The 72,089-nt window shown below is 36.8% G+C and overlaps 3 protein-coding genes across 3 annotated transcripts; all 3 read right to left on the bottom strand.

Annotated features, from left to right (window-relative positions):
* Nucleotides 1-13,557: 13,557 nt before the first annotated feature.
* Nucleotides 13,558-14,632, bottom strand: pimr95 (Pim proto-oncogene, serine/threonine kinase, related 95). The gene is made up of 4 exons (XM_068216497.2): nt 14,263-14,632; nt 13,999-14,175; nt 13,821-13,909; nt 13,558-13,699 (listed from the first exon to the last, which is right to left on the bottom strand). The coding sequence occupies exons 1-4, from the start codon at nt 14,519-14,521 to the stop codon at nt 13,679-13,681; spliced, it is 546 nt and encodes a 181-aa protein (XP_068072598.2). The 5' UTR covers nt 14,522-14,632; the 3' UTR covers nt 13,558-13,678.
* Nucleotides 14,633-14,708: 76 nt separating this feature from the next.
* LOC141380204 (uncharacterized) lies at nt 14,709-16,355 on the bottom strand. Its single transcript, XM_073937450.1, has 3 exons — nt 15,341-16,355; nt 14,910-15,004; nt 14,709-14,810 (listed from the first exon to the last, which is right to left on the bottom strand). Exons 1-3 carry the CDS (start codon nt 16,272-16,274, stop codon nt 14,742-14,744), a joined length of 1,098 nt encoding a protein of 365 aa, XP_073793551.1. The 5' UTR covers nt 16,275-16,355; the 3' UTR covers nt 14,709-14,741.
* Nucleotides 16,356-40,416: 24,061 nt separating this feature from the next.
* On the bottom strand, nt 40,417-70,349 carry LOC792657 (novel PIM family protein). The gene is made up of 8 exons (XM_073937487.1): nt 70,008-70,349; nt 58,356-59,557; nt 41,769-41,863; nt 41,619-41,669; nt 41,122-41,500; nt 40,858-41,034; nt 40,680-40,768; nt 40,417-40,558 (listed from the first exon to the last, which is right to left on the bottom strand). The coding sequence occupies exons 2-8, from the start codon at nt 59,335-59,337 to the stop codon at nt 40,538-40,540; spliced, it is 1,794 nt and encodes a 597-aa protein (XP_073793588.1). The 5' UTR covers nt 59,338-59,557; nt 70,008-70,349; the 3' UTR covers nt 40,417-40,537.
* Between the last annotated feature and the right edge of the window lie 1,740 nt (nt 70,350-72,089).

Here is a 72,089-nt window from a genome sequence, read left to right as displayed (position 1 = left end):
CTACAGGTGTCCAGGGACAGGCTCTACAATGGTTTAAGTCATACTTAACTGACCGCTACCAGTTTGTGAATCTTAATGGACAGCCTTCACAAATCTGCCCAGTAAAGTATGGGGTGCCTCAAGGATCAGTTTTAGGCCCTTTACTGTTTACAATTTACATGCTACCTCTGGGAGACATTATTAGAAGACATGGGATCAGCTTTCACTGCTATGCAGATGATACTCAATTATATATTTCAACTAAACCTGACGAGACGTCTGAACTTTCTAAACTAACTGAGTGTATCAAAGACATCAAAGACTGGATGACCAACAATTTTCTTCTCTTAAACTCCGACAAAACAGAATTATTACTTATTGGGCCTAAATCTTGCACACAGCAGATCTCGCAACTCAATTTACAATTAGAGGGATACAAAGTTAGCTTTAGCTCTACTATAAAAGATTTGGGTGTCATATTAGACAGCAATCTAACTTTTAAAAACCATTTATCCCATGTCACAAAAACTGCCTTCTTTCATCTGAGAAATATCGCTAAATTACGTAACATGCTATCCATCTCAGATGCAGAAAAGCTAGTCCATGCTTTTATGACTTCGAGACTGGATTACTGTAATGCTCTATTTGCTGGCTGCCCAGCATCCTCTATTAACAGACTTCAATTAGTACAAAATGCAGCAGCCAGAGTTCTGACCAGGTCTAGAAAATATGATCATATAACCCCAATTTTATCCTCCTTACACTGGCTGCCTGTTAAGTTTCGTATTGAATTTAAAATATTACTTCTCACCTATAAAGCTCTAAATAATCTAGCTCCTGTTTATCTAACCAACCTTCTGTCTCGCTACGAACCAACTCGCTCTTCAAGATCTCAAAATTCAGGGCTTCTGGTAGTACCTAGAATAGCAAAATCAAGTAAAGGAGGTCGAGCCTTCTCTTTCATGGCTCCTACACTCTGGAATAGCCTTCCTGATAACGTCCGAGGCTCAGACACACTCTCCCAGTTCAAAACTAGATTAAAGACCTATCTGTTTAGTAAAGCATACACTCAATGCATCACCTAGCGGGTTCCACACTGGCTTCTGCATCTTGCTTATACACTATGAACAGCAGCTACGCTAATTATTCTCTTTATTCTCTATTTTCACCTGGGGATACTCATCCCGACGTCCTCAGATTAGGCGGAGTCACTGATTGGATCCAAGACCAGATCCAAGACCAGATCCAAGATGATCCCAAGGATTCCATATCCGGGACCAGGCCATATCCTGAGCTGCTGCTGCGCTGATGGTCGTGGGGAGTGGAGAACATGTGTCTGATTCCAGCGACGCTCCAGGGACAGACGAGTCTTCATTGAGGCCATCTCCAGCATAAACCACGGCGAATGAAGTTCTGCACAAGACTTTTGGCCAGCGGAGAAATTAAAATGGTCGTGCCCAACTGAGTCTGGTTCTCTCAAGGTTTTTTTTCTTCACTCCCATCAGGTGAAGTTTTTTTTCCCTCTCCGCTGTCGCCACTGCCTCGCATGGTTCAGGATTGGTAGAGCTACGCATCGATGAATTTGCTCTTCAGTGTTTGAACTCTCAGTAATGATTAAATCACACTGAACTGAGCTAAACTGAACTGAACTTAACTTAAACACTAAAACCTGAACCACACTGTTCCAGTTACTATGACCATTTATGTGAAGCTGCTTTGACACAATCTACATTGTAAAAGCGCTATACAAATAAAGCTGAATTGAATTGAATTGAACTGTTGACTTTTGCAAAATAAGAATATTGCTTTTCTCTTAATACTGTCTTTAAGTCCCCTGGTATTCAATGATATAAAATAAATTTTAGAACTAAATTTAAACATACTATTTACTTACACTACAAGTAGCTTTAACAAGCTAACAAATAACACCTCACAATATCTGTGTGGAGAAAAAAGAAAAAGAATAATTCAGTTGGTCCTTCTAAATATAATCACGTGTCTCATTTGTCTACATTAACAGCTCCCATGAACTATTTAGTATACATTTTAAGCGAAACATAAATAAAACAGTGTTTTCCTGTATTTACAAACAGAAGAAAATAAAAACTGGGTGAAATGTTTACAGTATACTCACCAGAAGTGTCCTGCAACTGCAGCCACGAGAAAATGCCATAGCCTGAACAGTAATTCAGGTTGGGAGCAGGTGCAGGATCAGACAAAAACTCTATTGTACTTAAAGTTATTCATCCAATAAAACTTTGTCTACAAAAAAGTAGAATTCGCTTAAAAGGTTATAGTAATGAACTAAATGTAAAATTATTTCAGTACTTGCACTTACAGGCTCACAAAACAGTAAAACACCTTTTTTTGAGCAGTTGACGGTCGTTTATGTGTCCCACACTGCTAAAAACACTATAAGGACACAAATATTTCACTAAAAAGTGAAAATTGTTTGTTTTCGCCTAATTTCGAGCAAATTTATACTTCCAGTTAGAAACTAATTTTTGAAGCTGCGTCACAGTCATGAGATCTTAGCGTGTAATCTAGTGTGTAGACTTTATGTCTGTACCTGGGAGTACCTTGTGACGTCTCTGAGTGTGCTGCATTCATTCATGAGAGACTTGGTTCAAACCAATCAGCGCGCTCTATTGTGTATGCCGTGCAACTTCATTAATATGAAAGCTAGCTTACAAGACTGTTTGTACCTGAAACAGTGTTCAGACGGCAGATAGACGCCATGTTGGGTTGCCAGAAGAAGTGGGAAAAGAATAAGATTTGTTTTGGAGATACGGGTCGTGATTTTATAATGTGCTGCAACGAAGGTTTTGTTTTAATTTTCCAGCTGTAAGAGCGCAATTGGACTCACGTGTGGATCAGTGCACGCGACACGCGGCAGAAATACGTTTGCTCTGAAAATTTTTTACTCGAGAGCTTTTTGCATCTGGGCCCGGTTTTTCAAAAGGATTAATCTGGATAAAATTGATCCGGATTTAGTAATCCTGTTTTTGCAATCCGTGATCACGTAATCCAGCTTACTTTTTGAGCCAGTTTTTCAAAGCAACATTGGATTGGATCATTCTGATCCAGATAGGAACTTTTCAGGATCACTAAATCTGGATTACCAGTGTTCAATCACAATGTAGATGGATAGATAGGCCTATGTAAAGAGCAACAAGTAGAATAGCCAGTGCGGGGTAAATATGAATTTATTTTTATTTGAAATGAAAACTAAGAAAATTTTATAAATAATAAAATAATAAACAATAAAAACAAGAAAAACCCCACCCCATCCTCTTCCAGCAGTCCACTCATCTGAGACCTACAACACTGTACATTGAGGATATTTATAATAAGTTTCAAATATAGATGTAAATAAGAGAGAGCAGCTTGTCTGAGCGCAGCTTTTAGGAGGCGGATCTCGAGTCTGGTCTTGGTTTGCTGCAGTTTGGTCAGAGTCAGTTGTTCCTCTGCCAGATGAAGCTGTGCAGCAACAAGCTACAATCTTCAGGATCTTCGTTTGGAAGAACGCTCTGCTCCGCTCATCAACTACACAAGCTTCAAGCTACTATCTACAATATACAATCTAAAAGCTTCAATCTACAAGCTACAATATACAAGCTACAGCAACAACAACAACAACAACAACAACTACTATTACTACCATTTCAAACAACTACAACTCCAACAATTTCATCAACAGCTTAAACAACAACACCAAAACCTTCCACTTCAAAGAGCCTCCACAACGCATCTGCTGTGTCTTCAACCTTATTTCCCAGCAAGATATAAGCCAAAACTCCAAAGCTATTGCAATAAAACTGAACCCTCACCTTCTCCTAGCAGTACACATGCGATCCATCGTTTAACAGATTGTTTGCTGGAATGTGTTCAGCAGAGCAGCAGCTCCAGCCATAAACAATGTTGAATTTAATCAACAAAATGGCCACCAGGCTTTTTGCACCTTTTGCATGGCCTGACTGAAACTCCTTAAGCCAATAGCTGTAAAGAGAAGCGTCACCATCCAATGAGCTAAAAGACTGGAGATGGTCCCGCCCTCTCTCTTGACTCTGTTGCAAAGACCTTATGAATGAATAGGCCAGACACGCTTGTAAATTTAGTTAAGATTAAAAAAAATAATAATAATAAATTCCATTAGACATTTAACTTCTGAAAAGATTATTACTCAACCAGTAAATATTAGCAAGCTATTGAAAAACATTATGCCATCAAGCACAGAAGTCCAATTGTAATACGCCAGTGACTCATGTGTTGATTTACAAAGCGTCATATAAGATTATATAGCAAGTCAGTCGGATGTGAAAACGGCAAAGAAACAAACTTCCCACTTGACTGTTATAAATAGAAATTTAAACTTCACTATCACTTCACATGCTCAGTCTTCAAGAGGTACCAGTTTTCCAGGACCACCAGACAAGCCATATCCTCAGCTCTCCATCCATCTGTCATCCCGTGGGGAGACGAACACCCACCCCTACCATCCTTGCACATCGTATCAATGAAGCTATCGGACCATGCATTAACAAAAGCTCTTCCATTTACAGCCGCCTATGCCCTTATTAAGATGCCTCGCATGGATATCAACTAAAACAATTTTCATGTCTGCCATACTTGTATTATTTTGCAAAGATTTAATTTCTGATTCTCTTTGTTTTTTCTATTTTAGAGATCATGACTGCTGGCTCCAGAAGCTGACCCTCATCCAACCTATTACTCTCCACATCCTCTTCACAAAGGATACATTCCATTTTTCACTTTATCCAATCTGTCCTAACCTGCAGTCTGCAACCTCCGAACCTGAAACCGTCGATTATCTTATTAAAAAAAAAATCAACAACAACTTCATGATTGGACCATTCAAGGCTCCTCCATTTAATATCTCGCGCATTAGCCCCATTGGTGTCGCTACTCAAAAATTTTCTGGCAAAAACGCCTTATAGTCGACCTTTCGTCCCAACACAATTGCTCCTTTCCTAGCATTAACAGCACTATCCCATTGGACGAATATCCGCTTAACTACCACGACACTGATCAAGCAATCTCTCTCATAAAGATAGCCAGTCGTAACACCTGGCTAGCCAAAGTAGACATTTCCTCTACCTTTAAAATCCTGCCAATCCACCCAGACTTCTAGCACCTTTTTGGCATTCATTGGCGCAATCAATTTTATTTTTTGGATGCAAAAGCAGCCCAAAAAATATTTGACATGATGTCAGAAGCTTTATGCTGGATTCTGTCTAATATTTACGGAATCCCATACCTCATTCACCTTCTAGACGATTTTCTTATTTCCCCCCCGTCATCTCCTCCAGCCAAACACCTAGCGATCACCCAGCAGGTTTTCGCTGATCTCAGAAAGGACCCTGTACTTCAATCGAATTTCTGGGTATTAATCTAGACTCGCATAAATTCCAAGCATCCCTTCCTAAAGAGAAAATCAATCGAATATTTTCTCTATCCCAAATTTTCCTTGAAAAACAGATGTGCACACAACGAGAACTCCTACCAATTCTAGGCCATCTAAATTTTGCAATGCGCATCATTCCTTTCATTTCCCACCTCCTTCAATTATCCACCACAGTTCATGGCTTAGAAGAAACAATTTTTCTCTCTAAACCCAGTCGCGATTAACTCTGCTTATGGATCTCTTTCCTTAAGCAATGGAACGGCTGTTCCTTTTTCTACAGCGACTTGATAGCATCCCCTATTGACATTAACTTATACACAGACGCTGCCCCTCCAATAGGTTACAGTGGCTACTACAAAGGACACTGCTTTGCCTTAACATGGCCACCCCAATTGTATTTCCATTCCGAAAGACCAATGTGAACCCTCAATGCATACCTCACAGCATGGAATTCATTCAAACAATTCCATACCATGCTAGACAACCCATTACACTCAAAATCCTTACTTCATGCATCTACACCAGGGGTCTCAAACTCAATTTACCTGGGGGCCGCAGGAGGCAAAATCTGGGTGAGGCTGGGCCGCATAAGGGATTCCACAAAAAAGTCCTCAAATGTCATTATTAACAGTTTTAATTATTTCTTCTGAACATGAAGTGTCCTGAACATTAATAGAACATTAAGTGAAGATTATGAACAGTTCTTCTGAACATGGCATCTTTTGCCTACTTCTTGCTGCCAGAGACTTGACAGCACTTCTTCTCACAAATCTGAACCACATTTGGCTTTAGAGCGGAAGCAGTTGAGACCCTCAGTATGGCTTGAAGATGATCATCATTAAGTCTAGACCTGTACTTTGACTTATTGAAGTCCTAGGGAAAAAAGTGGGAGAACTCACTCAAAACTTCCATTCCCTCACCTAAAAAAAAGGCGTATATATGTATAAATAAAACACCCCCACCCCACTCCAGTCACATCAGTCTGTACCAGTCTGTATCTACCTATAATATCAACACAATCTCACGGCAATTCGTAACTTTTTCATTTAGTGACTAATTCGTATGAATTCGTACGATCTAATTCGTACAATTTAGTACGATTTGCTTATCCCCCAATGACGGTTGGGGTTAGGAGTGAGGTCAGGTGCCACGCCTCCTTTTAAAAATCGTACCATTTCGTACGACTGAACTCGTACGAATTCGTATGAATTAGCCACTAAACTGGCAAAACGTAAAATACTTACGTTTTCTCGTGAGATCAGGCTGATAATATATATAAGATGCAGGGCAGGCACGTGCACACATAGGGCTCAACCTGTGCAGAGCACATGCCCTTTTTAGTCTTGCATAGAAAGTGCCCTTCCTAACACCCTCGGTCCCGCCCTTCAGTAGGCGCGCGATAACACCGCTCTTGAGTACGCGCGCGACAACACAGCTGATCAGAACACGCGCGACAACGCGCATTGAGTGACAAGTTACAATGACAATCCTTCGCCTATCAGGTTTTCCCCCAGAGCCCTTTTCCAGCCACTCATTCGGGATTGGCACAGCCACTACAGCAGCCTCTAACAGGCTCTCACACCATCAGATCCAGACCCTTGGTCGCTGGTCTTCTGAAGCTTTCAAATCTTACATACGCCTCAATAAATACCACCTGAAGAAAGCCCAACAGGCTTTAACCAACCCCCAAGCACCTCCTCACACGGCTCCAACTCAAAAAGTTGTCTAACAGAGCCTCGACTCTCGCAAGAGTCATCCAAACCAAACCCCGCAGAAGCCCAATTGTCCACCCATGGCACTCTTACATGTTTGCCAAGGACTCCCTCAAGGGCCATTGCAGTTAGCATCTTCTGCAAACACCAATAGCTATTTACAGATGCAAACATTTGTATCCACATGTTCTTTGCGCATTTACAGCATTTGTACATACATGTATGTATTATATTTGTGCTTGTTCCCTTCTTCCAACTTTTCCAAATCTTTTATCCTTATAACCCTACTTTTTAGCCTCTCGTTCCTTTCTTCTCTACACTCCACTCCCAACTAATTTTTTCTACACTCTACCTCTAACAATCTTTTTTCTCCCGTCTTGACTCTTCAGACCCTTGAAGGGGCCCCCTTGAGCTCCGACTCTCGCAGGATTCGGCCATAGTCCTTTCTTCTTCATGCTGCTACCTATTCTTTTCCGCCTAGTCTCCAAGCTCCAACCCCCGCAGGGGTCTGCTCAAGCTAAAACTTCTTCACTCTACTTCAACTACCTCTCTTCTCCTTATTGACTCACCCTCTAGCTCTGACCCCCGCAGGGGTCGCTCCGAGCCCCAACTCTCGCAAGAGTTACCCAGAACCCTCTCTTCTACACACTGCTACGTATCTCCTCCCATCTACACTCTACCTCCAAGCTCTGACCTCCGCAGAGGTCGCTCCGAGCTCCAACTCTCACAAGAGTTACCCAAAATCCTCTCTCCCACTCACTGCTACCTATCTCCTCCTATCTGCACTCTACCCTCAAGCTCTGACCTCCGCAGAGGTCGCTCTGAGCTCCAACTCTCGCAAGAGTTACTCTCTTCCACTCACTGCTACCTATCTCCTCTTATCTACACTCTACCCCCAAGCTCTGACCTCCGCAGAGGTCGCTTTGAGCTCCAACTCTCGCAAGAGTTACTCTCTTCCACTCACTGCTACCTATCTCCTCCTATCTACACTCTACCCCCAAACTCTGACCTCCGCAGAGGTCGCTCCGAGCTCCAACTCTCGCAAGAGTTACTGTCTTCCACTCACTGCTACCTATCTCTTCCCATCTGCACTCTACCTGCAAGCTCTGACCCCCGCAGGGGTCGCTTAGAGCTCCAACTCCCGCAGGAGTTACCCAGAGTCCTCTTTTACACTCTGCTTCAAACCACCTTCTTCTCCCTTTTATTCACAACCCTGAAAATTATGACCCCCGCAGGGGTTTCTTCAAGCTCTAACTCCAGCAGGAGCTACTAGAATCCTCTCTTCACCCTTCATAATCCTATCTACTTAATGCCCATGCATTAAACTTTCTTTCCTTCCATTATATCCAGCAGCCGGATATAGCTCTATTTTCCTTGCTTTTTGGGGTTTTTTTCCTTGAATACGCGGCTGCTGTCCCGAGTGATTAATTACTGCATTTTGGGGAGTTCTGAGATCCACCGAGCTCAGGCTCCCCTCTTGCTCTGCCAACGGGGGGAAGCCCCGGGCTCGAGGAGCCCTTGAGCTCGGGGCTCTCTCCCGGGACAGCATGCCAAACAAGCTTTTGTAAATAATCAGCTAAGTGTAAACTCTTGAAGTGAAGTTTATTCATAAACTAATTTCGAGAGGATTACGTGCTTATGATTTATCACGGCCAGTCTCGCATTTGCTTATCACTATCTTCCAATCATATGAGCCCTAAGCTACTATAAATAGCCACAGTTTTCAGTTCACTTTATCTTCGTTTGGAAGAAACCCCCCTCCTCCCCTATTCTCCTTCTTTACCTGTGATTGGGCGGCACGGCGGCCCAGTGGTTAGCACTGTGAGCCACACAGCAAGAACACTGCCGGCCCGGGTTCCACAGGACCGGTGGGTGTTTCTGTGAGGAGTTTGTATGTCCTCCCCGTGTCCGCGTGGGTTTTCCCCGGGTTCTCCGGTTTCCTCCCACCATCCAAAGACATTCAACATACATAACAATCAAGCTTGTCTAATCCCTTGCGTTCCCTTAGCTACAGTGGCAGGGGAGTTCTGAGATCCACCGAGCTCAGGCTCCCCTCTTGCTCTGCCAACGGGAGGAAGCCCCGGGCTCGAGGAGCCCTTGAGCTCGGGGCTCTCTCCCTGGACAGCATGCCAAACAAGCTTTTGTAAATCATCAGCTAAGTGTGAACTCTTGAAATATTCTAAAAAGAAAAATATTTTCCATTGTGATGAATATATATATATATATATATATATATATATATATATATCAATTATTGACAGAATAAAATGTATTGTTTTTGGTAAATTTTGACAGCTGTTTGGGGGATTATTTTATGAGGCCAAACTCTTTCTATTTTGCTGTAGGCCTATACTGAAAGGCTGAATACATTAAAGCCAATAACCACTATAGCCTGACGGATGAACAAATAAAATTAAAACCTTATTAATAAATAGTATATCTCGCAAGATACTGCATGATCCAAAAATAGTTTTATTTAATACATTTTTAAGTTGTCATTACATTTTAGGCATGAAATCCACGCTAAATCCACCCTTCTGATGGGATCAGTTTAATCCAGGTTTTTTGGATCAAAGTGATCCAGATCCTACAAAAAAAGGTCTGAAAAACCCAAACTAAAGGTTTGATCTGGATCAAAACCAAGATTGGATTACGTGATCTAATCCGATTAGGTAATCCGTTTTTTTCTTTTGAAAAACCCATTTTCAAGATTTGATCCAATCCCTTATCCAAAATCCTAGTGGATTACTTTTGAAAAACCGGGCCCAGGGCCCGGTTTTTCAAAAGGTTTAATCCGGATCAAATTGATCCAGATTTAGTAATTCTGTTTTTTGCGATCCGTGATCAGGTAATCCAGCTTACTTTTTGAGCCAGTTTTTCAAAGCAACATTGGATTGGACCAATCTGATCTGGATAGGAACTTTTCAGGATCACTAAATCTGGATTACCAGTGCTCAAACAGGATAGGAAATGACAAGTAGAATAGCCAGCGTGGGGTCAATATAATTTTTTTTTTTTTTTTTAAATAATAACTAAGAAAATGTAATAAATATTAAATTAATAATAATAATAAATAAGAAAAACAAGAAAAAGCCCACCCCATCCTTTTCCAGCAGTCCGCTCATCTGAGACCTACAACACAAACACTGTACATTGAGGATATGTATAATAAGTTTCAAATATAGATGTAAATTTAAAAAATACTTAATGTCAAAAACTCCACAATAATCTCAGACTTCCTCATCTGATGTGAAGCGTATCCTTTTGGTGGGGGATCTCAAGTCTGGCCTTGGTTTGCTGCAGTTTGGTCAGAGTCAGTTGTTCCTCTGCCAGGCGAAGCTGTGCTTCTGCCCTTTCAGTCTCTTTTTGCAATTGTTGAAAGAGATTTCTAAAATCAGTCATTGCCATTTCTTGCATTTTTTGTTTATTCTGTAATCATTGCTATCATCATTAATAAATATTCTAATAAGAAAAATATTTTCCATTGTGATGAATACATATATATATATATATCAATTAGTGACAGAATAAAATTGATTGTTTTTGGTCAGTTTTGATAGCTGTTTGGGGGATTATTTTATGAGGCCAAACTCTTTCTACTTTGCTGGAAGCCTATACAGAAAGGCTAAATACGTTAAAGCCAATAATCACTATAGCCTGACAGATGAACAAATAAAATTAAAACCTTATGAATAAATAGTATATCTCGTAAGATACTGCATGATCCAAAAATAGTATTGTTTAATAAATTTTTTAAGTTTTCATTACATTTTAGGCATGAAATCCACGCTAAATCCACCCTTCTGATGGGATCAGTTTAATCCATGTTTTTTGGATCAAAGTGATCCAGATCTTACTAAAAAGGTCCGAAAAACCCAAACTAAAGGTTTGATCCGGATCAAAACCAAGATTGGATTACGTGATCTAATCCGAGTAATCCGTTTTTTCTTTTGAAAAACCCATTTTCAAGATTTGATCCAATTCCTTATCCAAAATCCTAGTGGATTACTTTTGAAAAACCGGGCCCAGGGCCCGGTTTTTCAAAAGGTTTAATCCGGATCAAATTGATCTGGATTTAGTAATCCTGATTTTGCGATCCGTGATCACGTAATCCAGCTTACTTTTTGAGCCAGTTTTTCAAAGCAACATCGGATTGGATCAATGTGATCCGATTAGGAACTTTTCAGGATCACTAAATCTGGATTACCAGTGCTCAATCACAATGTAGATAAATAGATAGGCCTGTGTAAAGAGCAACAAGTAGAATAGCCAGTGTTGGGTCAATATAACTTTATTTTTATTTGAAATGAAAACTAAGAAAATTTAATAAATAATAAAATAATAATAATAAATGATAAAAACAAGAAAAACCCCACCCCATCCTCTTCCAGCAGTCCGCTCATCTGAGACCTACAACACTGTACATTGAGGATATTTATAATGAGTTTCAAATATAGATGTAAATAAAAAAAGACTTAATGTCAAAAACTCCACAATAGTTTCAGACTTCCTCATCTGATGTGGAGAGAGCAGCTTGTCTGAGCATAGCCTTTAGGAGGCGGATCTGAAGTCTTGCCTTGGTTTGCTGCAGTTTGGTAAGAGTCAGTTGTTCCTCTGCCAGATGAAGCTGTGCTTCCGCCCTTTCAGTCTCTTTTTGCAATTGTTGAAAGAGATTTCTAAAATCAGTCATTGCCATTCTTTGCACTTTTTTTTTTTGTGGTTATTCTGTAATTATTGCATGCATCACTAATAAATATTCTAAAAACAAAAATATTTTCCATTGTGATGAATATAGATATCAATTATTGACAATAAAATGTATTGTTTTTGGTCAATTTTGACAGATGTTTGGGGGATTATTTTATGAGGCCAAGCTATTTCTACTTTGCTGTAGGCCTATACTGAATGGCTGAATACGTTAAAGCCAATAATCACTACAGGCTGATGGATGAACAAATAAAATTAAAACCTTATGAATAAATAGTATATCTCGTAAGATCCAAAAATACTGTGTGATCCAAAAATAGTATTATTTAATAACATTTTTAAGTTTTTATTACATTTTGGGCATGAAATCCACACTAAATCCACCTTTCTGATGGGATCAGTTTAATCCAGTTTTTTTGGATCAAAGTGATCCAAATCCTACAAAAAAGGTCTGAAAAACCCAAAGTAAGTAAGTTGATCCGGATCAAAACCAAGATTAGATTACGTGATCTAATCCGATTAGGTAATCTGTTTTTTCTTTTAAAAAACCCATTTTCAAGATTTGATCCAATCCCTTATCCAAAATCCTAGTGGATTACTTTTGAAAAACCGGGCCCTGGAGATTGTGAAATCCGGATTTGCTGCTCGGATTTGCTTTCACATGGCATTGCCATTTTCACAATTTTTTAAAAAATTTATTTATTTATTTTTTTGTATTTGCACAGAAAATAAAAAATTTAAATTTTTTTTTAAAATTTGCAATTTCAAGCCCACATATTGTCATTGTTTAAGTATTAATGTCCAAAAACTGTAAACATGATATAAACATATCTAGATGTATTATGTTTGAATTGACCTATGCACAGTTATTCAACTTGCGAAGGGAAAAAAAACAAACGTTTTTGTGTGTGTTTGAAAAACATCTGCTTATAAGGTGGCATGGAGGCTCAGTGGTTAGCACTGTTGCTGCACAGCAAGGTGGTCGCTGGCTTCCTAGCGGGACCAAGCTGGGTCACTTGGCGTTTCTTTGTGGAGTTTGCATGTTCTCTCTATGTTCATGTGGGTTTCCTCCGGGTGCTCCAGTTTCCACCACAGTACAGGTAGGGGAAACTGAATTGAAGAAGCCACAGTCTAAATTAGCCATAGTGTATGTGTGTGAATGTGAGTGTATAGGAGTTTACTTGGTTGTGACTGGAAGGACATCTGCTGTGTAAAACATATACTGGATAAGTTAGCAGATCTTTCCGCTGTGGCAACCCCTGATTAATAAAGGGACTAAGCCGAAGGAAAATGAATGAATGAATAATTATCTATAAATCAAGTCATCAAGTAGCCATATAGATTTGCACTGCCTACCCAAATTTAGCCTTCTTTTGGCCAGACGTTTAGAGTCTATTAGACAGCATTTAAACGTCTCATTGCTTGGTGAGATGTCTGAAGAACAAATACATGTGGCAGGGAAGTGTCTGTTATTTTAAATATTCATTTTCAGAGTGGAAATGTGATGTCATTTTACAGCTTAAAATGATGTTTATCATCAGCTGTTTTGTGTTGGTGACTTTTTTGACACGTTTATTGTGTCAATATGCAGCCTCTAGTCATCTTTTTAACTGTAAGAATAGCATGACACAAGAAATGCATTGCATACTTATCATACATGACAGAAACAAGATTCACAGTACTATGTAAATATGTGCTCTCCTAGTTTTTGTCAAATAATACTCTTCACAAGAGTTCAATTAATGCATATGTTTTATTGTTTGTTTTGAGAGGAGCCACCTCCTGCTCAAGATTTCCTGCCTCAAACAGCCTGAAACGTTCCTCTCAAGACAATAACATGTAGGGTGGCTGTTCTTCAGTTCTCCAGGTTGGTGTCCTAAAATAAAAACAGCAATTAGTTTATCAAAAGTCAATCCAAATCTAATATTCTCTAAGCTAACATCCATAGTCTTGTGTTTGAATTAACCCTCCCAAAATACTCTGCTTAGGCTTCATACCTTGAACCATTCGTGGAGAAGAATCTCTTTTAATTGAATCCGCAGCTCTGGCTTTTGCTGGAGACAGCAACTAATCAACTGACAGCATTCTGTGAAAAACAGTTGAAACATCTGTTTACCTTGAACTTCACACCTCCTTTGATGTTGCATGTAAGAGTCTTTGAAATAAAGAGCTTACCATCGGACAAGCCAGCTTTGGAGAAGTTGTTCTCATTGATCATGTGCAGTTCTTGAGGGTTGGGAAAGTCCTCACACACCAATACAAACAAGAGGATGCCAAGGGACCAGACTGTTGCCGGCTTCCCATTGTATTCACCCGTTTCCTCAAACTCTGGGGGGCAGTACTCAAGGGTGCCTAAAGGTAAAAGATTTTTGCATCAATTAGCATTTGTTGCTATAAATTCAGAATATCGTTTTTCACAGCTTAAGGGTTAATACATACCGGCAAATGTATCGTAGGGTAATTTCTTGAGAAGGTCTCCACACCCAAAGTCTATTAATTTGACTTTATGAGTCTCCTTGTTGATTAGTAGATTTTCAAGTTTGATATCGCGATGTAGAACACCATTGCGGCAGCACATGTATGCAGCTTGAGTTGCCTGCTGCATAACAACACGCGCTAAACCTTCACTTATGGATCCTCCATAGCTTTCTGTGAAAGCATATAGGTCCTCACAGGGTGAAGGGTATTCCAACACCATTATATAATGGTCCTCCTGGTCCTGCCAGTCCAGAAGCTGGATTATTTCTGGAACGCTGGATACTCCATGGGCGAGGATGAGAAGTGCAACTTCAAGAGGAAAGGGCTCTGAATGACCTGACTACAGGAAATACATTTTTTATGATGTTTAGATAGATATATCTTCTATAGATTATGAATTGAATCATAATTTCACAAAATTTCGACAACAGTAGCTTGTCTTATGAGAAATCACTTACGATACGTATGTATTCCACATCTTCCGTCTTTGTGACAAATTTCACTGCCACCTAATAAACAAGAAATAAGCAAAGTGTATGTAAGAATGATTGTACAGCTAACATATTGCATTTGTTACTATTTATCCTATCCAGAAAAATGAAAGGCACCTTTAAGTCATCGTGTAGACGTCGCCCCTTGTACACAGTTCCAAAGGATCCTTCACCCAGCATGTCATCGATCAGATAGTGGCAAGAATTGATGACTATTAAAACAAAACCAAGGTTAAGTAATATGAAATATCAACCAGTGTAAAACAGGACAAAATGTTTTACTTAATCAGTGTACATTTTTTGAAAATGAGGTCTGAATGTTGAATAAATAAGCTTTAGTTTTACCTATTGCCAAAAATGTATAACTTAAGACTGGTTTTGTGGTCCAGGGTCACAAATGGAAACATTAAAATGGCCTGATATAGTATTGCAGGTGTGTGTGTGTGTGTGTGTGTGTGTGTGTGTGTGTGTGTGTGTGTGTGTGTGTGTGTGTGTGTGTGTGTGTGTGTGTGTGTGTGTGTGGTGTGTTTAAGGGACAGTCAACTTACCCTGACTTGTCATCTTTCCATTATTCTCTATTTGTTTTGAAACAGAGGCCTGTGTGCAGACTGGAGCTTGACCACCATTGATGCTCCAGTCTGACATTGTGTGCTGTGAAATCTGAGGGAAATTGGCACTCCCCTCGGAAGCATCGGGGACTGGAATCTCCGTGGCATTGTTACAACAATCAGAAGTGGATGAGTGAAATGGAGGCTGGGTGACATCAATACTCCAGACTGACACGTTGTGTATCGGAGTCCGGGTAGCGTCAGTACTAAAATCTGATGTGGTGCGTGTTGGAGTTTTGATCACATCAATGCTCCAATCTGACATGGTGTGTGCTGAAGTCTTAGTAAAATCATTGCTCCACCTTGATGTGGTGCGTGCTAGAGCCAGGCCATCACAATAGTCATGACTAAGCAATGGAGTCTGGCTGATGTCAAAGTTCCAGTTGAATGAAGTCTGAGCAGTATTGCTGCTCAGAACTGGAGAACGGAGGACATCAGGTTGAACAGTAAGATGTTTCTTTACTGTTGGATAGACTTCAGGGTCACTGGCTGAAGGTTCCTGAAGATTGAGGTCTACAGTATGAATGACCTGCTGTAGAGATCCGTCACCTGAAGAGGAGGAAGGTTGTACTTCAGGTGGTGCTGCAGTTGCCCCAGTGTCCTGAGCCTCTCCATCAACCTGAAGGGTACTATTTTTTTCAGCAGCTCTCAGACAGGAGAACCACCGCCACAACTTGAACCTTCTTTTCTTTTTACGGTTGGCCTCCTTTCTCTTTTTATTTTTCCCCTCACTCGCACTATCTTCACCTACGCCAACAGGATGTTTATGAGCTTCCACCAAATTGGTGAGCTGTGGCGGTGCATCGTGATGGTAAACGTGCACACGCTCAAAATCATTGTTTGCCTTTTTGCAACGACAATTACGTTGACCCATCGCTCAACTAGTTTAACCGCAGAATGCCAAAGTCAGAGTTGCATTCGCATTCTCTTAGCTATGATGTCACCGTTTCGAACATTCACATTCAATTCTAAATGTGACGCAGGCTGGGCGTTTCTGTGGAGCGTTTCTGTGGCCATTTGAAAGTGCCATATTGTTTTTGCATAAAGTATATGCCTTATAATCAATCAATAACTGATCACACATACTCATAGCCTGTATGCAAGCGGCTGCGCGGTAAACAGGCTAAACTTGTAAAACACCAGCGTTACGCCTTAATGAAATGAATTCTGCGTCAGTTTTACAACGAACTAAAAATCGAAATTAATTAAAATAAACAGTTGTAACAATAAAAATCATTGAAAAACATTTGTTTTTCACTATTTTACTTTTTTACTATTTTACTAAAAACCTATAGAAGACGAAACCTTCAAAAACTATACAAAAATAGGTAAAAACAAATAAATAAATAAGTTCATAAATAAATTCGTAAATACCTGCATAAATAAAACAATAAATAAATAAATTGCATATTGATTTGCTTTATTTATGCAGGAATTTGTGGATTTATTTACTCATTTATTGTTATATTAGCTTTTTTATTTATTTATAGTTTTATTTATGCATTAATTTATATTTTCCTATTTATTTATGCTTTGTTTTATTTACTTATTTATTTATATATTTTCGTTTTTATCCATTTTTATTTATGCAGACATTTATTTATTTATTTGTTTATTTGCGTATTTATTTATTTTATGCCTGCATTTATGGATTTATTTACTCATTTATTTATTTGCGTATTTATTTATTAATTATTTTATTTATACAGGAATTTATAGATTTCAATGCTTATTTATGTATATATGCGCGTATTTAGTTATTCTTTTTTTTGTTTGTTTTATTTTTGCAGAAATGTATTCTCCAATTTCTTTATATATTTGCGCATTTATTCATTTTTTATTTATGCATGAATTTATGCATTTATTTACTCTGTCTTTTATTTATTTGCGCATTTATTCATTTATTTATTTATTTTTGCCGGTTTCGTCCTTCGTATAAACTCAGCATTCTTTTGATTTTGGATGCATGCTTTTTTTTTTTCTATTGACATAATAATGTTGCTCCCTTTTTATTCATTCATTCTTTATTGTACTGCGTGCGTGTGTATATGTTTCACTGGTAGTGTTGAGGTTGACATTTTGTATGGGTAAATTCTTTAATGAATGTATAAATGAATGGTTTGACTCGACCCTAATAAGTATGGCTGATATTTTAATCCTCATGCTTAAAATATCATCAGTGACTTTCACTTCTATTTTTTGATGGGCTACATGTTTATATACAGTATATTGCTAAATTGTTTATGTCCATTCCCACATTGACACATTTATATTCTAGCAATCTCGTATTTTACTATTGTCTAGACAAACTTTTTTTTTTATTTATTTTTTTATTTAAACTTCAAATAACAAACAGGCATTTTCAACTTCCATCGTTAAACATATATAACATTATAACCAAGCAGCATATAATAAACAAAACAGTACAAATTAATAATAACATAAAAATAAACCTTAAATAATACAAAAGAAAATACATTACAATCAGAGGGTCAGTCCATATATGTTGACAAAAGCTTAGAGAGCTTTAAGGCACCTTTTGTTTTTACTTGTTTTATAGATTTATATGACATATTGAAATCATTTTTAAATGCTTTGAAACAAGAAGAAACTTTAACAAATCTACATTTGTGTACATAAAATTTTGCTACAATCGACATATTATTACATAGAAATTCAACTTCCTTGTTTTTCATAAAAATGCCAAATTTCACAATGTGATAGTCAAACGCAGGTGTTACATTTTTAGTTATCAACCACTAATACAATCTGTCCCAAAAGGATTTGACACTGGAACAACTATAAAAAAAGATGTTCCTGTGATTCTATATCTTTCAAGCAAAAAAATACAAGCATTACTGTCTAAATGAAATCTTATTCTAAGAAATTCGTTACATGGATAGATGTCATTAATTGTTTTGAAATGTACTTCTTTCATTTTAGGTAACAAGGGAAATGACAGGTATCTTTTTCTAATATCAATAGTGTCCGCTTTAGAAGATCTCTCAGATAAAACTATTCTTTTAACAGGAAGAGGAAAATATTCTTTTGTCAGTAGTGATCTCAAGACCTTGTTGTTACATTTAATATCCCAAAATGAATAATTATTTATAAACAAATCAACTAGTGTAGGTATTACAGAGGAGTATTGCACTATACCTTTAACTAAATTTCTCAAAGCTACAGGAATAGCTTTGACAACCAAAGAGAATTCTCTATGTGCACAATTACAATTGAATTTTAACTTAAAATGATCATAGCTCAACATATTACCATAATCATCCATTAAATGAATTACATTCCAAATTCCTTTGTCAAACCAGTCTTTAAAAAATAAAGATTTCCTCTCATGTAGAATACACCTGTTATTCCAAATGATAACATTATGTGGAGTAAAATTGTGCTTGTACAACATTTTCCAATATAGTAACACTTGCGCATGAAAACCAGACAATTTAAATGGCAATTTTAGTAAGTCAAAATCACATTTTAGAAAAAAAGAAATTCCTCCCATCCTTTGAAAAATATGAAAAGGGATGCTAAACCATAAAGACGGTTCATCTTTAACAAAGCTTTGTAACCATTTTAACTTCATTACTCCATTTATAACGCCAAAATCAATAACATTCAACCCCCCTTCCTCTGATAACTTTACCAAATCATTTTTTCAAAATAAATGTTGCTTATTGTTCCAAAATAAACTCATAATGAACTCTGTTAATTTGTTTAATACATCTTTCTGTTACACCTAAGCAATATGCTGGATAGATTAATCTTGATATTGCTTCCATTTTTGTTAATAATATTCTCCCAAAAAATTAAATATTTCTTTGTAACCAGCTACTTAATGTTTTTTTATTTTTCTGTACAACAGTATGAATATTATTATTTTCCCTGTCCCTAAATTTTTTTGTAATAGTTATTTCCAAGTGTGTTATTTAGCTTTTAATTGGGATATTATACAATGAATTTTATGTATTATTGTGAAGAATTAGAATCTCACATTTTTTCAAATTTAAATGTAACCCTGAAGCATTAGAAAACAATGATATAGACTTTAAGGCAATCGGTATTTGATTAGAGTCCTTCAGAAATCAAGTTGTCAGCTAGTTGTGCAATTAACAAGGATCTACTCAGAACATTTAATGGCTTAATATTGTCGTTATTTTTAATATACAGTGCTAATAATTCAGCAGCAAGTAAGAAAGAAGGGGGCTGACTGGATCTCTCTGTCGTATTCCCCTTCTGATATCAAATCTCTTTGTAGTACCCGATTGAAGTAAAACAGCACTTGTTATTTGTTATATTGTCAACATTGAAAGAATATTAATAAATTTTGTCCCAAACCCAAAATATTGTTGAGACTGAAAAACAAAAGGGTGTTCAAGTATATCAAAAGCTTTTAGAAAATCCAGAAATAGTATTATACCATCATCCTCTATCAAATGTGAACAGTCTAATAAATCTAACACCATGCAAATGTTATTATGTATTAGTCGATTTAGAAGAAACCCAGATTGTGTATCACTAATAATTTTACCTATACCACCTTTAAGTCTACTAGCTAATGCATGAGTGAATATTTCGTAATCAATGTTAAGTAAAGTAATTGGTCTTAAATTATCAATAAGAGTGTTGTCTTTTTTTGTTTAGGTATTAAAATAATTATAGCCTGTTTCATTGTAGTTAGTAGTGTATTACTTTCTAAACATTCTTTTAGTGCTTTAAAGAGCATTTCTCTCATATCATTCCAGAAAAAAGATAAAAGTTAGTTGCAAGTCCATCTTGACCTGGTGATTTACCTAAAGCCATTTTTTTAATAGCAGCATCAAGTTCTTCAATTTTTAAATCAGAGTCACATATCATTTTAAAATCTTCATCAATTTTAGGAATAAAATTATAGAATTTTTGAAGAAATTCTCAGAATCTTTCATGGAAAATGATGATGAATATAGGCTTTGATAAAATTTAAAAATCTCATTACTTATTTCTTTTGGATCAGTTACAATTTTATTATTTGGATTTAAGGTGGTAATTGCATTTCTGTCTACTTTTTTCTAATCTACTAAAATAAGAGCTGTTTTTTACACCAACTTCCATCCATTTTGCTCTAGATCGTATAAATGCCCCTTGTGCCCTATTTAAGTAGAAATCGTCTAATTTAGTTTGTAATCTAATCATTTCCTCTTTATTAGGTTCTAATAATAAATCCTTTTTACAACAATCATTAATGTCTTTTATCAGCTGTTTTTCTAATTCTTTTTGCTTATTACACAATATTTTACCATAATTAATTGAGTACATTCTCACTTTATCTCATCATTTGTCATAATTGAATATAAGATTTTTTTAACCATGTCACAAAAATATTCTTCTTTTAACAAGTTTGCATTAAAGTTCCAATATTTTTGCCTACATGTTCTTTCAGAGCCTGGGATCAGTGTGACAGTAATTACACAATGATCAGTTGTAGGAGCTGCAGAGATTTTAGCTTGCAAAACATATTTAAAAATTTCTTGGGTTACCAACCAAAAATCTATTCTTGATTTACAATTTCTATTGGGTCTAATCCATGAATATTGCCTTACTTCAGGGTTAACATGATTCCAAACGTCTATTAGGGAAGTATTAATACAAACATTTGTAATACATTCATTTCATAATGACCATATTTGTTGGAAATCTATCCATCCATTCATCAGGGACACAAATAAAGTCACCAACATATTTTCAGTTGGGAAAAATGTTTTCAACTCTCTAATAGTTTCTGAAATGCATTCAGCAATATTTTGTTTTTATATTGACCATTATATCCGTAAACATTTAGAAGAATCAGTGGAGTACCTTCAATCATCAAAACTGCAGCAATCCAGTGTCCATCCTTATCTTCTTTCACTTTAACTACTTTACCAGGACAGTTATTCAAGCATATGACTACGCCAGCAGATCTATAGTTCCATGACTAAACAGTATAGTATCACCCCATTGGTTTCTCCAGAAGGTTGAGTCCTCTGCGCTGGAATGTGTCTCTTGTAAAAATATAAATTGTGCCTGTTGTGAGTCCAACAGGAGTTCAGCTCTGGCACCCCAGTCGAGCCGGAGCTGAACTCCTGTCGGACAACATCTCCAGATTACTTCGCACCATCTGACTACCGGTAAAAATTCACAGAACTCACATTATAGCCACCTAGACTCTTGTTCACCCCACTTAAACATCAGTAACGCATATCTGGCGAATCCTATAGAGACTGTGTCTGTTCCTCGTATTATTAGATTAAGAAATAAACGTACTGTGTGCTCCAGAAAAAATCTAGTAAGAATCAAACCAGAAAAACCAGTAGAAAGTGAAAATACAAATTTCGTAAAACTTGGTCTCCTAAACATCAGGTCACTTGCACCTAAAGCACTTATCATAAATGAAATAATAACGGAAAACAATCTTAATGCACTCTGTCTCACTGAAACCTGGCTGAAACAAAATGACTATATTAGCTTAAATGAAGCAACTCCTCCAGGATTCTTATATAAACATGAGGCTCGTCAAACTGGTCGTGGTGGTGGAGTTGCATCAATCTTTAGTGATTTCCTTAATATTAAACAGAGAAACGGACTTATGTTTAGCTCCTTTGAAGTATTATCGCTTAATGTTCAGCTTCCAGATACTATACAAAAACCTATGTTATCTCTCGCTTTAATCACCATATATAGACCACCAGGACCCTATGTCAAATTTCTAAAAGAATTTTCTGATTTTATTTCTGACTTACTAGTCAAAACTGATAAAATGCTAATTGTAGGTGACTTTAACATCCACATAGATGACGCTAATGATACATTAGGGCTCGCGTTTATGGATTTAATACACTCACTTGGGATAAAGCAAAACGTTGTGGGTCCAACCCATCGCTTAAAGCATACATTAGATCTAATTCTGTCTTATGGAATCGAGGTTATAGACGTAGACATTATACCACAAAGTGATGATATTACAGATCACTACCTCTTACTATATAAGCTGTGTTTATCTGAAATCAGCAAACCCGCTCCAATACTCCGCCCTAGTAGAACTATTGTTCCGTCAACTAAAGATGAATTTATAAATAACTTACCTGATCTCTCTCTATTTCGTAATGCATCCGCAAACTCAAATGATCTTGATGTAGTAACCAGCAGTATGGATGCCATCTTTACTAGCACACTAAATACTGTGGCACCCATCAAATTAAAAAAGGCTAGAGAGAATAAAACTATACCATGATATAATAGTCATACTCATGCGCTCAAAACAGCAACCCGCGCCCTGGAACGTAAATGGAAAAAAACTAATTTAGAGGTCTTTAGAATTGCGTACAAAGACAGTATGTCCAGCTATAGGAGGGCTCTAAAATCTGCCAGGACCGAGCACCTGCGCAAACTGATAGAAAATAATCATAACAATCCTAGATTTTTATTTAACACCATCTCTAAATTAGCAAATAATCGGTCATCCTTGGAACAAACTACTCCACCGCAAATTAGTAGTGATGACTTCATGAATTTTTTCAGTAATAAAATAGAAGGCTTTAGACAGAAAATAGGAGATGCCAAACTTTCTGCACCGGCTTATACTCCAAATCCTGTAAATATTTCATTAAATCATAATAATAACCTACACTGCTTCAAAATCATAGAACATGAAGAGTTAGTAAAAATTATAAATAGCTCTAAACCAGCTACGTGTATGCTGGACTCAATTCCAACAAAATTACTGAAAGAGCTGCTACCTGCTATAGGAGAAACTCTTCTTAACATTATCAACTCTTCTTTATCTATAGGCCATGTTCCAAACTCTTACAAGCTAGCTGTTAATAAGCCTATTATTAAGAAACCGCAACTAGACACCAACAACTTAGCTAACTATAGACCTATTTCAAATCTTCCATTTATGTCTAAAATACTAGAAAAAGTTGTTTCCACTCAATTATGCTCTTTTCTGCAGACGAACAATATTTTTGAAGTGTTTCAGTCAGGTTTCAGGGCTCACCACAGTACAGAAACCGCCTTAGTGAAAATAACCAACGATTTACTCTTAGCTGCTGACCGAGGGTGCGTCTCGCTATTAGGTTTACCCAATCTTAGTGCGGCATTTGATACCATTGACCACAATATCCTCATAAATCGCTTAAAGTCTACAGGTGTCCAGGGACAGGCTCTACAATGGTTTAAGTCATACTTAACTGACCGCTACCAGTTTGTGAATCTTAATGGACAGCCTTCACAAATCTGCCCAGTAAAGTATGGGGTGCCTCAAGGATCAGTTTTAGGCCCTTTACTGTTTACAATTTACATGCTACCTCTGGGAGACATTATTAGAAGACATGGGATCAGCTTTCACTGCTATGCAGATGATACCCAATTATATATTTCAACTAAACCTGACGAGACGTCTGAACTTTCTAAACTAACTGAGTGTATCAAAGACATCAAAGACTGGATGACCAACAATTTTCTTCTCTTAAACTCCGACAAAACAGAATTATTACTTATTGGGCCTAAATCTTGCACACAGCAGATCTCGCAACTCAATTTACAATTAGAGGGATACAAAGTTAGCTTTAGCTCTACTATAAAAGATTTGGGTGTCATATTAGACAGCAATCTAACTTTTAAAAACCATATATCCCATGTCACAAAAACTGCCTTCTTTCATCTGAGAAATATCGCTAAATTACGTAACATGCTATCCATCTCAGATGCAGAAAAGCTAGTTCATGCTTTTATGACTTCGAGACTGGATTACTGTAATGCTCTATTTGCTGGCTGCCCAGCATTCTCTATTAACAGACTTCAATTAGTACAAAATGCAGCAACTTCTCACTTATAAAGCTCTAAATAATCTAGCTCCTGTTTATCTAACCAACCTTCTGTCTCGCTACGAACCAACTCGCTCTTTAAGATCTCAAAATTCAGGGCTTCTGGTAGTACCTAGAATAGCAAAATCAAGTAAAGGAGGTCGAGCCTTCTCTTTCATGGCTCCTACACTCTGGAATAGCCTTCCTGATAACGTCCGAGGCTCAGACACACTCTCCCAGTTCAAAACTAGATTAAAGACCTATCTGTTTAGTAAAGCATACACTCAATGCATCACCTAGCGGGTTCCACACTGGCTTCTGCATCTTGCTTATACACTATGAACAGCAGCTACGCTAATTATTCTCTTTATTCTCTATTTTCACCTGGGTATACTCATCCCGAGGTCCTCAGATTAGGCGGAGTCACTGATTGGATCCAAGACCAGATCCAAGACCAGATCCAAGATGATCCCAAGGATTCCATATCCGGGACCAGGCCATATCCTGAGCTGCTGCTGCGCTGATGGTCGTGGGGAGTGGAGAACATGTGTCTGATTCCAGCGAAGCTCCAGGGACAGACGAGTCTTCATTGAGGCCATCTCCAGCATAAACCACGGCGAATGAAGTTCTGCACAAGACTTTTGGCCAGCGGAGAAATTAAAATGGTCGTGCCCAACTGAGTCTGGTTCTCTCAAGGTTTTTTTCTTCACTCCCATCAGGTGAAGTTTTTTTTCCCTCTCCGCTGTCGCCACTGCCTCGCATGGTTCAGGATTGGTAGAGCTACGCATCGATGAATTTGCTCTTCAGTGTTTGAACTCTCAGTAATGATTAAATCACACTGAACTGAGCTAAACTGAACTGAACTGAACTTAAACACTAAAACCTGAACCACACTGTTCCAGTTACTATGACCATTTATGTGAAGCTGCTTTGACACAATCTACATTGTAAAAGCGCTATACAAATAAAGCTGAATTGAATTGAATTGAATTGAACTGTTGACTTTTGCAAAATAAGAATATTGCTTTTCTCTTAATACTGTCTTTAAGTCCCCTGGTATTCAATGATATAAAATAAATTTTAGAACAAAATTTAAACATACTATTTACTTACACTACAAGTAGCTTTAACAAGCTAACAAATAACACCTCACAATATCTGTGTGGAGAAAAAAGAAAAAGAATAATTCAGTTGGTCCTTCTAAATATAATCACGTGTCTCATTTGTCTACATTAACAGCTCCCATGAACTATTTAGTATACATTTTAAGCGAAACATAAATAAAACAGTGTTTTCCTGTATTTACAAACAGAAGAAAATAAAAACTGGGTGAAATGTTTACAGTATACTCACCAGAAGTGTCCTGCAACTGCAGCCACGAGAAAATGCCATAGCCTGAACAGTAAGTCAGGTTGGGAGCAGGTGCAGGATCAGACAAAAACTCTATTGTACTTAAAGTTATTCATCCAATAAAACTTTGTCTACAAAAAAGTAGAATTCGCTTAAAAGGTTATAGTAATGAACTAAATATAAAATTATTTAAGTACTTGCACTTACAGGCTCACAAAACAGTAAAACACCTTTTTTTGAGCAGTTGACGGTCGTATATGTGTCCCACACTGCTAAAAACACTATTAGGACACAAATATTTCACTAAAAAGTGAAAATTGTTTGTTTTCGCCTAATTTCGAGCAAATTTATACTTCCAGTTAGAAACAAATTTTTGAAGCTGCGTCACAGTCATGAGATCTTAGCGTGTAATCTAGTGTGTAGACTTTATGTCTGTACCTGGGAGTACCTTGTGACGTCTCTGAGTGTGCTGCATTCATTCATGAGAGACTTGGTTCAAACCAATCAGCGCGCTCTATTGTGTATGCCGTGCAACTTCATTAATATGAAAGCTAGCTTACAAGACTGTTTGTACCTGAAACAGTGTTCAGACGGCAGATAGACGCCATGTTGGGTTGCCAGAAGAAGTGGGAAAAGAATAAGATTTGTTTTGGAGATACGGGTCGTGATTTTATAATGTGCTGCAACGAAGGTTTTGTTTTAATTTTCCAGCTGTAAGAGCGCAATTGGACTCACGTGTGGATCAGTGCACGCGACACGCGGCAGAAATACGTTTGCTCTGAAAATTTTTTACTCGAGAGCTTTTTGCATCTGGGCCCGGTTTTTCAAAAGGATTAATCTGGATAAAATTGATCCGGATTTAGTAATCCTGTTTTTGCAATCCGTGATCACGTAATCCAGCTTACTTTTTGAGCCAGTTTTTCAAAGCAACATTGGATTGGATCATTCTGATCCAGATAGGAACTTTTCAGGATCACTAAATCTGGATTACCAGTGTTCAATCACAATGTAGATGGATAGATAGGCCTATGTAAAGAGCAACAAGTAGAATAGCCAGTGCGGGGTAAATATAAATTTATTTTTATTTGAAATGAAAACTAAGAAAATTTTATAAATAATAAAATAATAAACAATAAAAACAAGAAAAACCCCACCCCATCCTCTTCCAGCAGTCCACTCATCTGAGACCTACAACACTGTACATTGAGGATATTTATAATAAGTTTTAAATATAGATGTAAATAAGAGAGAGCAGCTTGTCTGAGCGCAGCCTTTAGGAGGTCTGGTCTTGGTTTGCTGCAGTTTGGTCAGAGTCAGTTGTTCCTCTGCCAGATGAAGCTGTGCAGCAACAAGCTACAATCTTCAGGATCTTCGTTTGGAAGAACGCTCTGCTCCGCTCATCAACTATACAAGCTTCAAGCTACTATCTACAATATACAATCTAAAAGCTTCAATCTACAAGCTACAATATACAAGCTACAGCAACAACAACAACAACAACAACTACTATTACTACCATTTCAAACAACTACAACTCCAACAATTTCATCAACAGCTTAAACAACAACACCAAAACCTTCCACTTCAAAGAGCCTCCACATTGCATCTGCTGTGTCTTCAACCTTATTTCCCAGCAAGATATAAGCCAAAACTCCAAAGCTATTGCAATAAAACTGAACCCTCACCTTCTCCTAGCAGTACACATGCGATCCATCGTTTAACAGATTGTTTGCTGGAATGTGTTCAGCAGAGCAGCAGCTCCAGCCATAAACAATGTTGAATTTAATCAACAAAATGGCCGCCAGGCTTTTTGCACCTTTTGCATGGCCTGACTGAAACTCCTTAAGCCAATAGCTGTAAAGAGAAGCGTCACCATCCAATGAGCTAAAAGACTGGAGATGGTCCCGCCCTCTCTCTTGACTCTGTTGCAAAGACCTTATGAATGAATAGGCCAGACACGCTTGTAAATTTAGTTAAGATTAAAAAAAATGATAATAATAAATTCCATTAGACATTTAACTTCTGAAAAGATTATTACTCAACCAGTAAATATTAGCAAGCTATTGAAAAACATTATGCCATCAAGCACAGAAGTTCAATTGTAATACGCCAGTGACTCATGTGTTGATTTACAAAGCGTCATATAAGATTATATAGCAAGTCAGTCGGATGTGAAAACGGCAAAGAAACAAACTTCCCACTTGACTGTTATAAATAGAAATTTAAACTTCACTATCACTTCACATGCACAGTCTTCAAGAGGTACCAGTTTTCCAGGACCACCAGACAAGCCATATCCTCAGCTCTCCATCCATCTGTCATCCCGTGGGGAGACGAACACCCACCCCTACCATCCTTGCACATCGTATCAATGAAGCTATCGGACCATGCATTAACAAAAGCGCTTCCATTTACAGCCGCCTATGCCCTTATTAAGATGCCTCGCATGGATATCAACTAAAACAATTTTCATGTCTGCCATACTTGTATTATTTTGCAAAGATTTAATTTCTGATTCTCTTTGTTTTTTCTATTTTAGAGATCATGACTGCTGGCTCCAGAAGCTGACCCTCATCCAACCTATTACTCTCCACATCCTCTTCACAAAGGATACATTCCATTTTTCACTTTATCCAATCTGTCCTAACCTGCAGTCTGCAACCTCCGAACCTGAAACCGTTGATTATCTTATTAAAAAAAAAATCAACAACAACTTCATGATTGGACCATTCAAGGCTCCTCCATTTAATATCTCGCGCATTAGCCCCATTGGTGTCGCTACTCAAAAATTTTCTGGCAAAAACGCCTTATAGTCGACCTTTCGTCCCAACACAATTGCTCCTTTCCTAGCATTAACAGCACTATCCCATTGGACGAATATCCGCTTAACTACCACGACATTGATCAAGCGATCTCTCTCATAAAGATAGCCAGTCGTAACACCTGGCTAGCCAAAGTAGACATTTCCTCTACCTTTAAAATCCTGCCAATCCACCCAGACTTCTAGCACCTTTTTGGCATTCATTGGCACAATCAATTTTATTTTTTGGATGCAAAAGCTTTATGCTGGATTCTGTCTAATATTTACGGAATCCCATACCTCATTCACCTTCTAGACGATTTTCTTATTTCCCCCCCCGTCATCTCCTCCAGCCAAACACCTAGCGATCACCCAGCAGGTTTTCGCTGATCTCAGAAAGGACCCTGTACTTCAATCGAATTTCTGGGTATTAATCTAGACTCGCATAAATTCCAAGCATCCCTTCCTAAAGAGAAAATCAATCGAATATTTTCTCTATCCCAAATTTTCCTTGAAAAACAGATGTGCACACAACGAGAACTCCTACCAATTCTAGGCTATCTAAATTTCGCAATGCGCATCATTCCTTTCATTTCCCACCTCCTTCAATTATCCACCACAGTTCATGGCTTAGAAGAAACAATTTTTCTCTCTAAACCCAGTCGCGATTAACTCTGCTTATGGATCTCTTTCCTTAAGCAATGGAACGGCTGTTCCTTTTTCTACAGCGACTTGATAGCATCCCCTATTGACATTAACTTATACACAGACGCTGCCCCTCCAATAGGTTACAGTGGCTACTACAAAGGACACTGCTTTGCCTTAACATGGCCACCCCAATTGTATTTCCATTCCGAAAGACCAATGTGAACCCTCAATGCATACCTCACAGCATGGAATTCATTCAAACAATTCCATACCATGCTAGACAACCCATTACACTCAAAATCCTTACTTCATGCATCTACACCAGGGGTCTCAAACTCAATTTACCTGGGGGCCGCAGGAGGCAAAGTCTGGGTGAGGCTGGGCCGCATAAGGGATTCCACAAAAAAAAGTCCTCAAATGTCATTATTAACAGTTTTAATTATTTCTTCTGAACATGAAGTGTCCTGAACATTAATAGAACATTAAGTGAAGATTATGAACAGTTCTTCTGAACATGGCATCTTTTGCCTACTTCTTGCTGCCAGAGACTTGACAGCGCTTCTTCTCACAAATCTGAACCACATTTGGCTTTATAGCGGAAGCAGTTGAGACCCTCAGTATGGCTTGACGATGATCATCATTAAGTCTAGACCTGTACTTTGACTTATTGAAGTCCTAGGGAAAAAAGTGGGGGAACTCACTCAAAACTTCCATTCCCTCACCTAAAAAAAAGGCGTATATATGTATAAATAAAACACCCCCACCCCACTCCAGTCACATCAGTCTGTACCAGTCTGTATCTACCTATAATATCAACACAATCTCACGGCAATTCGTAACTTTTTCATTTAGTGACTAATTCGTATGAATTCGTACGATCTAATTCGTACAATTTAGTACGATTTGCTTATCCCCCAATGACGGTTGGGGTTAGGAGTGGGGTCAGGTGCCACGCCTCCTTTTAAAAATCGTACCATTTCGTACGACTGAACTCGTACGAATTCGTACGAATTAGCCACTAAACTGGCAAAACGTAAAATACTTACGTTTTCTCGTGAGATCAGGCTGATAATATATATAAGATGCAGGGCAGGCACGTGCACACATAGGGCTCAACCTGTGCAGAGCACATGCCCTTTTTAGTCTTGCATAGAAAGTGCCCTTCCTAACACCCTCGGTCCCGCCCTTCAGTAGGCGCGCGATAACACCGCTCTTGAGTACGCGCGCGACAACACAGCTGATCAGAACACGCGCGACAACGCGCATTGAGTGACAAGCGACAATGACAATCCTTCGCCTATCAGGATTTCCCCCAGAGCCCTTTTCCAGCCACTCATTCGGGATTGGCACAGCCACTACAGCAGCCTCTAACAGGCTCTCACACCATCAGATCCAGACCCTTGGTCGCTGGTCTTCTGAAGCTTTCAAATCTTACATACGCCTCAATAAATACTACCTCAAGAAAGCCCAACAGGCTTTAACCAACCCCCAAGCACATCCTCACACGGCTCCAACTCAAAAAGGTGTCTAACAGAGCCTCGACTCTCGCAAGAGTCATCCAAACCAAACCCCGCAGAAGCCCAATTGTCCACCCATGGCACCCTTACATGTTTGCCAAGGACTCCCTCAAGGGCCATTGCAGTTAGCATCTTCTGCAATCACCAATAGCTATTTACAGATGCAAACATTTGTATCCACATGTTCTTTGCGCATTTACTGCGTTTGTACATACATGTATGTATTATATTTGTGCCTGTTCCCTTCTTCCAACTTTTCCAAATCTTTTATCCTTATAACCCTACTTTTTAGCCTCTCGTTCCTTTGTTCTCTACACTCCACTCCCAACTAATTTTTTCTACACTCTACCTCTAACAATCTTTTTTCTCCCGTCTTGACTCTTCAGACCCTTGAAGGGGCCCCCTTGAGCTCCGACTCTCGCAGGATTCGGCCATAGTCCTTTCTTCTTCATGCTGCTACCTATTCTTTTCCGCCTAGTCTCCAAGCTCCAACCCCCGCAGGGGTCTGCTCAAGCTAAAACTTCTTCACTCTACTTCAACTACCTCTCTTCTCCTTATTGACTCACCCTCTAGCTCTGACCCCCGCAGGGGTCGCTCCGAGCCCCAACTCTCGCAAGAGTTACCCAGAACCCTCTCTTCTATACACTGCTACGTATCTCCTCCCATCTACACTCTACCTCCAAGCTCTGACCTCCGCAGAGGTCGCTCCGAGCTCCAACTCTCGCAAGAGTTACCCAAAATCCTCTCTCCCACTCACTGCTACCTATCTCCTCCTATCTGCACTCTACCCTCAAGCTCTGACCTCCGCAGAGGTCGCTCCGAGCTCCAACTCTCGCAAGAGTTACTCTCTTCCACTCACTGCTACCTATCTCCTCTTATCTACACTCTACCCCCAAGCTCTGACCTCCGCAGAGGTCGCTTTGAGCTCCAACTCTCGCAAGAGTTACTCTCTTCCACTCACTGCTACCTATCTCCTCCTATCTACACTCTACCTCCAAGCTCTGACCTCCGTAGAGGTCGCTCCGAGCTCCAACTCTCACAAGAGTTACCCAAAATCCTCTCTCCCACTCACTGCTACCTATCTCCTCCTATCTACACTCTACCCTCAAGCTCTGACCCCCGCAGGGGTCGCTCCGAGCTCCAACTCTCGCAAGAGTTACCCTAAAATCCTCTCTTCCACTCACTGCTACTTATCTCTTCCCATCTGCACTCTACCTGCAAGCTCTGACCTCCGCAGAGGTCGCTTTGAGCTCCAACTCTCGCAAGAGTTACTCTCTTCCACTCACTGCTACCTATCTCCTCCTATCTACACTCTACCCCCAAACTCTGACCTCCGCAGAGGTCGCTCCGAGCTCAAACTCTCGCAAGAGTTACTCTCTTCCACTCACTGCTACCTATCTCCTCCTATCTACACTCTACCCCCAAGCTCTGACCCCCGCAGGGGTCGCTTAGAGCTCCAACTCCCGCAGGAGTTACCCAGAGTCCTCTTTTACACTCTGCTTCAAACCACCTTCTTTTCCCTTTTATTCACAACCCTGAAAATTATGACCCCGCAGGGGTTTCTTCAAGCTCTAACTCCAGCAGGAGCTACTAGAATCCTCTCTTCACCCTTCATAATCCTATCTACTTAATGCCCATGCATTAAACTTTCTTTCCTTCCATTATATCCAGCAGCCGGATATAGCTCTATTTTCCTTGCTTTTTGGGTTTTTTTTCCTTGAATACGCGGCTGCTGTCCCGAGCTATTAATTACTGCATTTTGGGGAGTTCTGAGATCCACCGAGCTCAGGCTCCCCTCTTGCTCTGCCAACGGGGGGAAGCCCCGGGCTCGAGGAGCCCTTGAGCTCGGGGCTCTCTCCCGGGACAGCATGCCAAACAAGCTTTTGTAAATAATCAGCTAAGTGTGAACTCTTGAAGTGAAGTTTATTCATAAACTAATTTCGAGAGGATCACGTGCTTATGATTTATCACGGCCAGTCTCGCATTTGCTAATCACTATCTTCCAATCATATGAGCCCTAAGCTACTATAAATAGCCACAGTTTTCAGTTCACTTTATCTTCGTTTGGAAGAAACCCCCCTCCTCCCCTATTCTCCTTCTTTACCTGTGATTGGGCGGCACGGCGGCCCAGTGGCTAGCACTGTGAGCCACACAGCAAGAACACTGCCGGCCCGGGTTCCACAGGACCGGTGGGTGTTTCTGTGAGGAGTTTGTATGTCCTCCCTGTGTCCGCGTGGGTTTTCCCCGGGTTCTCCAGTTTCCTCCCACCATCCAAAGACATTCAACATGCATAACAATCAAGCTTGTCTAATCCCTTGCGTTCCCTTAGCTACAGCGGCAGGGGAGTTCTGAGATCCACCGAGCTCAGGCTCCCCTCTTGCTCTGCCAACGGGAGGAAGCCCCGGGCTCGAGGAGCCCTTGAGCTCGGGGCTCTCTCCCTGGACAGTATGCCAAACAAGCTTTTGTAAATCATCAGCTAAGTGTGAACTCTTGAAATATTCTAAAAAGAAAAATATTTTCCATTGTGATGAATATATATATATATATATATATATATATATATATATATATATATATATATATATATATATATATCAATTATTGACAGAATAAAATGTATTGTTTTTGGTAAATTTTGACAGCTGTTTGGGGGATTATTTTATGAGGCCAAACTCTTTCTATTTTGCTGTAGGCCTATACTGAAAGGCTGAATACATTAAAGCCAATAACCACTATAGCCTGACGGATGAACAAATAAAATTAAAACCTTATGAATAAATAGTATATCTCGCAAGATACTGCGTGATCCAAAAATAGTATTATTTAATAAAATTTTTAAGTCTTTATTACATTTGCCTGGCCCCGGGCCCTGGGCCTGGTTTTTCAAAAGTAATCCACTAGGATTTTGGATAAGGGATTGGATCAAATCTTGAAAATGGGTTTTTCAAAAGAAAAAACGGATTACATAATTGGATTAGATCACGTAATCCAATCTTGGTTTTGATCCGGATCAAACCTTTAGTTTGGGTTTGTCGGACCTTTTTTGTAGGATCTGGATCACTGTGATCTAAAAAACATGGATTAAACTGATCCCATCAGAAGGGTAGATTTAGCGTTGATTTCATGCCTAAAATGTAATGAAAACTTAAAAAATTTATTAAACAATACTATTTTTGGATCATGCAGTATCTTACGAGATATACTATTTATTAATAAGGTTTTAATTTTATTTGTTCATCTGTCAGGCTATAGTGATTATTGGCTTTAACGTATTTAGCCTTTCTGTATAGGCTTCCAGCAAAGTAGAAAGAGTTTGGCCTTATAAAATAATCCCCCAAACAGCTGTCAAAACTGACCAAAAACAATAAATTTTATTCTGTCACTAATTGATATATATAAATATATATATATATATATATATATATATATATATGTATTCATCACAATGGAAAATATTTTTCTTAATAGAATATTTATTAATGATGATAGCAATGATTACAGAATAAACAAAAAATGCAAGAAATGGCAATGACTGATTTTTGAAATCTCTTTCAACAATTGCAAAAAGAGACTGAAAGGGCAGAAGCACAGCTTCGCCTGGCAGAGGAACAACTGACTCTGACCAAACTGCAGCAAACCAAGGCCAGACTTGAGATCCCCCACCTAAAGGATACGCTTCACATCAGATGAGGAAGTCTGAGATTATTGTGGAGTTTTTGACATTAAGTATTTTTTTTATTTACATCTATATTGGAAACTTATTATAAATATCCTCAAATGTACAGTGTTTGTGTTGTAGGTCTCAGATGAGCGGACTGCTGGAAAAGGATGGGGTGGGCTTTTTCTTGTTTTTCTTATTTCTTATTATTATTAATTTAATATTTATTACATTTTCTTAGTTTTCATTTAAAAAAAAAAATTATATTGACCTCACGCTGGCTATTCTACTTGTCGCTCTTTACATATCTATAGTTCTACATTGTGATTTCCTATCCTGTTTGAGCACTGGTAATCCAGATTTAGTGATCCTGGAAAGTTCCTATCCAGATCAGATTGATCCAATCCAATGTTGCTTTGAAAAACTGGCTCAAAAAGTAAGCTGGATTACGTGATCACGGATCGCAAAAACAGAATCACTAAATCTGGATCAATTTGTCACGTTTCAGGATTGAAACAGGAACAAAAACGGGAACAAAAAGGATGTGGATCCAAGTGCAGATTTAATGGGTTACAGTGCAGTAATAGTGACAAAAAATACAAAAATCCAAAGTACAAAATAACAAAACAAACAAAACCAGGAACTCAAACAGACTAAACTAAAACTAGGCTTTGACAACTAGGATAAGATACTAAACTGGATACAGGATGACAAGATACAAGACTGGATTCAAACACATACCACAAGGAAGACAACGACTGACTCACAAACAGAGGATGAATGACTGAATATATAGTCCAGGTAATCACGGAGAACGGAGACAGCTGTGGTTGTAAATCAGTGTAGATGAGAGACCGGGTGTGTGTGCGAAAGAATGTATGGAAATGTAGTTCTAAAGCCACTGTAGTCCGCTGGGGGTTGCTGGCGAACTACAGTGGCATCTGGTGGATATACACAGTCATGACATTACCCCCCTCTTAAGGAGCGGATTCCAGACGCTCCTAAAATAGTCCTGGGTGGGCGAAGCAGAGGAGGAGCAAGGGGAGGGATGGGAGGGCCAGATCAGGGTGGTCCGTGTTTCAGGCGCCCCGGCAGGAAGCCAGGGTGCAGCCGGGAAATCCGTCCCAAACCGTGGGAAGGACCACCAGGGAGGGGCGGGAGGGGTAACCCATGGATGATGCAGCAGGAGACACAAGGCAGGGGGCCCCAGGAGAGCCAGCTGGAGAGGCAACTGGACAGGAGCTGGTGAGGCAGGGAGCCCCAGGAGAGCCAGCTGAAGAGGCAACTGGACAGGAGCCGGCGGGACAGGAGCCGGCGGGACTGGAGGCAGCTGGACAGGAGCAGGCGGGACTGGAGGCAGCTGGACAGGAGCAGGCGGGACTGGAGGCAGCTGGACAGGAGCCGGCGGGACTGGAGGCAGCTGGACTGGAGCCAGCTGGACTGGAGCCGGCGGGACTGGAGGCAGCTGGACTGGAGCCGGCGGGACTGGAGGCAGCTGGACTGACGCCGGCAAAGCAAGGAGCCAGAGCGAGGTCGGCAGATCAAAGACCCGGACTGGGGCCGGCAGGGCATGGAGCCGGACTGGGGCCGGCAGGGCATGGAGCCGGACTGGGGCCGGAAGGGTAAGGCGTCTGGGAGGTGCCGGCAGGGCAAGACGTCTGGATGGCGTTGGTAATGCCAGGAGCCGGGCTGGGACCGGCAGGGCGAGGAGCCTGGGTGGCGCCGGCAGGGCGAGGAGCCTGGGTGGCGCCGACACTGGCGGGCGCTCTGGGGCTGGAGCCGACACTGGCGGGCGCTCTGGGGCTGGAGCCGACACTGGCGGGCGCTCTGGGGCTGGAGCCGACACTGGCGGGCGCTCTGGGGCTGGAGCCGACACTGGCGGGCGCTCTGGGGCTGGAGCCGACACTGGCGGGCGCTCTGGGGCTGGAGCCGACACTGGCGGGCGCTCTGGGGCTGGAGCCGACACTGGCGGGCGCTCTGGGGCTGGAGCCGACACTGGCGGGCGCTCTGGGGCTGGAGCCGACACTGGCGGGCGCTCTGGGGCTGGAGCCGACACTGGCGGGCGCTCTGGGGCTGGAGCCGACACTGGCGGGCGCTCTGGGGCTGGAGCCGACACTGGCGGGCGCTCTGGGGCTGGAGCCGACACTGGCGGGCGCTCTGGGGCTGGAGCCGACACTGGCGGGCGCTCTGGGGCTGGAGCCGACACTGGCGGGCGCTCTGGGGCTGGAGCCGACACTGGCGGGCGCTCTGGGGCTGGAGCCGACACTGGCGGGCGCTCTGGGGCTGGAGCCGACACTGGCGGGCGCTCTGGGGCTGGAGCCGACACTGGCGGGCGCTCTGGGGCTGGAGCCGACACTGGCGGGCGCTCTGGGGCTGGAGCCGACACTGGCGGGCGCTCTGGGGCTGGAGCCGACACTGGCGGGCGCTCTGGGGCTGGAGCCGACACTGGCGGGCGCTCTGGGGCTGGAGCCGACACTGGCGGGCGCTCTGGGGCTGGAGCCGACACTGGCGGGCGCTCTGGGGCTGGAGCCGACACTGGCGGGCGCTCTGGGGCTGGAGCCGACACTGGCGGGCGCTCTGGGGCTGGAGCCGACACTGGCGGGCGCTCTGGGGCTGGAGCCGACACTGGCGGGCGCTCTGGGGCTGGAGCCGACACTGGCGGGCGCTCTGGGGCTGGAGCCGACACTGGCGGGCGCTCTGGGGCATGAGCAGTCCTGTTCCTACGCCTCCTCCGTCTGGTGGTTTGAGAAAGAGGAAAAGCAGTGTTGTCAGGAGAGGGAGCTTGCTCTGGAGCTGGAACCGACACTGGTGGGCATTGTGGGACTGCAGACACTGGGGTTTCACACAGATCCAGAAGACTCTCCAGAGGCTCTGAGAAGGGTGGTCTCCGGACAGGCCGACGCGGATAAGTCCGCAACTCCAGTCCAGCCTCTCTCCTCCTTCCCTTGGACAAATCAGCTGGCCCTGAAAATATCCCTCTCTGTTGCCCTCCACTCAGGCCTCCCTCCTGAGGGTTCTCCTCTTTCAGGGCAACAGAGAGAGGGGAGCCAGAGATCAATAAAGCTGCTTCGATGAACCGATAAAGGTTCCAGTCCTCCTCATAAGGTGGCATCTGAGAACGGACTGGTTCCAAAAGTCCTCCCCGAAAGAACATCATCAGTAGAAGGTCACTGTGAGAGCTCTTTGGGGCTAGCTCCAAAAACTCCTTAACGTAACGCTCAATTGAGCGGTTACATTGTTTAATACGCACTATCACGTCATCTGCTGGATCCATTTGTGAGTCGGTCGTTCTGTCACGTTAGTGATCAAGAACAGGAACAAAAACGGGAACAAAAAGGATGTGGATCCAAGTGCAGATTTAATGGGTTACAGTGCAGTAATAGTGACAAAAAATACAAAAATCCAAAGTACAAAATAACAAAACAAACAAAACCAGGAACTCAAACAGACTAAACTAAAACTAGGCTTTGACAACTAGGATAAGATACTAAACTGGATACAGGATGACAAGATACAAGACTGGATTCAAACACATACCACAAGGAAGACAACGACCGACTCACAAACAGAGGATGAATGACTGAATATATAGTCCAGGTAATCACGGAGAACGGAGACAGCTGTGGTTGTAAATCAGTGTAGATGAGAGACCGGGTGTGTGTGCGAAAGAATGTATGGAAATGTAGTTCTAAAGCCACTGTAGTCCGCTGGGGGTTGCTGGCGAACTACAGTGGCATCTGGTGGATATACACAGTCATGACACAATTTGATCCGGATTAAACCTTTTGAAAAACCGGGCCCTGGGCCCGGTTTTTCAAAAGGTTTCATCCGGATCAAATAGATCAAAATCACAATGTAGATAGACAGGCCTGTGTAAAGAGCAAAAAATAATAGCCAGTGTGGGGTCAATATAACTTTATTTTTATTTGAAATGAAAACTAAGAAAATTTAATAAATTATAAAATAATCATAATAATAATAATAAATAATAAAAACAAGAATAACCCCACCCCATCCTCTTCCAGCAGTCCGCTTATCTGAGACCTACAACACTGTACATTGAGGATATTTATAATAAGTTTCAAATTCAAATGTAAATAAAAAAGACTTAATGTCAAAAACTCCACAATTATTTCAGACTTCCTCATCTGATGTGGAGAGACCAGCTTGTTGAGCAAAGCCTTTAGGAGGCAGATCTCAAGTCTGGCCTTGGTTTGCTGCAGTTTGGTCAGAGTCAGTTGTTCTCTGCCAGATGAAGCTGAACTTCTGCCCTTTCAGTCTCTTTTTGCAATTGTTGAAAGAGAAATCTAAAGTCATTGCCATTCTTTGCATTTTTATTTTTGGTTATTCTGTAATCATTGCATGCATCACACATAAATATTCTAAAAAGAAAAATATTTTCTATTGTGATGAATATATATATATATATATATATATATATATATATATATATATATATATATATATATATATATATATATCAATTAGTGACACACATTTTTTTTATTGTTTTTGGTCAGTTTTGACAGCTGTTTGGGGGATTACTTTATGAGGCCAAACTTTTTCTACTTTGCTGTAGGCCTATACTGAAAGGCTGAATACGTTAAAGCCTATAATCACTATAGCCTGACAGATGACCAAATAAAATTAAAACCTTATTAATAAATAGTATATCTCGCAAGATACTGCATGATCCAAAAATAGTATTATTTAATACATTTTTAAGTTTTCATTACATTTTAGGCATGAAATCCACACTAAATCCACCTTTCTGATGGGATCAGTTTAATCCAGGTTTTTTGGATCAAAGTGATCCAAATCCTACAAAAAAGGTCTGAAAAACCCAAAGTAAAGGTTTGATCTGGATCAAAACCAAGATTAGATTACGTGATCTAATCCGATTATGTAATCCGTTTTTTCTTTTGAAAAACCCATTTTCAAGATTTGATCCAATCCCTTATCCAAAATCCTAGTGGATTACTTTTGAAAAACCGGGCCCTGGAGATTGTGAAATCCGGATTTGCTGCTCGGATTTGCTTTCACATGGCATTGCCATTTTCACAATTTTTTTAAAAATTTATTTATTTATAATTTTATAAATTTATTTATAATTTTATAAATTTATTTATAAATTTAAATTTATTTATTTATTTTTTTTTTTTTTTTTGTATTTATTTTTTTGTATTTGCACAGAAAATAAAAAATTTAGAACAAAATTTTAAAATTAGCAATTTCAAGCCCACATATTGTCATTGTTTAAGTATTTATGGCCAAAAACTGTAAACATGATATAAACATATCTAGATGTATTATGTTTGAATTGACCTATGCACAGTTATTCAACTTGCGAAGGGAAAAAAAACAAACGTTTTTGTGTGTGTTTGAAAAACATCTAACTGCTTATAAGGTGGCATGGAGGCTCAGTGGTTAGCACTGTTGCTGCACAGCAAGGTGGTCGCTGGCTTCCTAGCGGGACCAAGCTGGGTCACTTGGCGTTTCTTTGTGGAGTTTGAATGTTCTCTCTATGTTCATGTGGGTTTCCTCCAGGTGCTCCAGTTTCCCCCACAGTACAGGTAGGGGAAACTGAATTGTAGAAGCCACAGTCTAAATTAGCCATAGTGTATGTGTGTGAATGTGAGTGTATAGGAGTTTACTTGGTTGTGACTGGAAGGACATCTGCTGTGTAAAACATATACTGGATAAGTTAGCAGATCTTTCCGCTGTGGCAACCCCTGATTATTAAAGGGACTAAGCCGGAGGAAAATGAATGAATGAATAATTATCTATAAATCAAGTCATCAAGTAGCCATATAGATTAGCACTGCCTACCCAAATTTAGCCTTCTTTTGGCCAGACGTTTAGAGTCTATTAGACAGCATTTAAACGTCTCATTGCTTGGTGAGATGTCTGAAGAACAAATACATGTGGCAGGGAAGTGTCTGTTATTTTAAATATTCATTTTCAGAGTGGAAATGTGATGTCATTTTACAGCTTAAAATGATGTTTATCATCAGCTGTTTTGTGTTGGTGACTTTTTTGACACGTTTATTGTGTCAATATGCAGCCTCTAGTCATCTTTTTAACTGTAAGAATAGCATGACACAAGAAATGCATTGCATACTTATCATACATGACAGAAACAAGATTCACAGTACTATGTAAATATGTGCTCTCCTAGAATTGTTTTTGTCAAATAATACTCTTCACAAGAGTTCAATTAATGCATATGTTTTATTGTTTGTTTTGAGAGGAGCCACCTCCTGCTCAAGATTTCCTGCCTCAAACAGCCTGAAACGTTCCTCTCAAGACAATAACATGTAGGGTGGCTGTTCTTCAGTTCTCCAGGTTGGTGTCCTAAAATAAAAACAGCAATTAGTTTATCAAAAGTCAATCCAAATCTAATATTCTCTAAGCTAACATCCATAGTCTTGTGTTTGAATTAACCCTCCCAAAATACTCTGCTTAGGCTTCATACCTTGAACCATTCGTGGAGAAGAATCTCTTTTAATTGAATCCGCTGCTCTGGCTTTTGCTGGAGACAGCAACTAATCAACTGACAGCATTCTGTGAAAAACAGTTGAAACATCTGTTTACCTTGAACTTCACACCTCCTTTGATGTTGCATGTAAGAGTCTTTGAAATAAAGAGCTTACCATCGGACAAGCCAGCTTTGGAGAAGTTGTTCTCATTGATCATGTGCAGTTCTTGAGGGTTGGGAAAGTCCTCACACACCAATACAAACAAGAGGATGCCAAGGGACCAGACTGTTGCCGGCTTCCCATTGTATTCACCCGTTTCCTCAAACTCTGGGGGGCAGTACTCAAGGGTGCCTAAAGGTAAAAGATTTTTGCATCAATTAGCATTTGTTGCTATAAATTCAGAATATCGTTTTTCACAGCTTAAGGGTTAATACATACCGGCAAATGTATCGTAGGGTAATTTCTTGAGAAGGTCTCCACACCCAAAGTCTATTAATTTGATTTTATGAGTCTCCTTGTTGATTAGTAGATTTTCAAGTTTGATATCGCGATGTAGAACACCATTGCGGCAGCACATGTATGCAGCTTGAGTTGCCTGCTGCATAACAACACGCGCTAAACCTTCACTTATGGATCCTCCATAGCTTTCTGTGAAAGCATATAGGTCCTCACAGGGTGAAGGGTATTCCAACACCATTATATAATGGTCCTCCTGGTCCTGCCAGTCCAGAAGCTGGATTATTTCTGGAACGCTGGATACTCCATGGGCGAGGATGAGAAGTGCAACTTCAAGAGGAAAGGGCTCTGAATGACCCGACTACAGGAAATACATTTTTTATGATGTTTAGATAGATATATCTTTTATAGATTATGAATTGAATCATAATTTCACAAAATTTCGACAACAGTAGCTTGTCTTATGAGAAATCACTTACGATACGTATGTATTCCACATCTTCCGTCTTTGTGACAAATTTCACTGCCACCTAATAAACAAGAAATAAGCAAAGTGTATGTAAGAATGATTGTACAGCTAACATATTGTATTTGTTACTGTTTATCCTATCCAGAAAAATGAAAGGCACCTTTAAGTCATCGTGTAGACGTCGCCCCTTGTACACAGTTCCAAAGGATCCTTCACCCAGCATGTCATCGATCAGATAGTGGCAAGAATTGATGACTATTAAAACAAAACCAAGGTTAAGTAATATGAAATATCAACCAGTGTAAAACAGGACAAAATGTTTTACTTAATCAGTGTACATTTTTTGAAAATGAGGTCTGAATGTTGAATAAATAAGCTTTAGTTTTACCTATTGCCAAAAATGTATAACTTAAGACTGGTTTTGTGGTCCAGGGTCACAAATGGAAACATTAAAATGGCCTGATATAGTATTGCAGGTGTGTGTGTGTGTGTGTGTGTGTGTGTGTGTGTGTGTGTGTGTGTTTGTTTTTATTACATGGTGGGGACCTCAGCATGATAGCACACTCACAAAGTGGGGACCAAAAACATAGTGGGGACCGATCGCCCGGTCCCCACTATGTTTTGCCTTTAAAAGACTCAGGGGGCGTTGCTGATATGCCTAGTGCAGTTTTTTTCACTGATCCCCACCTTGACCATTTACCTGAATTGAGTGTGTAAGTGTGTGTCGGCGCACTGCTCTATAGCGGTCCTGTAGTCGGATGGCGGTACTGCACCCTGACACACACTTGACGCAGTTCACACACTCTGCCTACTGCACATGCGCAATCTCATAAATGAATCCGACTTTAATCAACTTAATTAAGATCTATCATCAAATTATTCGAATTTTTGGGTAAGTTAGAATGTTTTTCACCATCATAATGTAATAAAATAGGTTATATGACAAATACTTATGTTGCATATTTTGACAGTTATCAGGTATAGTTAATTAAATGTTTTAACGAATTTCCTGGGTGTTTTAATCGATGTTGTTTCAAATTACGTATTAATATAACACTGATAAGACACAAAATACAGTTCGGTATGTAATTTAACTTGTTTACACGAGTAAAAGTTACTCGCGCTAATGTGCTAACGTGCTAACTGCCCGGTGCTACGTGAGTCAGAGGCCGGGGTGGAGTGCATGAGCCGCGGTCAGACAGTCACCAATCACCGGGCGGCTAAATGGATCGACGGAGGATAAAACCATTAAAAGATGCGGAGAAACACATCACCAGCTCCACTGACAAGACCCATTCACTGGAAACCGAATATATAGAAGGTTACTAAGGTATGTTTTCATAGTTCTTGTATCGTACTTTTTAAATGGTTAATTGCTTTAAACATTTAACGTTAATCCTGAAATAACTTTATTATATACTATTTATACGTTAATGTAATAATATAGAGGTTATAATTAAAATGTGGGGCTATCTGGTCCTAGAAATGTACTTAATTTATTGTTCTATGACGTGTAGAAACGTTTTATTTTAGATAAATAATTATAATAAACTCCAACTTAGTGTAAAACATATATAAAAGTACATAATTGTTCACTGTGTGTGTTTTATTTATTTATTTGCTGTCAACTGGTAGCCTTTTACAATAAGGTTAAATTAGTTAATGCTGGTTAATGCATTTACTAACATGAACAATGAATAATACTTTATTACAGTATTTGTTCATGTTTGTTAACTTTAGTTAATGAAAATAAAGTTGTTCATTACTAGTTGAACACGCACAATGCATTAATTATTGCAATGCATTATTACTGGTACAAGCATAAATTTAGATTTGAATGATGCATTAGTAAATGTTAAACTATGATTAATAAATGCTGTACATGCATTGTTCATTACTAGGTCATGTTAGTAAGTACATTAACTAATAAAACCTGATTGTAAAGTGTGACCTGTAAACAATTGAAGTGGAAAAAAAGTTCTTTAAAACTGTCCTAAGAAAGAAGAACAGGTGTTCAATAGTATTAGAACAACATTGTTGAAAGGTTCTGATCCACTTCAAAAGGTTTACTGTATTTATAATTCACACACTGAGAGAGGATGCTAATGTGAGGTTTTTGTAGTTTTTGAACCCTACACATTAAATCTTTTAGGTCAGAGTTTGCGTTGTCCACATTTATTAAAGGAAGTTTTGTGGTTGAGTACAAATGATAGAGCTTGTGGAAGCAAAGCATAGATGAGATATTAATAAAAATACTCTCTTTATGTTTGACTTTATATGGTAAAACAAGAACAGGTGGTTAAGTGTTTTCCCCATTCAAATGTACATGTATATATTATATTCATTCTGTTTGTATTCATGCCATAGTTTAGCTTTTTATTGCTATGAGAGGGCATAATTAAAATGTTGCTTGCTCTTTTCTCTTAGTTTTGCAGCATTGATGCCGATCATGAGGACGATCTGCACCCTAACTGCACTGTCAATAAGATCGTTGTTCAGAGAAAACCTCATTTGTGCCTTTTTGCAATCAGGGATATTTTCTTTGGAGAGGAAATAACGTTTGACTATGGCGCATGTGATTGGCCTTGGAGAAAGGTTTGACATTTTGATCACTTAATACATTAATCCTTAATACATTCAGCAAAGCTAAGAGTTTTTTAATGTTAATATAGATTAAGGGTAAATCTGTTCAAAAATAAAGAGTTTGCATCATCCTTAAGAGATAATGAAATCAATCTCTTAATATCTTCTTCTTGTCTTAATGGGTAAAAAAGTTTAATTAATTGGGTAATGCTTTACTTTAAAGGGGGGTTCATAAGACTGTCATGAAAGCTTTATAGTCATGACATGACTTATATAACAAAGCTGTTTTTAAATAGCTTTCATTGAAGGATGCCCATATGACTGCAGAAGAAAACTGCTCCGACAACTCTCTGATGAGGTATGTTTATTAGTATTATTATTATTATTATTAGTAGTAGTAGTAATAGTAGTAGTAGATGTTGTTGCTGTAGTAGTGCATTTAATTGTAATTATTTAACTTAGTGTGTGTCCTAATTTATGAACATATGCAATAGTGTAACATTGTGGGGACCAGAGGCATGTTAGAGAAGCTGTGAAACACACTTAGTCCTCAATACACACACAGTACGGTCTGACATAGTGGGGACCAGGAGCCCTGAGTACTACTGTCTAATTATTATTTTTTGTTTTTTATATTTAGCTTTCATTGAAGTATGATCATATGACGAGAAGAAGAGAACTGCTCTGCTCCAGTAGGAGACCCACAACCCTCTGATGAGGTGTGTTTAAATTTAATAATAATAATAATTATTATTATTAGTAGTAGTAGAAGTAGTAGTAGTTGTTGTTGTTGTAGTAGTAGTGCATTTAATTATAATTATTTAACTTAATCAAAATCTAGAAATGAAACAGAGTGTGTGTCCTAATTGGTGAACGTATGCAATAGTGTAACATTGTGGGGACCAAAGGCATGTTAGAGAAGCTGGGAAACACACTTAGTCCTGAATACACACACAGTACGGTCTGACATAGTGGGGACCGGAACCCTTGAGTATTGCTGTCTAACTAATATATATTTTTTTATTTTCAGCTTATATTGAAGGATGACCATATGACAGAGGAAGAGAACTGCTATGCTCCAGTACGTGACCCACAACTCTGATGAGGTGTGTTTAATGTTGTTGTTATTATTATTATTAGTAGTAGTAGTAGTAGTAGTTGTTGTAGTAGTAGTAGTGCATTTAATTGTAATTATTTATCTTAATCAAAATCTAGAAATGAAACAGTGTGTGTCCTAATTGGTGAACCCATGCACTAGTGTAACATTGTGGGGACCAGAGGCATGTTAGAGAAGCTGGGAAACACACACAGTACGGTCTGACATAGTGGGGACCGGAACCCTTGAGTACTGCTGTCTAACTAATATATATATATTTTTATATTCAGGTTTGCTGAAGTATGACCGTATGACAGAAGGAGAGAACAGCTCTGCTCCAGTACGAGACCCACAACTCTGATGAGGTGTGTTTATTAATATTGTTGTTGTTGTTGTTGTTATTATTATTATTATTATTATTATTATTATTATTGTTATTATTATTATTATTAGTGCATTTAATTGTAATTATTTAACTTAATCAAAATATAGAAATGAAACAGAGTGTGTGTCCTAATTGGTGAACATATGCACTGACATTGTGGGGACCAGAGGCATGTTAGAGAAGCTGTAAAACACACTTAGTCCTGAATACACACACAGTACGGTCTGACATAGTGGGGACCGCGACCCTTGAGTACTGCTGTCTAACTAATATATATTTTGTTATATTCAGCTTATATTGAAGGATGACCATATGACAGGGGAAGAGAACTGCTCTGCTCCAGTACGAGACTCACAACTCTCTGATGAGGTGTGTTTAATGTTGTTGTTATTATTTTTATTATTAGTAGTAGTAGTAGTAGTTGTAGTAGTTGTTCTTGTAGTAGTAGTAGTGCATTTAATTGTAATTATTTAACTTAATGAAAATCTAGAAATGAAACAGAGTGTGTGTCCTAATTTTTGAATGTATGCACTAGTGTAACATTGTGGGGACCAGAGGCATGTTAGAGGAGCTGTGAAACACACTTAGTCCTGAATACACACAGTAATGTCTGACGTAGTGGAGACCGGGATCCTTGAGTACTACTGTCTAACTAATATATATATATATATATATATATATATATATATATATATTTTTATTTTTTTTTCAGCTTTTATTGAAGGATGACCATATGACAGAGGAAGAGAACTGCTCTGCTCCAGTAGGAGACCCACAACTCTGATGAGGTGTGTTTATAATAATAATAATAACAATTATTTTTATTATTATTATTATTATTATTATTATTATTAGTTGTAGTAGTGATAGTAGTTGTTGTTGTAGTAGTGGTGTATTTAATTGTAACTATTTAACTTAATCAAAATATAGAAATGAAACAGAGTGTGTGTCCTAATTGGTGAACATATGCACTGACATTGTGGGGACCAGAGGCATGTTAGAGAAGCTGTAAAACACACTTAGTCCTGAATACACACACAGTACGGTCTGACATAGTGGGGACCGGGACCCTTGAGTACTGCTGTCTAACTAATATATATTTTTTTATTTTTTTTATTCAGCTTTGATTGAAGGATGACCATATGACAGAGGAAGAGAACTGCTCTGCTCCAGTACGTGACCCACAACTCTCTGATGAGGTGTGTTTAATGTTGTTGTTATTATTTTTATTAGTAGTAGTAGTTGTAGTAGTTGTTGTTGTAGTAGTAGTAGTGCATTTAATTGTAATTATTTAACTTAATCAAAATATATAAATAAAACAGAGTGTGTGTCCTAATGTATGAATGTATGCACTAGTGTAACATTGTGGGGACCAGAGGCATGTTAGAGAAACTGTGAAACACACTTAGTCCTGAATACACACAGTAAGGTCTGACATAGTGGGGACCGGGACCCTTGAGTACTGCTGTCTAACTAATATATATATATATATTTTTTTTTATTCAGCTTTTATTGAAGGATGGAAGGATGACCATATGACAGAGGAAGAGAACTGCTCTGCTCCAGTAGGAGACCCACAACTCTGATGAGGTGTGTTTAAATTTAATAATAATAACAATTATTATTATTGTTATTATTATTATTAATATTATTAGTTGTAGTAGTAATAGTAGTTGTTGTTGTAGTAGTGGTGTATTTAATTGTAATTATTTAACTTAATCAAAATATAGAAATGAAACAGAGTGTGTGTCCTAATTGGTGAACATATGCACTGACATTGTGGGGACCAGAGGCATGTTAGAGAAGCTGTAAAACACACTTAGTCCTGAATACACACACAGTAAGGTCTGACATAGTGGGGACCGCGACCCTTGAGTACTGCTGTCTAACTAATATATATTTTTTTATTTTCAGCTTATATTGAAGGATGACCATATGACAGGGGAAGAGAACTGCTCTGCTCCAGCACGTGACTCACAACTCTGTTATTGCATATCAGATTTAACGAACCGTTTACTACGGATTTCATGTAATTTTGATAACTGTCCATTAATCAGATGTCATCACGCTGCTGTGCCGTCAGCCAATCGTTGTATTGCTGATAATGATTTTGAGGATCGATAGATCTGTCACAACACACAGTCACAACACCTCTCAGATCAGTTTAATCTGATTCGCAAACTTTTTTGAAGAATCAAATTAGCCTAAGATGAGTTATCAAGATTAAAAGATCCAGGATCTGTAATATAATCTTAGATTATTTAAGCGAGGTCCGAAGAACAGACCCCTGGACCCTTGAGTACTACTGTCTAAATTATATTTTTTAAAATAAAAATTATAAATTATATATAAAAATATATAAAATAATTTTTTATAAAATATTTATAAAATTATATAAAAAATATATATTTTTAATTATATACAGTTGAAGTCAGAATTATTAGCCCCCTTGTTTATTTCTTGTACTAAATTTCTGTTTAATGGAAAGCAGATTTTTTAAACACATTTCTAATCATAACAGTGTTAATAACTCATCTCTAATAACTGATTTATTTTCTCTTTGCCATGATGACAGTAAAAATTATTTGACTAGATATTTTTCAAGACACTTCTATACAGCTTAAAGTGACATTTAATGGCTTCACTAAGTTAATTAGGGTAACTAGGCAAGTTATTGGAGGGATAATAATATTGACCTTAAAATGGTTCATAAAAAATTAAAACTGCTTTTATTCTAGCTGAAATAAAACAAATAAGACTTTCTCCAGAAGAAAAAAATATCATCAGACATACTATGAAAAAATTCCCTGCTCTGTTACACATCATTTGGGAAATATTTGTAAAAAAGTTTTAAAAAGGTGGGCTGACTTCAACTGTGTATACTTTAATATATATATATATATATATATATATATATATATATATATATATATATATATATATATATATATATATATATATATATATATATATATATACATATACAGTTGAAGTATTAATTATTAGACCCCTTGGAATTTTTCTCTTCTTTTTTAAATATTTCCTAAACGATGTTTAACAGAGCAAGGAAATTTTCACAGTGTGTCTGATAATATTTTTTTCTTCTGGAGAAAGTCTTATTTGTTTTATTTTGACTAGAATTAAAACAGTTTACATTTTTTTAAACACCGTTAAGGGACAAAATTATTAGCCTCTTTAAGCTATATTTTTTTCTCGATAATCTACAGAACAAACCATCGTTATACAATAACTTGACTAATTACCCTAACCTGCCTAGTTAACCTAATTACCCTAGTGAAGCCTTTAAATTTCACTTTAAGCTGTATAGAAGTGTCTTAAAGAATATCTAGTCTAATATTATTTACTGTCGTCATGGCAAAGAGAAAATAAGTCCATTATTAGAAATGATTATTAGAAATAGTTATTAAAACTATTATGTTTAGAAATGTGTTGAAAAAAATCTTCTCTCCGTTAAACAGAAATTGGGGAAATAATAAACAAGCTGTCTAATAATTCAGGGGGGCTAATAATTCTGACTTCAACTGTATATAAAGAGTTTCATTGCAGAACGAGATATATCCATTTAAAAAAATGTTGGTAATTTTGACATTATTTTTCAGGACATCAACAGTCAAGTTCATTCACAATTTCTGTACATTAAACTATAACTTGAGCTCAGTGAAGGCCAGGAACACAATATTTTCAAATCCAGGATATTTTTTATTTAATTTTATGTCTATAATTAAGTAAAAAAAAACATGCCAAAATGCTACATATTAATCCAACCCACATTGTCAAACATGGAATAATATATGCAAAGATTGATTAATAATAATAAGATTATAAGTTAGATTTGGCCAGAATGTACACAACATAACATAACATAACTTTTTTTTTTTTTTTTTTGCAAAACGCTACATCCACCTTAGGCTATATTATACTACATTAATACCATTACCAAAAGCTAGTGAATCAATGTTTTGTTTGATAAGTAAGATTAAGTTAGTTAGATAAATGACCTTTAGCTTGGTACAAAAAGAGTGGGGGGCGGCTCCTTCCACACCGCTGCAGAAAACCAAACCTGTATGATAAGAGCGGGCGGAGCTGAGTCCGTGACACAAACTTGCCTCGCTATGTCATATTTAATGAATTATTTCACTGTAATAATAATAATAGCTTATTTATTTGGTTGTGAAAAAGCTAAACCGTTTTCTCCATAACAACATGTGCCCTTTAAGTTCCTTTATAATAAATCAACAACAACAAGAATTAATTTTAAATAATAGGTGCAACCACATAAATAAATCTTCAGATAGGCTACTCAGCTACATTTAAGAAATTATTTAAAAAATAAACTTATAAGGGACACTTGCAGACAGGTATCTTGTGATGGGGAGTAGGAAAAAAGGCGCTCCTAGGCCTTCTCTTGACATCAGCGGAGACTCGTTCCCTGCTGCATTTGTGTATTGTTGACGCAGAAGTATCTTATTCTGGTCCACTTTTGTGGCCTTTTTATTATTTTTTGTGAAATTGAAGACTTCATCTTCTATCGCTAAATCAATGAGCAAACTCTGAGCACTTCACCGGCGATGACTCTCTTCCCAGGGGATGCTGAGCTCGCGCCGCATCCTGAACGCTCTCTAACTGTTATATCGCACTTTGTAAAGAAACTGGTCTGACGGATATTGCGTTTTGTAAAAAAAAAATACGTTTTGTACTTGGCCTAAAATGTGCATTCTTAAATGTTATTAATGGCAGCAATTGACACATAGATTAAGGTACATCTGAACAGTGATTTCCAATAATAAAATCCAAATGTCAAAAAATGCCGTTTATCGCATTTTGCAACCTAACTCTTCATATGTATGTGTGTGTTATGACTGTATGACTGCAGAAGAGAACTGCTCTGTTCCCACAACTCAGTTTTTCTGGGACTTGAAAACAGACGCTCAGAAGATTTTAAAGGGTGGAATCTTGATCAAATCGTGGGTTTACACACAAACATGTAGTACAGTGCCAGATTTTCTGGATATTATATACACATTTGTATTTGCAAACATATATCATATTGTTTTAAATGATGTATTTTTGTGTGGGTTTTTACATTCAGAGAAAGTTACAGTGGATCGTGATTTTGGAGGAGGTGAAGTCCAGTCTAAAAGGTAAAAATATTATTTATTTTTCTGATCAGAATTTTTCTTTTTTCTATTTTTATCATGATATGTATGTGCTGTGTTTGAAAACTATTTTTAAGCTACCATCACACGCTTTTACCCATTAAAAAGAACAACACAAAATCAAATAAATATTTTGGTAAGCTTTATGCAGAGAAGTCAACTCTCAGACTTGATTTTTACTTTCAGAGTCCACTCAAGTATCATCACCATGGTACAGTGTCTGTGAAGATAGTGATGCAGACCCAGCATTCACAAAAAAGAGAGGTATGATCATTAAAGTTAATTTGTGACTGACTTGTGTTATTGTACAAGTCCAAATGCACAAGCTCATTTACATAACATGTAGGGTTAAACAGGACAGAAGCACATTACTTCTATGATGATTTCAGTACAGTTGCACTTGATGTCTCATTTCATGTTAGTTAAACAATATTGCTAAATACTTTGGAAAAATATACTAATTGCATATCTGGTTACACTTTATTTTGATAATTTACTACTACTACTACTACTACTAACTACAAGTAACTGCAACTACTTGTCAACTAACAGCCATTAGACTGTCTGTTAGAATCAACACTGCTAATGCTCTACTAAATTTATTTAAGAGTTAGTCATATTGTACTAATTTTGAGCCTAACTTAGTCTGCTGTACTATTTACTGAGACCAATGAGAGTCAGTTTTATTGAGGTAACCTTAACTGTCAGCTAATACTCTACACTCTAAAAGTAATAAAAATAAGTAATAATAATTAAATTAGCAGTTTTTCATAATTTGTGATTCATGTTTTTATGAAATCTGTTTCTGCTTTTGAATTGCATTATGGGATCTTGATCTTTCTTCCAACAACTTTTAATCTTAAAAAGTAAAAAAAAGTGACTTTTTGTTTGGGTTGGTGTTGTATATTATGCTACAGAAACCTTGTAATAAACTGCCGGTACATTTTCTGTTATTCTAAAGACTTATTTATCTCTATATATTATTTCTTATACATTACATTATTTCAAACTACTAAAATGTCAGTAAAAGTCACTTTGTTAAACTGTAGCGTTGAATTTTCAACATCAAAAGTGCACAGAGCAGAGATCAACATCCCATAATGCAATTCACCACCACACACAAAAAAAAACACTTCATCAGATGAGCGTTAGTCTTATTGAACATTCTAACAGTATGCAAATACTCTAATACATAATACTTTACGGTGAGATAATTAACGTAGTTGCAGAGTTACGCATAGTTAAAAGAATGTCTAAACTGGACTATGGAATAAAGTGTAACCACATTAACCAGTTTTGGAGTTATTAGGAAGTATTTTTTAATCCATCTCCATCTTAAGTATTTTTAATAATAGGCAAGACATATTTTTCTAGCATTTTCTATCACAATATTAAACTAACATAACAGCACATGTTGTAAAAATGACTGAACATTTATGCAACTAAAACCACTTTTTTATATTTTAACCACCCATAGGTCCCATAAAGAGAAGATCCTGGAGCAAACAGGAAGTACATGCTGTGGTGAAAGCTGAACCATTGGCTCTAAAAACCAGAGATTGGTCAGCTTTGGATTTTTATATTAAAAACTGAATCTCGACTCTTTAGAAAAAAAAAAAAAATCTGAATAACACTTTCATAGTAACTACACACTATACATCATTAGTTTAGCACTAACTCTACATTAATAGACTTTAGGAAGCAGTTTATAAATACAGCTTCAAACGCTGTATTCTTGACTTGACTTAATTGTATTTTCATGCTTTGTTACTGATTCATTTTTCATTACTTCACTATGTATTGCATTATTTACAAACTATTTGTATATAAGAGTAGTTGGTGGTTTTTAAGATAATTCAGAATGAGTTATTAAATGGTTAATAAACTATTCAAATGAACATTTATACATGTTATATTCAGGCATATAGTAATTGTAACCATGTGTGTTAGTAAATGCTATAATAACACAACTTCATGCAGTTTTGTGACCTAAGGACTGTTTATAGTTCATAAATCCCTTATAAATGACAATTTAAGGCTCAGTATCTAATGAACAATAAATCTTTGCAATCTTATTAAAAAAAATTCTGTAAAGTCTAAACATTACAAAATAAAAATACAACATCATTTCAAAACAACACAATTAACAATATGGCAATATTCATTTCAGTGTTTCTGTGATGTTTGCACTGTACAGTAATTTTATATTTTGATAAGATTGCTAATATTTATTTTTCATTAGGTAGTTTAATTTGTGTATCTTGAAATTAATGAAAAAAAAAAAAAAAAAAAAAAAAAATATATATATATATATATATATATATATATATATATATATATATATATATATATATATATATATATCTTCTTTGGCCTTAGTCCCGTATGATTGCGGGGTCGGCTCTTTTTGGAACAAGTCCTCCAGTTTTAGACTTGTCCATATGATAAAGACTTTTTTTACACCTTCCGGCCAGCCTGTCATATGGGCCTGTCACTCTCATACACTAGGGACAATTTAGCCTTCCCAATTCACCTTTAGCATGTCTTTGGACTGTGCCTTTGCACCCGGAGGAAACCCACACGAATGCAGGGAGAACATGCAAACTTCTAACAGAAATGCCAACTGAGCCGAGGTTCAAACCAGTGACCCAGCGACCTTCTTGCTGTGAGGCGACAGCACTACGTACCGCGCCACTGCTTCACCATATATATATATATATATATATATATATATATATATATATATATATATATATATATATATATATATATATATATATATATATATATATATATATATATATATATATATATATATATATATATAATTATAATGTGCTTAATGATTGTTTTCATACTTGGTAAATAATGCAATACTTAATTTAGTAATGAAAAGTACATCATTAACAAACCAGATATTTAAAAGTAGTTGGTGTTTTTTTTTAGATAATTCAGAATGTGCAAGTAAATGATTAATAAACTATTAAAAATAACATTGATAATTCTTATTATTCAGGCATATAATAAGTTGTTTAGTATGTTAATAAATGCTTTATGAACTCAACTTCATGCAGTTTTGTGATCTAATCTAAAGCGAGGACTATTCATGCTTTATAAATCCATTATAAATTACAATATAAGGCTCAGTTACATTATATACAGGGAAAAAATGACTATTAATTTCTACTTATTACAAGATGCTCAAATGAAACTGTATCAAATGAAAAGTAAATCATTGCAATCTTGTCTAAATATAAAATTGCTTTACACGTAATGTATTGTTAAATTATTATATTGTTGTTTTATCAAATGATGTTGTATTTCGACACTCCTGTTATTCAGCAATGTTTAAAATTTACAGTAATTGTATTTGTTTAGGTACGATTGCAAATACTTATTGTTTATTTGATACTGAGCCTGGCAACGCAGTGGTGCAGTAGGTAGTGCTGTCACCTCACAGCAAGAAGGTCGCTGGTTCGAGCCCTGGCTGGGTCAGTTGGCGTTTCTGTGTAAAGTTTGCATGTTCTCCCTGTGTTGGTGTGGGTGCTCCTACATGCGGTACAGGTGAATTGGGTAGCCTAAAATGGTCCGTAGTAAATGAGCGTGAATGAGTGTGTATGTGTATGGATGTGTCTCAGGGATGGGTTGCGGCTGGAAGGGCATCCGCTGCATAAAAACGTGCTGGATAAGTTGGTGGTTCAATCCGCTGTTGCGACCCCGGATTAATAAAGAGAGAAAACCAAAATGAAAATAAATGAATAAATGAATGATTCTGAGCCTTTAATTGTCATTTATAAGGGATTTATAAAGCATCAGTATTCCTCACTTTAGATTAGATCACAAAACTGCATGTTGAGTTCATAAAGCATTATTTAACATGCAGAAAAACATATTATATGCAGGGCTCCAAACGAGAAAACCGAATAAAACCGAACAGAAACGAAAACCGAAAAAAAAAGATCAACTTTAATCGTTCTGAACAGAAATGTTTACAGTTAAACGGTTAATAATGTTATTTTATTGTTCTTTTTATTATATGAATTTGGGAGACAAAAAGCATTAATTTAAAGCATGTGAACAAATGCGACGGTGACGCTCGTTTTTATATAAACTATAAATGTCTGGCCGTGATGCGTATTTAGGCCTATGCCAGTCTATAAAAGATAATGTAGCTTAAAACACTTTAAAATTTTAGAGAACGTAATACAGTTTGCACAACCAATGTTTGGTCTTAATAACCTGCCCATAATTAAACGTCATGTAGCCTACTTTTTGATTACTTGACCAGCGGATTAATGGCAGCACCAGCGGATAAACGAGATCTGAGCATAATAGGTATGACCAATATGTGCATAACCAATATGCAAAGTCAAGAGAGTGCACGACTCCATAGGGTAACGTAGCCTAAACTGCGCACACTTGATTATGTAATGTGTGAAATCGTGGACGCATCTCAAAGAGCAAAGCATAACTTATTAAATGCCCATGCTTAATCGGTCATCGATAAGGTCTATCGGTTTTAAAGGGTTGCCGACAATAAATCAATCGAGTGATTGTTAGCATCCCTAGTTTAATCAATGAATGTGTTAAATTTTATATTTATATTAAAGATGAATAAGGCAAGAATATGATAATGATACTTTTTAGATTTTTACACCTACAAAAATATCTTGTGGTAGTGCACTTGTTTAATAAAAATCTTTGTAAATAGGTTATCTGTAAAAAACGCAATCAGAGCCAATGACATGTAGAAGTAGTGTTGCCTAAACGGCTATTAAATTTCTAATAAAATTAAAACCAAAGTATAACTCATTGCATTTTTCGTTTGATAAAAATATACAGAAACGAAATAAAATCATAAGGTGGCTAGTTTGTAATTTATGTTAATAATAAATAAATGACATGCTTAGACTATAAGCTTAACGGCTATACGCTGCCAATAGGCCACTAATAAATATTATTTTACTTTGTACTGGATTATAATGTATATTTTACTATAAAAACGAAATATAGCATGTCTTACTGTCATTTAAAACAAGTAATTCAAAATACACATCAACACTGTAGACCTGCAGTGGGTAAACTGTATACAGGGGGTGTTGGTCAATCAATAGCCTACAGCACATAATTGAACTACTTATGATGCTAACTGTAATTTAGCTCTTAATATAGGCCTACGATATATTTTCTGGTGTTTAATTTTGCATGAGCAAATAGCAGTATAGCCTAAAGTAAATTTTTTTAAAAGATTTTACTAATATTAATAATAATGGATATAATAAATTTAAATAATAATTGCACTGTGCAGTGTACTAAATATTTTTATTCGGCTACATAACTGAAAAACTATTTCATAACAATTTTCATAATTTTTACTGCTATTTCATATTATACAACATCTAAATGTAGCGCCGGGCCTGCGCTCGATACCAAGGAGTGGGGCTGTGTGTAGCGCCTTTAAACAGCGTGTCAATCAATAACCAAAAGCAAGTTCATATTATAAATATGTCTTTAATGATACTTATTGAAAATTCATTTAATCTTACCCCTTGTATAGATTTTTTAGTTGCACCATTAAAAAACAGAGCACTCTAGAGCCCTGCAATACTTTGTAATTAAATAAAGGTTTTTTGTTTTTTGTTTTTCTAGAAAACTGTTTTCGGAATATTTAGTCTATTAAGCAACGCAAGAACAGAACCGAAAAAATATAAATTCTGCTCAGAGTGAACCGATTGGATTTTCTTTTTTTTTTTTTTTTTTTTTTAGCCCTGATTATATGCCTGAATAGTAAATGTATAAATGTTCATTTATATAGTTTTTTAATCATTTATTTACTCATTCTTAATGATCTTAAAAAACACCAATTATTCTTAGACAGTTTGTAAATAATGCAGTACTTCATTTAGTTATGAAAAATGAATTATAAACAAAGTATGAAAACACAAAAATTGAGCACATTACACATGCTTATAAGTCAACAATAGAGCATCTAGCTGTGTTTATAAACTGCTTACTATTAATGTAGAGTTAATGCTTAACAAATGATGTCTATTTGGAGTTTTGGTGGCTTGGTTATATGATGAAGGTCTCTGTGCATTTGTGGGGTTCAGTTCTTTATAAATATATTTTTAAATATTTTTAATGTTTTTTTTTTCAAATAGTTAAAATACGACAGAAACAGAAATAGAACATACTGGTGGATTTTAAGAGTTTACCCAAATGTACATTATATTATTAATTACTTGCCCTCATCTCACTCTAATCCCCTGAGACCTTCATTCATCTTCAGACTCAAAGGAAGATAACTTAGATAAAGTGCAAGAACTCCTCATCCTCCATAGACAGCAAGGGATAGAAACAATATGAAGGAGAGGAATTAATAACAGAATCTTCATTTTGAGGTGAACTAACCGTTTAATATTATTTGCTATTGCACTTAACTAAATGTGTATGCAGACATGGAAGAGTTATGTGGAAGCTTGTTATACCCAATGAGAACTGCTTTTAGACATGCAAGAGAGTTTCATGGATTTTGTGTTTACTGTTTTTTTGTGTTTAAAGGTTTTGTGGAAATTCTTTATAATAAATATAACATTTATTAAATCTATTCTGGACCATTTCCTGTTTGGATCTTGAGGTTCCTTCTGTATTCAAATTACATTTTTTATAAACTGACCTGCTCTTCAAATGAAAATTCTAAAGCAGTTTACTGTCAAATTACTTGATTGAGGTTTAAAATTTAATATTAGTAAGGGTGCTGATCTGATCCCCACGTTGCCTAAAAACCGGTAATGTGTGTGTAGAACTGGTCCTTACTTTGACTAAAAAACGGTAATGTGTGTGTAGATCTGGTCCTTACTTTGACTCAAAACCAGTGATGTGTGTGTAGATCTGGTCCCTACTTTGACTCAAAACCAGTGATGTGTGTGTAGATCTGGTCCTTACTTTGACTCAATACCGGTAATGTGTGTGTAGATCTGGTCCTTACTTTGACTCAATACCGGTAATGTGTGTGTAGACCTGGTCCTTACTTTGACTCAATACCAGTAATGTGTGTGTAGATCTGGTCCTTACTTTGACTCAATACCGGTAATGTGTGTGTAGACCTGGTCCCTACTTTGACTCAATACCAGTAATGTGTATCTGGAACTGGTCCTTACTTTGTCTCAAAACCAGTAAAGTGTGTGTAGAATTGGTCCCCACTTTGTCTAAAAATCAGTTGTGTATGTGGCGGACCCCACTTCTACACAAAACCTGAAATGTCCCCACAAGTGACCACTGTGTCAGGTCTAAAAATAAAATTGCGGAATATCCAAAATCTGAAGTGATTTTATGAAATAGTTTGTGTTTTTGTGTGGCAAACTATTTTTTTTATGTCTCTAACATCATCAGAAAGGGCGGTCCCCATTACGTAACCACCGTGACAGGTGACCCCCACAATGCACAAAAACAAGTATGTGTGTGTGTGTGTGTGTGTGTGGTGTGTTTAAGGGACATTCAACTTACCCTGACTTGTCATCTTTCCATTATTCTCTATTTGTTTTGAAACAGAGGCCTGTGTGCAGACTGGAGTTTGACCACCATTGATGCTCCAGTCTGACATTGTGTGCTGTGAAATCTGAGGGAAATTGGCACTCCCCTCGGAAGCATCGGGGACTGGAATCTCAGTGGCATTGTTACAACAATCAGAAGTGGATGAGTGAAATGGAGGCTGGTTGACATCAATACTCCAGACTGACACTTTGTGTACCGGAGTCCGGGTAGCGTCAGTACTCCAATCTGATGTGGTGCGTGTTGGTGTTTTGATCTTATCAATGCTCCAATCTGACATGGTGTGTGCTGAAGTCTTAGTGAAATCATTGCTCCACCTTGATGTGGTGCGTGCTAGAGCCAGGCCAGAATCAATGCTCCAGTCAGATAAGGTGTGAGCTAAGCTTTCGGCTTCATCACAATAGTCAGGACTAAGCAATGGAGTCTGGCTGATGTCAAAGTTCCAGTCGAATGAAGTCTGAGCAGTATTGCTGCTCAGAACTGGAGAACGGAGGACATCAGGTTGAACAGTAAGATGTTTCTTTACTGTTGGATAGACTTCAGGGTCACTGGCTGAAGGTTCCTGAAGATTGAGGTCTATAGTATGAATGACCTGCTGTAGAGATCCGTCACCTGAAGAGGAAGAAGGTTGTACTTCAGGTGGTGCTGCAGTTGCCCCAGTGTCCTGAGCCTCTCCATCAACCTGAAGTGTACTATTTTTTTCAGCAGCTCTCAGACAGGAGAACCACCGCCACAACTTGAACCTTCTTTTCTTTTTACGGTTGGCCTCCTTTCTCTTTTTATTTTTCCCCTCACTCGCACTATCTTCACCTATGCCAACAGGATGTTTATGAGCTTCCACCAAATTGGTGAGCTGTGGCGGTGCATCGTGATGGTAAACGTGCACACGCTCAAAATCATTGTTTGCCTTTTTGCAACGACAATTACGCTGACCCATCGCTCAACTAGTTTAACCGCAGAATGCCAAAGTCAGAGTTGCATTCGCATTCTCTTAGCTATGATGTCACCGTTTCGAACATTCACATTCAATTCTAAATGTGACGCAGGCTGGGCCGTTTCTGTGGAGCGTTTCTGTGGCCATTTGAAAGTGCCATATTGTTTTTGCATAAAGTATATGCCTTATAATCAATCAATAACTGATCACACATACTCATAGCCTGTATGCAAGCGGCTGCGCGGTAAACCAACACATTCTCACTCCCAACTCGTCACATACTGACGCTTGGTCAGGAACCCTCGGCGTCAGTTATTGACGCACAGGGTACCCCTTTAGCGTCATATTTAGACGTGCAGGGATTCCCTATAGAATCTGTGCCTGAGCCTGAGGCGTCATATGGAGACGCTGGAGGCTCGTATAATTACCAATAGATGTCAACGCAATTTTTAAAACCTGATTTACGCCTATTATCTTAGTTTTCTTATTTTAAAAATATGTAATTTTTATTTTGTTCATGAAAAGCGTCTGTAAACGGGGTCAAAACTACTGTATGAATAAACTTCGGCCCACGTGACATCCCTTCACGGTGAGTTTAACGCCGCTCTGCTATTGGTCAAACTGCATCAGCGGTGAGTTCTCAGATGAGTTCAACTGTCAACATTAAATATTACGTTAATGCTGCATAATATATTTTTATTGGAGATTAGTTGGTGTTTATAAATATGTTATCATTTACTTTATATTTAATGAGTGAAAATATATTCGGTTGTCCAGTTTAGGGTAACTATGCCTAATAAAACTTTGATTCATTCATATTATTTATTATTTTTTTACTTTAAAAAAATATTAAATTTCAAGTACTAAGTTTAAAAATGTTTTCGGCTGATATTTTTCATTTTAAATTATTTATTAAAGTTGGGGTCATTGTATGTGGCGATCTATTTTTTACAGTCTATGCTCGCTATCCCAAGGTTCATTGCGATCCCAAGGTTCACTGCGGTTTTCCACAAGGTAAGTAAAAAGTAAACAAATAAACACGATTTGTTGATAAAGCATGTACTGTAAACTAGCGACGTTATCTAATTACATCAAGTTTATTTATTAAAAACATATTTTTCTCACATATAACGTTGGTCATGCATTAGAACAATATATACATTTTAAGATAAGGAACAGTGTAACCAGATTGTTGTTTTCCACAATAGAATTCGTGCAAAATCTATATATAATATGCAATATGCAACTCTAATAATACAAATGTATTCGTTATTGTTTCAATATTAAAGAACATCAAGTGTTTCCAAAGGTTTATTGTAAAAACAATTATTTTCCATGCCTTTAAAGGAAAAAGGCAGATATTTTGCCCGTCTGAGCACATTTTATTCATTGTACAACACAAAACTAAACAAAAAAATAGCTTAATCTACCACACACACACACACACACACACACATATATATATATACAGGTGTACATTATAAGGTGTTCACTGTTCAGATATGAATATTTTTTCTTTGCTCTTTTCAGGTTCTTTAGATTTCTTTAAAAATCCAATTTTGTTTTCTAATTAGCAAAAAGTTAAATCACTTTACCCATGTTTATATGTTAAATTGCACTTGTCTCTCTATCTCTGTTAACACATTTATATTTGTTTAATTCTTGTGTCTTTCAGCCTGTTTCTGCCTATCACCATGAGTGATTCCTCAATACTCATATTTATCATCAAGAGCTCAATTATAAGCTCAAGTTTTGATGACAACTTGGTGATCTGCAGAAAGCACCACCATGTAAGGAAGGCCAAGACCACTCTGGAATCAGTCAAGGGTTAGTGAAGTTTTTCATTCCATGTATATTAAATATCTACATTGTTTAGGCATATATGATTGTATGAGATAAAATGCATTTATTCTTTCACTACTATTGTAATAACAGAAAGAAACGCATTAGTTTTACTATCACTATTGTTTATGACAAACATTAAAAAACTACACCATAAGCTCACAAAATATTGTGGCCTAACTGTTTAAAACTAATTGTTCTGGGTGTTGATAGTGGCCAACCATTTTTTTTCTTTTTCAGAAAGTATTTTGTTTTGTCTGATTTTATGACACCTTATAGGCCATCAACTGCCCACACTGGGGTTTAGGAAATTAGAACTGCTTATGCTGCTTGTCTACTAGTCTTAGGATAAGTTAGAAATGTTATAAATGTACATTTTTTTGTTGTTTTTATCTGGTACAGCTCATAGGAACTCCAATCTTCCCAACTGTGAGAGGGCCTTGCTCCAGTGACTGTCAGTGTGTACTTCATTGTTTCCATTAGTCCCTGTATATGTAGACCTAGGTGACAGTGGGCTAGAGTAAAATTTTGGTTTTATTTAAACTAAGGCATACTGATGGCCTTTTTATCTCAGATTTGGTCATGCAAGTATTAATATATCCTAAAGTATTTTTATATTCTTTCCATTGGTGGAAAAGATGTTGGTATAATTATTTTTAATGGACTGCTAAGATCTCAGCAGACATTTTTCTGAGATATTCTTGAGTGGGAGTCTGTGCAATACAAGGTGGATAGTATTTGCAAGGAAGAGCCCTTCATCTGTTCTGCTTCCACACTAGATATACTGCCAATTTAAATAGATATGAACCATAAGCATAACCATTTCAAGAACACACGAGGTACTTTAAACTGTATGTGTTGAAACTAAATTAACAAGAAAACAGCTCTGTGATGTTCACCTAAGAAAATTAGATTAGAAGATAGAAACTGTTATGCACTTGTTCTGTACTGTTTCATTCCTTTTTCAAACACTGGCATTTTTGAAGGTTTATTTACAGCTAAGGATTAAGAATTGACAGGAAGATTTGTGGACTACATCAACTAATGACACTACCTCCAAAGAGTTGCAAAAAGCTGTCCAAAGTTTCAGCACCATCTTTAAGCCCATGATTTTAGTGTGTTTCATGCCTAATCACATGAGTTTATATCTGAGATAGATGAGCTATATGATTATCTTAAACTGATCTACAGGTAAATGCCAAAACTTATTGGTTTACTTATTTATTTGTTTGTTTGTTTGTATATGTTAACCAGGTGAAATGGAGTGAGGCATACCAGGATATGCCTGGTTTTACTTTTGGGAAGGAGGTTGAACAGTGCAATATTTCTTCTATAGGATTGCAGTGACCAGACATGCTACTGTAACTCTCATGGTCATGTGCTGGAATTAGCAGATATTCAACAATTTGGCCATCTCACTGACCTGTTGATATCAGAAGGTAACAATATCCAGTTGAATTTGTTTTAGTTGTTCAGTAACCTATTTAAATAGTATTGTGATTTTTTGATTGCTTATCATTGTAGACCGCAACAGCTCTGCAAAGCAAGTTGCAAAACAGAATCCATGAAACTGGCAGTGACCGGAAACCAGTTGGAAGACTTTGGTTTGTGATGTAGAGGAGTGGGCAGAGGGTGAGGAAATTCTTATTAATATTACATGTAGTCATGAAAAATTGTGTTACTATTACTGTCATTTTTTTTCAGTAGCAGAAGCAAAGACAACAAAAAGAAGAAGTGATGTGGATGTCTTCGTCATATTGCATGGTATGTACACTAGACTTCTGTCAGTGTTGATTCTTTAAAAGTTGACGTATAATCCTTGTTATACAACTTTCTTTTCATAAATATATTTCAGACTCTGCTGACCCAGCAACAAAGAGGAGGGTCTTCAACATCATCCTGCTAGTCAGGATTCTTCAGGAGAAGCAGTGGATTATTGTGGCAGAGATGGTCAACTACTATAAATACCTTTCAACTCATCCTGGTTCCTTCAAAGAACTTTCCTGCTTGTTTGCTACTGAAATGTACTGGTATGTATTTGTATTATTTGGCTCAAACTTAAGCATAAAGTTACCCAGTCCAAAGGATATTAATATATTTTTATGTTGTTGTGTCCTTCTTTTAAGATTCGACATGTGGCCTAAACAAAGAGGGGTTAAAAGGTCTATGGATCATCATTCTCAGAAAGCAACAAAATAACTGAGAAATAAACAACAATACGATGGTGCAATCTAGAGACCTGCAAGGTACCTGCAAGTTTTGGCTGGAGCAGAGAACATACATTTTTTTTTAAATAAAGCTCCAGCTGATGAGTATGACATTGACTGTGGATTTTCTTTTACTGTAATCCAGAAGAGGATGACCTTAACCCTGAATCTAAAGCATGTAATAAAATCTGTAAAAAATTAAATAAAATTGTCATCATCTATAACCAAATTGTCTTTTTTTTTAAATACATAGATATGTACAGTATGTAAGCATTCCTCTAAAATCAATCAGTGTTGTAAATTAAGAGCATTATTGTATGCCTAACTGCTTACAACATATAACGATTTAAGGAACTCTATATTAAAATGAAATTATTACATTAAGTGACATTAAGAGCTTTTAAAATATTAATTTTATGATACATTTTTATGATAAATTTAATTTTTGCATATACTTGGGCAAAAAATGTACATTATGGTCAACTGCTCAGATACCTCCAGTCAATATGTGGCTGAGTCAGGCAACCACACTTCTACCTCTGGAAAAATTAACCTATGATTTACATCAAAGATCTGATGGATCCATTTGGTCCTCATGGATTTTTCTAAAAAAAAAAAAAAATTAATCTCCTTTTATTTTTGTCCTTACTTTGAAACATTTGTATTAATTTGTTAGAATGTCTAACAAAAAACTGCTGCACTTGTTGTGAGATAACAGTGCGACTGTTGTTATTCTGAAAATAAAAATTAACTTTGTATAATGTTTTATTGAATGCAAGATAAAAAATAAAATATTTTCCAAGAGATGGATTGCGGCTGGAAGAGCATCTGCTGCATAAAAACATGCTGGAAAAGTTGGCGGTTCATAGCACTGTGGCGACCCCTGGTTAATAAAGGTACTAAGCCAAAAAGAAAATGAATGAATGAAAATAAAATATGTATTGAAATATGTATTTTTGGTAGACATAGAACTACACAGTAACTTATAAATACAGCACAGAACTATTTTACTTCTAGTTTAGATAATTTAAATGTTTGCATTTTTATTTTGTTGGTTATTGGCTATGTATTTTTAATCATTTGGAGGTTTGAACTATTCGCAGCATTTGAAAGGATATCTTTTCATCATTGTTACCTCATTTCTCAATATTTTCATGATTCTTACAATGCAGCAAATCTAACAATCATTTGATCATAAAGAAAATAATTAACAAATTAACCCACATGCAGGACAAAGACATTATGTGGAATCATTATTAAACACAAGTTCATCCATTGTCATCAAAACATACTGTTACACAAACAGTTGAAGATTTAGAAAGTAAAAATAATCAGATAAAGAGTGGTTTTTAAACAAATACATGTCTTTAAAAAGGTTTTATTTATAAACATTTACATATTTTAAGTGAAAACAATTAAATATCACATGATGACCATGAATGAAACACACTTTCAGAATTACATCCACACATATTATTCTGAACTCATAACATTTGTGATGAACATAGATCACTATTGCTAATAACTTGTAATTAAAGAGGATACTAATGTTTAGCTTATTTTTACAGCTTTTTTTTTTTTTTACCACAACTGTACATGTGACAATACAATTTCTTGTCCATGTTGAAGATAATACATCTACATAGGTTAACTGCCCTTTTACTCAAAGGGGATGAGTAGAGCCCCGTAGAAAAGGAAAAAGTATTCACATTTCAAACGAGAAATGAGTGAGAGAATATCAGCAAGACTATTACCTATGCTATGTTCAATAAATAATGTTGGATATAATAGTCTGATATATACTGATCAAGTCAATAAAAGCTGTTTAAAAAATACTCTTTGTAAAATAACAAATTTATGCCTGGCTTTCATATATGTCATAAATATATGCACAATGACCTTATTCAGAAAGTCTTTAGTTCATTAAAAATAGTATTTGTTCCATTTTATTACAAAAAGGCTTTAAACTACATTACCCACAATCCTTTGTCGCTGTATAGATGGGAGGGGAAAGACATGGCGCTACAAATTGTAGTTCCTTGAAAGGTGTAGTTAGGGTTAAGTTTAGGGTTACGATCTTGGTTAATCGTTAACTATTTAAAACACAGTGATAACTCATTGATAAAGGACACTGTTAGTAAAGTGGCAAAGTTAGCAAAACATAGTTAGCAACACGAAGGATCTTTTAATTTGGCTTTGAAGTTATAGTCCAATCACAACGTCGCAATCTACGTCACACTTTGTCTCTATTTGGTAATCTTCCGGCTGAAGGTTGATTATAACCTTATAATATAACTTAAATATCAAAATGTGTATTAATATTACATGTTATTTATTGTCTTATTAAAAATACAAATGTATATTTACCGTGAGATTACTTTGTGGGGGTAACCTGATGTGCAAAATGATCATAGTAAAACCAGATCATAGGCAGTATACTTAATTTGAAACGAATAATAAAATAATAAAAAAGCTTCATGTTTGAAAACATTTCAAGCATTTGCTGTAACTAAACCCTGCATCATGTAGGTATACAAATATAAATATATGTCAAACATAAATGACAAATATAGTGCCCACTAAATAGTAAAAATAGTAGTTCATTGTAAATGAGTATGCAAATAAACACAATACATTTTAATGAAACATTTATAATTTATTTATAATGCCACAAATAAAAATAAATAATAAAAATCACACAAAAATACAAAAATATATATTTTAACCAAAAATATATATTTTATAAGTTTTTAATGCAATAATATATTACCATACATATATAAATGATTAAAAACAATTATAATTGAAGGAAATGTATATTTTGTATTATTATTATTATATTTATTTTGTGATATTTATTCATGTCATACATCTGGTATGTCAAGCTCAAGTAAAACTGCACTGCAAAAAATCTTTTCAAATGATGCCTTTGGAAATGCCATCATAATAAACAGCTTTTACAACAACAAGAAGTCAAGTTCATGACAAATGCAAATTATGTTTATAATAACAACTTTCTGAACTTAAACATCAAAAGTAGAATAAGTTCAAAACATATTCAAGTATTTACTGAAGAATAGCAAAAACTATTTTTACAAAACACTGAGAACCAAAGTGTGCTTGGTGAGTCCAGGTGTTTATGCTGACTAGACTGTCATATTGCAATCCGGTTAGCATGAGGAGACTTGGGCGTAAAGTGTCAGCAATTCCTGGAGGGCTCCCATGTGTTATTCCAGGTTTTGCCACTGTAAAGTATTAGAAGTGCACAACATCATTACTGAACAAAGAATGAGCGTTAGGTTTCATTTAGAAAGTTCAGTGATATTTATTTATATATGTAAAGTGTCATTAAACCTGGCACTCTTGAATTAACTGTATAATAGGTTAAATATTTCCAGCATGTTTCCATTTATTCCAAGCAGATCTGTCAGTTCTACAAACTCAGAGATCAGGATAGTGACTGCACTTCTCATTATGAACACCCTTATCCTTCACATACATTTTTATCACCACTGATGTCCACTGTTGTAGTTTTCATTGAAGGGAATGCTGACACAAATTCCTGCATGTTTTTTTAAATAGCAGAATATGGGTATTATTGGGCCAAAACCTTAAAAAATATAAGATGCAAGATTTGAATCTTGATGAACATATTGTTAATTCACGTCTTGCAATTTAAAACACATCTCATTTTTGACTCATCAATTATATGAAAACTACAACAGCATACTGTGCTTCACCCTAAAATATTTCTAAATTATAACAAGCTTATTGCTTTACATGGCTAAACATTTATTTTATGCCTGCATGATTCACTGCTATTACTGTAATCCATTACACTCTTAACCCAAACTAGTTGACTTTATTAGAAAACTGCATCGAAACATGTTGCCTTAAATCCTTTATGTTTTTACACAAGGTGAAACTAAACAGCCCACTTTAAATTAACCTAGAACCTTTACAATCTTCTTGAACTTACAGTAATATTTTAATTCAAGTATGGCTGTTAAGTTGTACCTTGTATAAAATGTAAGGGGTTTAAGCCACTGGGTTTCTATACAATTTTCTAGTAAAGTCAACTAGATTGGGTTAAAGGAACAGTTCACTATTTACTCTCCTTTAAGTGGTTGTAAACCTTTTTTAAAAACTTCCAAGTTACTTTGTGTTGAACATGAAGGAAGTTTTTTGAAGAAAGCTGAAAAGCTGAAAACATTGACATACATAGTAGGAAAAAACAAATACTATGGAAGTTAATGTTTGCAGGTTTTCATCTTTCTTTAAAATATAATTTTTTTGTGTTTAACTGAAGTAAGCAACTCAGACATATTTGGAACAAGTGAAGGATAAGTCAATAATGACAGAATTTTCATTTTTGGGTGAATCTCTTTAAGAGTATACTGAAAGAAATGTCCTACTCAATGAAGCTAACTTCAGCTGCATGTGTAGCCCCATGAGTACTTATCTAGAAATCAAAACAATGATCACGTCAGTCCCATTTTAGGCCCTTTATATCATATTGGCCACAGAATGGACTACTTAGTGTTGCAATAAAATAAAAAAAAATTAATAAAACTATGACTTACCACACAATACAAGACAAACAGTGAATTTTCAGCTCTGCCTTCGCTGTACACAAGATGAGGTTCCAGCTTCAACACTGATCTGAGTGGGGCAGTTGTGCAGCTCTGTGAGGTTGTGACTGTTTAGCTGCAGTGCTGTGAAGAGTTCTTTATTAAAAGAAAGTACATTCTTTTAAAATCTGTACATAATAACAAAGAAAATACAATGATTTTAAATAATGATTAATTCTGAACAAAAACATTACCCTTAGTCAAGATGAATTCATATGTCAAAAGTTTCTGCATCTGAAATGAATAAAAACAGATGTGACATTAGTTAAACCCACTAAACTACTAGATACATCAGTACTGCATTAAGCAGTTGTAAAGTAATGTAAAATTAGTCCAAAATGAGCCTTAATCTCTTTAAGATAATGATTTAAAAAACGTTGCTTGTGTTAAAAACAATCCAGCCACTTGTAATACATATGATCAATGGTAAATTTCTGAGAAGGTGCAAGGTAATCCTTGAATTTTACCATTACCATCCAGACTGACATAATATTTGAAAAGAAGACAGCTTGTTGTGCCTCTTTACCACAATTTAGAGATGATAGATTCTTTCTTTCATTAAATAAATTGGTAAAGGCCAAATTGTACTGGTAATAGTGTATGATATTCATTGTGTGACATACATCAGCTTAAGTTATACTTGAGCTTTTGTTATGCTATATATATATATATATATATATATATATATATATATATGTGTGTGTGTGTGTGTGTGTGTGTGTGTGTGTGTGTGTTTGTGTGTGTGTGTGTGTGTTTTAAGGCATGGAAAATAATTGTTTTTACAATAAACCTTTGGAAACACTTGATGTTCTTTAATATTGAAACAATTACGAATACATTTGTATTATTAGAGTTGCATATTGCATATTATATATAGATTTTGCACGAATTCTATTGTGGAAAACAACAATCTGGTTACACTGTTCCTTATCTTAAAATGTATATATTGTAATGCATGACCAACGTTATATGTGAGAAAAATATGTTTTTAATAAATGAACTTGATGTAATTAGATAACGTCGCTAGTTTACAGTACATGCTTTATCAACAAATCGTGTTTATTTGTTTACTTTTTACTTACCTTGTGGAAAACCGCAGTGAACCTTGGGATCGCAATGAACCTTGGGATAGCGAGCATAGACTGTAAAAAATAGATCGCCACATACAATGACCCCAACTTTAATAAATAATTTAAAATGAAAAATATCAGCCGAAAACATTTTTAAACTTAGTACTTGAAATTTAATATTTTTTAAAGTAAAAAAATAATAAATAATATGAATGAATCAAAGTTTTATTAGGCATAGTTACCCTAAACTGGACAACCGAATATATTTTCACTCATTAAATATAAAGTAAATGATAACATATTTATAAACACCAACTAATCTCCAATAAAAATATATTATGCAGCATTAACGTAATATTTAATGTTGACAGTTGAACTCATCTGAGAACTCACCGCTGATGCAGTTTGACCAATAGCAGAGCGGCGTTAAACTCACCGTGAAGGGATGTCACGTGGGCCGAAGTTTATTCTTACAGTAGTTTCGACCCCGTTTACAGACGCTTTTCATGAACAAAATAAAAATTACATATTTTTAAAATAAGAAAACTGTGATAATATGCGTAAATCAGGTTTTAAAAAGTTTGTTAACATCTATTGGTAATTATACGAGCCTCCAGCGTCTCCCTATGACGCCTCAGGCTCAGGCACAGATTCTATAGGGAATCCCTGCACGTCTAAATATGACGCTAAAGGGGTACCCTGTGCGTCAATAACTGACGCCGAGGGTTCCTGACCAAGCGTCAGTATGTGACGAGTTGGGAGTGAGAACGTGTTGTTTCGAACATTCACATTCAATTCTAAATGTGACGCATGCTGGGCCGTTTCTGTGGAGCGTTTCTGTGGCCATTTGAAAGTGCCATATTGTTTTTGCATAAAGTATATGCCTTATAATCAATCAATAACTGATCACACATACTCATAGCCTGTATGCAAGCGGCTGCGCGGTAAACAGGCTAAACTTGTAAAACACCAGCGTTACGCCTTAATGAAATGAATTCTGCGTCAGTTTTACAACGAACTAAAAATCGAAATTAATTAAAATAAACAGTTGTAACAATAAAAAATCATTGAAAACATTTGTTTTTCACTATTTTACTTTTTTACTAATTTACTAAAAACCTATAGAAGACGAAACCTTCAAAAACTATACAAAAATAGGTAAAAACAAATAAAATAAATAAGTTCATAAATAAATTCGTAAATACCTGCATAAATAAAACAATAAATAAATAAATTGCATATTTATTTGCTTTATTTATGCAGGAATTTGTGGATTTATTTACTCATTTATTGTTATATTAGCTTTTTTATTTATTTATAGTTTTATTTATGCATTAATTTATATTTTCCTATTTATTTATGCTTTGTTTTATTTACTTATTTATTTATATATATTTTAGTTTTTATCCATTTTTATTTATGCAGACATTTATTTATTTATTTGTTTATTTGCGTATTTATTTATTTTATGCCTGCATTTATGGATTTATTTACTCATTTATTTATTTACGTATTTATTTATTAATTATTTTATTTATACAGGAATTTATAGATTTCAATGCTTATTTATGTATATATGCGCGTATTTAGTTATTCTTTTTTTTTTGTTTGTTTTATTTTTGCAGAAATGTAAATGTATTCTCCAATTTCTTTATATATTTGCGCATTTATTCATTTTTTATTTATGCATGAATTTATGCATTTATGTACTCTGTCTTTTATTTATTTGCGCATTTATTCATTTATTTTTGCCGGTTTCGTCCTTCGTATAAACTCAGCATTCTTTTGATTTTGGATGCATGCTTTTTTTTTCTATTGACATAATAATGTTGCTCCCTTTTTATTCATTCATTCTTTATTGTACTGCGTGCGTGTGTATATGTTTCACTGGTAGTGTTGAGGTTGACATTTTGTATGGGTAAATTCTTTAATGAATGTATAAATGAATGGTTTGACTCGACCCTAATAAGTATGGCTGATATTTTAATCCTCATGCTTAAAATATCATCAGTGACTTTCACTTCTATTTTTTGATAGGCTACATGTTTATATACAGTATATTGCTAAATTGTTTATGTCCATTCCCACATTGACACATTTATATTCTAGCAATCTCGTATTTTACTATTGTCTAGACAAACTTTTTTTTTAATTTATTTTTTTTATTTAAACTTCAAATAACAAACAGGCATTTTCAACTTCCATTGTTAAACATATATAACATTATAACCAAGCAGCATATAATAAACAAAACAGTACAAATTAATAATAACATAAAAATAAACCTTAAATAATACAAAAGAAAATACATTACATTCAGAGGGTCAGTCCATATATGTTGACAAAAGCTTAGAGAGCTTTAAGGCACCTTTTGTTTTTACTTGTTTTATAGATTTATATGACATATTGAAATCATTTTAAATGCTTTGAAACAAGAAGAAACTTTAACAAATCTACATTTGTGTACATAAAATTTTGCTACAATCGACATATTATTACATAGAAATTCAACTTCCTTGTTTTTCATAAAAATGCCAAATTTCACAATGTGATAGTCAAACGCAGGTGTTACATTTTTAGTTATCAACCACTAATACAATCTGTCCCAAAAGGATTTGACACTGGAACAACTATAAAAAAAGATGTTCCTGTGATTCTATATCTTTCAAGCAAAAAAAATACAAGCATTACTGTCTAAATGAAATCTTATTCTAAGAAATTCGTTACATGGATAGATGTCATTAATTGTTTTGAAATGTACTTCTTTCATTTTAGGCAACAAGGGAAATGACAGGTATCTTTTTCTAATATCAATAGTGTCTGCTTTAGAAAATCTCTCAGATAAAACTTTTCTATTAACAGGAAGAGGAAAATATTCTTTTGTCAGTAGTGATCTCAAGACCTTGTTGTTACATTTAATATCCCAAAATGAATAATTATTTATAAACAAATCAACTAGTGTAGGTATTACAGAGGAGTATTGCACTATACCTTTAACTAAGTTC

The sequence above is a fragment of the Danio rerio genome, chromosome 22 (assembly GCF_049306965.1).
Source record: "Danio rerio strain Tuebingen ecotype United States chromosome 22, GRCz12tu, whole genome shotgun sequence".
Taxonomy (NCBI): Eukaryota; Metazoa; Chordata; class Actinopteri; order Cypriniformes; family Danionidae; genus Danio; species Danio rerio.
The sequence above is the reverse complement of the archived record's forward strand: the minus strand, read 5'-3'. Positions and strand labels throughout refer to the sequence as shown.

What these genes read in the sequence shown, in the direction of transcription:
- pimr95 (XM_068216497.2), bottom strand. Translation starts at nt 14,521, where the DNA reads ATGGTGTTGGAATACCCTTCACCCTGTGAGGACCTATATGCTTTCACA. An exon ending in ACCCTACGATACATTTGCCG is followed by an intron (nt 14,176 to 14,262) that starts GTATGTATTAAC and finishes TTTTACCTTTAG; the next exon opens with GCACCCTTGAGTACTGCCCC. An exon ending in TTCTCCACGAATGGTTCAAG is followed by an intron (nt 13,700 to 13,820) that starts GTATGAAGCCTA and finishes TTTTTATTTTAG; the next exon opens with GACACCAACCTGGAGAACTG.
- LOC141380204 (XM_073937450.1), bottom strand. Translation starts at nt 16,274, where the DNA reads ATGGGTCAACGTAATTGTCGTTGCAAAAAGGCAAACAATGATTTTGAG. An exon ending in TGGAAAGATGACAAGTCAGG is followed by an intron (nt 15,005 to 15,340) that starts GTAAGTTGACTG and finishes TTGTTTTAATAG; the next exon opens with TCATCAATTCTTGCCACTAT. An exon ending in GTCTACACGATGACTTAAAG is followed by an intron (nt 14,811 to 14,909) that starts GTGCCTTTCATT and finishes CTTGTTTATTAG; the next exon opens with GTGGCAGTGAAATTTGTCAC.
- LOC792657 (XM_073937487.1), bottom strand. Translation starts at nt 59,337, where the DNA reads ATGGGTCAGCGTAATTGTCGTTGCAAAAAGGCAAACAATGATTTTGAG. An exon ending in CAAAGCTGGCTTGTCCGATG is followed by an intron (nt 40,769 to 40,857) that starts GTAAGCTCTTTA and finishes TGTTTTTCACAG; the next exon opens with AATGCTGTCAGTTGATTAGT. An exon ending in TTCTCCACGAATGGTTCAAG is followed by an intron (nt 40,559 to 40,679) that starts GTATGAAGCCTA and finishes TTTTTATTTTAG; the next exon opens with GACACCAACCTGGAGAACTG.